We start from the raw sequence: 72,089 nt of genomic DNA, 5'->3' as shown, positions 1-72,089 counted from the left end.
TTAAATAACCTCTAATTTACTTAGTAAATGAAAGGAATATATAATATTAATTATTTGAAATTTAAAACACTAATAAAAGTTGGTTGAGATACTAAGTGTTTAGCCTTTAGAGTAACTCCAAATGACTAGCTAATTGGAGAATTAGCTTGCCATGCCACATAAGCTTTTAAACAAATTATCATTTAAGCTAATTTTTGCTCCAATGGCTGGTTATTAGCTTAGTATTAGTTGTTGGATAGAAAATACATTAAAAGAGCTTAATTGGTACAATGAGCATTTTATTTTGGAAAGTTTAATTCCCAAGCAAATTAGAAAACTCAATTAGCTTGGCAAAGCTAATTTGCTTAGCCAAACTAATTGAGTTTTCTAGCTCCAATGGTCAAACTAGTAGCTACGGAATTATTGAAATTGCAAGCAAGTCCCTAGCTAAAACCATTGGTGTTGAGCATCTCTAACAGCAAGCGGCAATATATTGTAGCTTGTTTTGTCACGTCAGATTTTAAAACTACAAAAGTTTAAGCTACAATAATCCGACCTTTTGCCCGTCCGCTGAAAATAATCCCACCTTTGGATTATTTTTTAATAATCCTACCTTTACCCCCCGATCTTTTTTATTGGTCCCAGTTACATGAAACCGGTTAAGAAGGTAAAGACTTGTGACGTGGGCTAGGGGATTTAATTTTCCCTCTCTTAAACTTTACATGTCATCTCTCCTTCCCAACCACCCTCTGTAATATCTGAACTTTCTCCCTCCCTCATAACTTCTACAGCAGAGCAATTGAATATAGCTTAGAAAGTAGATCGATAGCCATAATTGAAGCTCCAACCACCTTCGTACGTTGCAGTAAAGTCCCAAGCTTCCATTTTTGGGGGAATTTCAACAGCTAAACCCTAATTTGCGCCATTTTAGGTAAGTTGCTAACCCTAAATTTCCCCATTAATCCTTCTGTAATTGGATGCGAATTTCGAACCCTAAATCAATTCAACTGGAATTAGATTATTTTGTTTGTGTAATTACTATGTATTTGTTCAGTTTGGTTGTGAATTGTCGTATTTATCTAGTAAAAATTTGCGCTTTATTTTTTGTTTTATGTTAATATGTTAATTGATGTTTGATTCTGTTTTTATCGAGTAATTTTGGTTGTTTTATGTTGATTGTAATTTAGTTGTTGTTAATTTAGGTATGGGTAAAATTTCCTTGAAAATGTGGCATGGAGGGGTGTTTGAGACAGTTAACAATGGTGGGTTGTGTTATAGGAATGGGATGGGGAAAACCTTTAATGTAGACCCTGATGAACTGTGTTCTTTTTACTTGGTTGAGTTGGTTATGAAGTGTGCTAGATATGATGGAAGAATAAAGGGGTTTTTATACTTGGTTCCTGGGTTGAGTTTGGTGGATGGTTTGAGGAAGGTGACAGATGATGAAAGTATGAGGGATATGATACAACTGGCAGAGAAGTACAGGGGGGTGGAGGTATATGCCATGCATAATGACAATGACCCAATAGCTTTCCCCTCAGAGCTACAAGCTTCTGCAAAAAAAAAAAAAAAAAAAAAAAAAAACACCAACCCAAAACAGTGAGACCTAAAATACTTCCAATTCAAAGGGGACCACAAGTTAGATCTAGTCCAAGAAAGAAAAGTCAGCCTTTGAATATTGTTGAACCTTCCCAAAAAACCCATGAAAGATGAGCCAAAAAAAGATGCCCTCACTAATACTTTAAAAAAAGATGCTCCCACTGAATCTGTTTCCACTCAACCCACCACTACCTTATCCAACCAAAGTTCTTTTAGAGTTAAATATGTTATAAACCCCAGCTCAGAAACTGCAACACCTCTTCCCACTCTCTCTTCCACTGTAGCAGCCTCAAACACAGAAGCTGACCCTTTAAACTCTTATGAGTGGGAAGATTCAAGGCCAGATATCCCCATTCCCATTAATGACCTGATTCCAGATTATAGCATTGACAGTGACAATGAAGACCCTCCTTACAACCCACTGGTTGACAAGGGCAAGGGAGTGAGTTCTAATCCTTTCTTTGGGGAAGTATATATAGATGAAAGTGATGGGGATGAGGACACAGATGGGGAGCAGGCTGGTGGTGCTGATGTAGAAGGAGAGGTTGAAGCTTTAGAGGAGTTAGAGGAAGAATATGAGAAGGAACATGAAGAGATCTTGGATGAGGACTTGCAGTATCAATCTGATAGTGGAGATGAGGAGTACAACATAGCTAGGCAAAGGTTTAGGGACACAACTGCCCAGCTAGTTGATATTGCAAGGAAAATACAAATAGAGGCTGCTAGGGGTTTGAGCATACAAGAGAATCAAGGGAACAGGACAGAGGTAGGGGAAAGTGCAGGTTCTGGAGCTCGGAGTGATTATGAAGACAGTGATGAAGAAATTCATACCCCCCCTAATAGTGGTGATGAAGAAGAGTTAATTCCTGGGAGGAAAAAAAGGGTAGGGTTGTTAGTGTCTAAGCATACAGACTTCGGTTCTTTTGTATGGAAGGTTGGCCAGAAGTTTGCCAACAGAGAGGACTTCAAGGATGCAGTTGCTAAGTATGGTATTCTGCAGGGTAGGGATGTTTCTTTTGTTGTGAGCAACAAAAAAAGGTCCCAAAGATTGGGTGTTAGGTGCATAGAGAAGTGTCCTTTTTATGTGTATGCTTCTTGGGACACAAGGAGGGCTACAATTGTTGTCTAGACAGTCAAAGGTGAACACACTTGTCAGAGAAATATGAAAAGAAACAGGCAGTTGAAATCAAGTTGGGTGGCAAAGCGATTCCTGGATGTCTTCAAATCCAGGCCACATTGGCCTGCAAAAGAGATTCAGGAGTGTATAAGGAAGGCTTATAAGATGTTGGTGACCAGAGACTTTGCCTATAAGGTAAAGTACAATGCTCATAGGCTTTTACATGGGTCAATGCATGACCACTACAACAAGCTTGCAGGGTACTTAAAAGAAATAGAGAATTGGAGCCTTGGGACAGAAATTGAGCTTGTAACTAACTCAGTAAAGCAAGCTGACAAACCTGTATTCCAAAGGTTATTCATTTGTTTTGAGGGGTTAAAGAATGGGTGGATGGAAGGTTGTAGGAAGGTCTTGGCAGTAGATGCATGCTTCCTAAAGACTTTTTTAGGGGGTCAGTTGTTAGCTCTGCTGTGGGAAGGGACAACAATGACCAAATGTTCCCTGTCTGTTGGGCAGTTGTTGAAGGAGAGAATAACTCCACTTGGGAATGATTCTTTAGGAAGCTAGCAAATTGCCTAAGTCTTGGAGAAGGGGAAGGCATCTTAATCATTTCTGATGAGCATGTGGTATGTGCCTTAACTTTAAACAAATTATTTGGTGTAGTGTTTATATGGTTTGATTTGTGATGATTTACTTGTTCATGTGTTTTTTTTTTCTTAAATTCAGAGTATTGTGAGTAGTGTCTCAACTTTCCTACCTAGGGCAGAACATAGACACTGTGCTAGACATATATTTGCTCACTGGCACAAAAAATACAGAGGAGATGAGATGAAATTGTTGTTTTGGAGTATTGCAAAGAGCTACAATGAGGCTGATTATGAAGAAAATCTGGCTAAGCTTGCATCAATCAATGTGGATGCTGCCAATGACTTCAAGTTTCATAGGCCAGAGTTGTTTTTCAGAGCTTTCCTCAGTCCTGCAATAAAAACAGATGCAATAACTTCCAACATTGCAGAAACCTTCAATGGTTTCATCATTCAAGCAAGGACCAAACACTTGCTATACATGTTGGAAGATATCAGAACTTCTTTGATGCAAAGGTTGGTAGCCAAAAGGCAAGCCATGATGAAAGCTACTGGTGTGCTCTATCCAAGAATTCAATCCAGGTTGGAATTTGAAAAGACAAAAGCTGCTGAGTGTGAAGTGCATCCTTCTTCTGAAATTCATTTCAATGTTAGTTACATATTGGATCAGTTAGTGGTGAACTTGGATGATAGGAGCTGCACTTGTAGAAAATGGGACATGATTAGCATCCCATGCTGTCATGCAGTTGCCTGCATTTATTTTGTGGGAAAAGAGCCTGAGTTGTATGTAGATTCATCATATTTCAAGGACACTTACATGTCAGTTTATGCAGGTATAACAACTAATCCATTTCCCCATTTCTCTAGTTAAAACAACCTGTATGCAGACTTGTTACATGTTACTTGTGTTTGGCAGGCTCAATTCCACCAATTCAAGGTGAAAGACACTGGCCAAAAGTGTCCCAATGTATTGCTCCACCACCAATCAAAATTGGTCTAGGGAGGCCAAGGAAAAATTGTATCAAAGACCCTCATGAGAACCCTAAGAAATCTGGTACAATGACAAGAATAGGGATTGAAATGACTTGCTCACTCTGCCAGCTTAAGGGGCATAATAAAAGAAAATTCCCCAACAAGGACAATGTGCAGCCAGCTCAACCTGCTCCAAAAAGGGCTAGAGGAAGGCCTCGCAAAGATGCTCAAGCTACACCAGCAACTCAACCCCCAACAGCTAGTCCGGATGTGCCACCTACACAAGGTAGTCAGGCTGTGCCATCAGCACCCCAACAGCCAAATACAAGTCACTACAACCAAACTGCTCAACCTACCATACTTGGTAGAGGAGGAAGAATGATAGCAATGGGTAGAGGCTCTAGGGGTGGAAGGGGTATAGGAGATGGTGCTGGGAGAGGTTCTGTTGCTACTGGGAGAGGGGCTGCTTCTGGGAGAGGCTCTGCTGCTGGTAGAGGAGCTCCTGCTGAGAGAGGTGTTTCAGGTGCTGCAGGTTCTAGCAGAGGTGGTGCAAGTGGGAGTAGGGGTGCTGGAGGTGGCACAAGGGGATCATGAAGGGCAAGGGGTGGCTCAAGGGGCAGGGGAAGGAACCAAGTCCTTTTTTCTTCTTATAAACACCTCAATTAGACCCTAAACTTGTTTATGTTGTGTGCTTATGTGCCTGAACTGTATTTGTTTGTTGTAGGTTCCACAAGGTGTAGGTGTGTACATTGCACCTGATGGATCATCCCACTCTAATGTGAGTTGCTGTTCATTGTCAAAATAACATGGTTCAATGTTAATAAGACTAAAACCTAATGAAGCTCTCTGTTCTCTATGTGTTTGCAGACCCTTGGCAATCAAAGAAGGACAAGATCATCTATGTCCTGGTTTCAGTGCAGTCAATCAAGCCAAACCTCCACTTTACATCAAGTCAATGAATAGTTTCATGTCACTTTTATGGATACTATATTAGACTTAATTATGTTTATGTAAAACTTTTGGATATTGTCTTTTCATCATGTTGGCTGTGTGAAGTCCAACAGCAAGTATACATTGTTAAGTCAGGAACCTTATCAAGGTTTATTTTCTGTATGGCTGGGAAACAGTTTCACCCTCTTTTGTTAAACTTATTCAGCTATATGATGATGCATTTAGTCAGAAATTCAAGTATTGTGCAATTCATTGTCAAAACAAATTTCATTAACTCATCAATGTATAGGTCATTACATAACAACTAGGTCTTTGCTCAATACATGACTCAAATGACCAAAAACCATTACTTAACCAAACTAAACTAACTTAACTTACTTAAACTATCTACAATCATTAAATACATCACAGACATGCCTTTAAAATCACTATCATGAAAGCAAAGAAAATCCATGAAATAAATAGAGCAAGAGAAAAATTCTTTTCATTCCTTGTAGCCTTCATCAGTTCGATTCGAGTGTGGCAAAGCTCCATTTTTGTGTCATCCAACTTATCTTCCTTATTTCCCAATTTCTTCTCAATCCTCTTCAATTGTTCTTTAAGTAAATCAATCTCCATTTCTTTTTCAGCTACTTGCGTATCTTTTTCAAACACTTGTAATCGTAGGTCATCAATATCTTTGAGGTTAACATTAACCCACTGAAAGAAGCCACAATCACCCTCCTGAAAAAAATGATAAATCCCCAATTCAATTAGAATAAAAACCCTAGTTTCAAATGCCTATTTAATTATCTTAATTTATCTTAATTAGTCAAATACATATAATTTCGCACAACACATTGAACTTACAGGCCATCTAGGGCATCCATGGAACTTCAACCCCACGTTCTCACCATTCTTAACCGTACGAGTAATTGCTTCCAAACCACACCTGCACTTCAATTTTGGGGAAACCAAGCCAAAATTTCTTGACGACGTAGAACTACTTGAACCATTATGCCTCCTACTAGCCATTTGTGACAAATTTAGCTGAGAAGAAATTGAATTCGAAGATGAAATTCAGAGTATAAAGGGGAGAGCTTTTTTTAGAACAGAGAACGAAGAAGGAAGGGAAATGAAAATTGAGGAGCTGGCAATTTAAAAAAGGGAAATTTATAGGATTATAACCGTTGGAAGCCACGTCATCCCAAAACCGGCTACAATAGGTAAGGTAACCTGTAAGGACCAATAAAAAAGATCGGGGGGTAAAGGTGGGATTATTAAAAAATAATCCAAAGGTGGGATTATTTTCAGCGGACGGGCAAAAGGTCGGATTATTGCGGGCAATTTTTCCTATATATGTCTAATATTTTAGTCTACAAATAATACTACCAAAAAAAATTAAAAAAAAACAATTTATGACTAAGAAAAGTTAACTGTTTGTTTCAAAAAAAATTGTTTAAAAAGATCATGATAAAGATAGACCTCTAAAAAAACTGAAATACATCATACATTTCATGATATCAAGTACTATATATTTCTATTTGTAATTTTTAAAAAAAATGGAAATCGATTTGCATTATATTTAAAAAATGTTCAAAAAAAAAATGTATTTGCTTTTGAGCAGTGTTGCTCATCCAAGGTTGCCAATGTTGTTCCAATGGTCAATTTTCTGTTTTTATACTTTTTAAATTTGCAAGCAAGTCCTTTAAATAAACCATTGGAGATGCTCTTATGTGTTGGAGGTTATGGGGTCGAATCTAGCTCAAACCATAATTTATTTTTTTATTTTGTTAAATGAAGTTACAAGCATGCATGTCGCATATACTTTGAGTAGTGACGTGGCATTGCGACATGGTGCATATACGTTGAAAAGTGCCACGTAGCAGCGTTCCTTTTAAAGGAACGCCTTTTCATAGATAGTATAGATATAATAATTTAGTAGTTATTGCCTTGATTATATATAATGATTTTTTTTTAAAAAAAAAAACACTTCCCTAATTGTATATGTTCATCCTATATTCCCCATATGAAAATTTAAATAAATTCATTGATCCTTTCGGAATCTTCCTATTACTCGCATTTTTTTGACATAAATATCATCTTCTAATTATTTATGTATAACCTGCATAGTTATTTATGTTTTCTACTATCTCGAATCGTATAAAATACAACTTATATATTCACATTTTAGGAAAAATGGAAATTAATAATCCCACATTTTCGAAGTCCCAAAACAGTTCAACCTTTTCGAAATCCTAAAACAATCCCACCTTTGATCCTTATCTGCTTAAAATGAACCTTTTTCCTATAACCTGTTTAACAGGTTTTTTTTTTTTTTTTTTTTTTTTTTTCAATCTATCATCTCCACCATAGCACAGCACCGCACATAACCATAAGCACCACCACATCACCACCTTAACTTCACCCACCGCCTTCATTCTCTCTCCTAACCTCGACCACCCCACCACGGGTAACCACAACCCCAGCAACCAGACCACCCGCATCCACCCACAAAACCCTAGGCCCTAACACCAACCACCTTGAAACCCCGATCGACCATCCCAGCTAATCTAAAACTCGACCATCCCGAAACCCGCCCCCTTTTTCTTCTTCAATTCGAAGTGACTAGCTGGCTACTCCAACTTGGGCTTTGATCCTTTGCTCGGCTGCTTCAAACATCATCATCAATCTTCATAATTGAATCTGCAACTTAGAATATTCATAGTAGATGCTTCTTCGTCAAATCGGGTTTTCGAGTTAGAATTAGGGTTTAGGCTGGGTCGTCGGCGGTATTGGGGTAAGGGGAAGTCGATCTGATGCCGGCGGTGGGAGAGGGTGAGGCGAGTTTGCTTTTAAAGAAGGTGGGGAATAGGGATTGCCAGAGATGGCGGAAAGGGGGGTGGGTCGACGCCGGAAGGGGGGGAGGAGGTGAGTCGACTAGGGAATAGATTCGGTCACCGGCGGTGTGTGGAGAAGGCTGGTTGGTGGTTGCCGGCGTCGATGGTGGGCTAAATTTAGTTGATTTTTTTTTTCAGATTATTATTTCTATTTTTTTCTGATATTCTTTTAAAAACAAAAAATAAAGAAAACCAATAAGAAGGTGACACATGTCAAGTCACCTTTTTAAATAGGTTAATAATTTGTCAAACCGGTAAAAGACTCATTTTGAGCAGATGGGGGTCAAAGGTGGGATTGTTTTGAAATTTCGAAAATGTGGGATTGTTTTGAGCAGAAAACCTAAAGGTGAGATTATTAGTTTCCATTTTTCCACATTTTAACTAGAATATCTTTTTTAAAATCATTTTTGCTTAGGAAATGCGAAATTGTTCTCTTCTTTGATGTTTTCATTGATTAATACCTTGCTTTATAAAAGGAAAAACAAAATAAAACAGATATAATACATGTTAGTTAGCTAGCTCTCAACATTTCTATATGAATATATTTTGAGAAAGTCGAAATACAATCTATATAGAGTATAAATATATTACGTAAGAAAAATGATTTGAATAACATGTATAACACCTTCAACCTAAAGAAACCTAGCTTCTAAATCCAGATTATTGAATGTGTACAAGATTATTGTGGACGGTGACGTTGTAATGACTAGATTAATGTTGCAAAATTCAAAACAATACGGAGTATACTTGTACATAATTATAGATTTGCTAAATTTTCTCGTGACTCATAAACCATTGGTGTTATACAAATAAGTCTAGCATTGTAATTTAGATAAGATTAAACCTAAACCATTAATGACAATCTTAGCAAAAATTAAGAGGATCGCATTAATAATGAGGTTCATGACATGCGTTTAATATTCAAGGAAATAAACGAGCAATAATTTGGAGAATCTTACGAGTTGTTAAGTAGTCAAAAGAGGGTCTACAATGTTTTTTTTTTGTTATATTCTGTATGTCTTATTTTAATTGGAACAACAATACGACACACGTTAAATCCTTAAGATCCAAAAGATACTTCCATCGTATTTTTTGTTCATGTGCATTGAATAATATAGAAGAAAAAAAAAATAGAAGTGTTTATGTAGGGTATAATCAGATTTGTATCAATATTAATTTTGTATAATTTTTCAATTATATGTTGATAAAAAAATTTGATTGGATGTGCATTGGAAATTTTGAATCTATAATTTTTGAAACCAAAAAAAAAAAAAAAAAAAAAAAAAAGGTATTAAAAGTATTTAAAAAAATTAAAGCCTTTATGTCACATGGCACCCTCCTCAATTAATCGAGTTTTTTATTTCACGTGCTTAAAAATATGGATTATACAAGATTTGAATCCACAACATTAAAGTATTAGCCACTAAGCTATCACCACTTAATATATATATATTGTCATTCTACTAAAACTGAATATAAATTAGGGCATTACATGGACTTAAGTTGGAGTAATGATTTACAAGGGTCTCGCCCAAATTAATGTTCATATTGAGAAGGATAACAAAATTCTTGTAAATCAATTGATGTTTAGACAAAATCCTGTTTCATTGTGCTACATATAACTAATATTTTTAATATACGGTTAAATAATTGTAATTTACACCACTAAATTATATTTTGTTGAGAAATTTTAGTATATATTTACTTTATTTATTTATATATTGCACTGTGATTTGGTTTGAGAAAATCTCGAACCGCACTTAAATAGACCGCGTGAACATACGACCCTAGATATTAGTTAATAAAGACGTGTAATACTATAAAAATTAAAAAAAAAATAAAAAATAAAAATAAAAAATAAAAAAAAGAGCCTATTAGTAGTGATAATGTGTAATAAGCTATATATTCAAACTCTTTCTGTAATTCTGTACATCAAAACATACATAAAAAGTTAAGAAACCAAAATTAGAGAAAAGCTCTTTTTAAACAAGATTACTCATTAATAATTCAAGAAAATTTTGTTAAAGATATATACGTTATTGATAAATTAAAAGGTAACACTTTAGGATACATTCATAGCGTAAGATGAAACAACTCGTATTTTGGATTCATAAAAATCAACTAAAACGACTTGTATTGAAGGAGGAAGGGGATAATCGGAGACGCAAACACAATAATAGAAATAATAGAAAGGTTTTTTTTTAAAAAAAAAGAGGTAAGAAACCAAACAAATGCAACTATTTTGTGGCTGCAAAAACTACACAAATGATTTGCAACAAGAGAAAAAAAGAGACTATTAGGTAGGTCATTTCCAAATCAAAAAAGGCTATGTCGTAAAACATTTGGTCTTTAAAAAGACAAAAAAAGTGACAGAAAAATAGGTCCATTTTGTATATTCTTGGACCATACTAAAAATGTATGTTTATAATCAATGAACTTAATCATTCTTCAATTGTCACACTTTAATTGACTTTTGCGGTTGCTACACAATTGAAATGGGCTAAGTTTATGATCTGTATATTTGTCGTTAATTGAGAATATATATACCCCATCATTTTCATAATTATTGTAAACTAGTTTGACATTTCACATTTTCATAATAATTCTAAACTCGTTTGACATTTCACATTGTCAAACTCTATTATATATAGCTTGAGTACAGTGGTATTACTGTATTAGGGATAGACACAAGAATGATTTCCAAAGAACAAAAGAGAGTCAATTGGTTTACATGTGCGTGGTTCATTAATATACTCCTGTTAACTAGTTGCGTTTACAAGTAGGTTAAAACCAAATAATTTATGTATTACAGAGTATTTTAAAAGTAGAAATGAATAACATCTTGAAAATAAGTCTGAATAGAAAACAACAAAATTCCTTTGCTAGGACATTCGTAAGAGGCAAAATAATACTAGCAAGTTGGACATGTATGTGTTCGTTAATAAATATGAAGTAGTATTGTTAGTGGGGTTTATATGACAAACAAGTTACTGGTATACGCGTATATAAGAAAGCTTTGTTTTAAATTCAAGAGCATTCAAGTTGTCATGTAGGATCACTATGTCCTAGCTTAACATCATAATGTATTTTTTCTGTTCACTTTTAGTTGTAGTGTATTGCCTTTATGTTTTGCAATACATAAATAATTGAACGCTTCACTTCTCTGAATCTATTTTAATACTTTATATGTAAGTTACAAAGTGCATATCCCTAACAATTTATAACCTTTGTTCCTTTGATTTTTGAATAAGTGGTCAAAGTATTTCTACTAAAGGAATATTATTTATTAAAATAGGAAATACGAATCAATACAGCTCAATTAAGACAATTTTATTTTATTTTTTTTAAGAGGAAAGATAAGCAATTATTAAATTTAAACATGTATTTTGAAGGAAAACCTAAGTCGGTCTACCGAATCTTTGTTGTAGTTTTACTAGTATAGTCAATGACTAAATGGTACAAAAGTATGAAAGTCATTGTAGGTCTAAAGTTGTTACTACACCTATGACCAAAAGGAGAGGCCCTTGTATATTACTTACAAAGTAGTAGTGTTTATTCACGGTTGAGGATCAAGTGTATTTCCAACTTTGCATCACTAAACTAGCTATTATATACTTGCACAAAAAACCTTTCTTTTCTTTTTCTTCTTTTTTTTTTTTTTTTTTTTTTTTTTTTAAACAAAACTTACACAAAAAAGTGAGTATTATACTTGAGCAAAACTTCTACGTAATAAGTGATTTCTCGAAGTCTATTTGTCTCATAATACTCCATACATATTCTGTTTGACAATCTATATGATGACATATATTTGAATATTTGATCCGTAATTATTGTTTCTATTACTTATTAGCTAATAAAAACATAAAGTATAAAACGAACTTTATAATATTGATTAGATTGATATGTCAATCTAGCTGAATCAAATAGTTACTGGTCCACCAAATTAATTTACACAATACATGCATACAAAGGAATAACTGAGTTACATTATTTCAATAAAATTAAAATTATACTCCGTATCATTTTACTATTAGGTACAAGGACATATATTGGATATGATCATTTTATTAATCAGGTCATCTATTATTCATTATATATATAACTAGTTTAAGTCCCGTGCAATGCACGGTTTTTACTTAGCATATTTATAAATTATAATGTTAATTTAACAATAATTAATTAAAAATAAAAATAAAAATCAATATTTTTAATTGAAACAAATACTTGATTTTCTTTTCCATAAAATACCTATTATAAAATATTATATGTCAAAATATTTTCATTGAATGCATGTAGAATATACTTTATATATAGTTGTCAAATTGAAAGTTAAATATTATAGGATATTATAAAATAATGTTCATAAATATTTGTTAAAAAAAGGAAAGTAAAAATGGCGGGAATTTTTTTAATCAAAACCTGACAAGTGTCATACCAGATTCGCCTTTAGTATAATGTAATTGATACGAGTCAATGCTCCATCCATAATGTATGTAGAGCCGCATTTAATTATTTACTCGTGCATAGTAACATGAACCCTAAGCTAGGTTCTTTATCTGTTTAATTATTTTTCTTCTATAATTTGTTCCTGTCAAATATTATAGATAAATTTATAATAATATTGTACATTTCTTTTTACTTGCAACACATTTTTAATTTTTGACAACAGCAATTAATGAGATATTTTGTGGAATTTTATTATTTTTTTTTTTTTGGTGCTCTGGAATTTTATTATTTTGATTTGCAACAAACAAACGAAAAAAAAAACCCTAAAAAACTTTTTAATTTTTAGGAAAAACTAGAAAATAACACTACAAAAAAACCTAAGGTGGTGTTTGGCAAGTGAGAATTGAGGGTGGGATTTGGAATTTTAATCCCAATTGAAAAAATAAGCCTTGTTTGTTTGGTGGGAATGGGAATAAAAAAGGGTTTGGGAATGGGATTATTTAGGGGTGAATTCCCACCATTTACCTAGGGAGTAGGGGTGGCAATATCATCCAAACCCGATGGATAACCATCCACCCGATCCAAATATATGGATGAAAACCCGAACTTAAGTGGATGACGGATGGATGATGGATGAATCAAGTGATGGATCGGGTCGGATACGGATGATGATACACCCGATCCATCACCCGACCCATCCATCCACCCATTAAATTTATATAAAAAAATAAAAATAAATACCTTTTTTTTAATAATTTAATGTCTATTATAGTGTTAGGAATTGACATTTGTTTTAATTTAGTAAAAAAGGAACAAGTATTAGAAAGATGTATCAAAGTTTTAATAAAATTGATCAGTTTTTTTTTTTTCAAATCTTGATTTTAATTATGAAAATGAAAAGTTTTATTTATATATTTATTTCACTGATGTGTCTATTTTATACAGTATTTTACCCCCGTCCCTTGGTCATAATTAGTAGTGTTTTTGGCTCTTTAGAGCCACTTTTATTACTAATTGGTGTTTTCTAGTGTTTTCGTAGATTTGGTTGACTTTTGCAGGGATTTATGCTTTTGGAGTATTTTCCAGAGATATTTTGGAGCAATGACGAACATTGGAGAAGCACGACCAGATTCTATAGCCCAGGGCCGGTTAGAGCCATCGAACCGGTGATTAAGGGCTCGGTATAGGTGATACCGGGGCATTTGGACCGAGTATTCAAGATCGAAAGAGGAAACCCAGATTGGCCCGAAGAATTGGAGCCCAATCGTAGTCCAAATAGTGGCCCAAATGAGTCGCCCGGCCAAAGAGGCTGGCGCCCGGAGGCGCGCCCGGTCGGGCGGGAGAAGCTTAGGCTGGCGCCCGGTGACGCGCCCGGCCGGGCGCGAGATTATTATTATGAGCAAAAAAAAGGCGTGCCCGATCGGGCGCGTGTATTTATTAGTGGACGCTTAACGTCGTTTTAATTTGTTTTAGTTTAGGATTTTTGTACGAAGTATAAATACTCCTCCGTTATACGATTTTAGTATCTCTTCTTCTCCTTTTTACACTTTCTTTACTCTCTTAATTGTTCTCTTAGATTTCTTTCTCTAAAAACCTTTGTTCTTAATCTACTCTTAATTCCAGATTTATTTTGGTAACGATTTCTCTTCCCTTAATCTAAGTTGTTTATTTTATTCCTTTCTTCATGATTTATTTTATTGCTTTGATTATTTTAGTTTTTAATATGTGTGAATAGTTTTATTTCTAGGGTTAAAGGTGATCCATAAATAATATGATGTGGTAATTTGTTTTTGTTAATTATCAATGCTAGATTAATTTCCTATTGATTGATTTAATGCTTTGTGACTAGATTAGGCCTGATCTTTTATGCATGAGTTTAACAATATTGATTCGAGATTCGACAGATGAGAATTAATGTTTAGGTCTAGTTTCAATAGGCAGGTTAATTTATAAATGGTTAATTCGAGATTCGAAAGATGAGATTTAATACCGGTAAATTAATTGTGTGATTATAATACGTAGCGAAAGCCCTTTATAATTTGATTAATATATGCATTGATGAATGATTATTATATTCTACCCTGGAGTATTATTTATTGGTGAACCTATGCCCTAGATCCTTTTATATATTGTTTTCTCCCTATTCCTATTCTTTGTAGTTTAGTTTCATACTCAAATATAAATATTGGTTACTTAGATAATTTGGATTATAATAATTAATTAGGAGTAAAAAGACTTGTTTCCCTGTGGAGATCGACCCTACTTCCCTATCTTCTTTAGTTAGAGGACTTAGGTATTTACTTTTGATTAGGGGATACGACTTTACCCTGTCAAAATTTGGCGTCGTTGCCGGGGAAACGGTTTTATTTTTATTTCTAATTATTATTAGAGTCTAGATTATTTTTAATTTTTTTTTAATATTTAATTTTTTTTTATGAGTTGAAAATATTCATGCTTACGCCACTACAAGTATTATATAATTTTTATGCAGCACCTAACTACTGTAGTTGTCAACGTCTTTGTCATGAAAATCCTGAATGCCCTTATAGTGAATTTTTTGTGCGTGCTCCGGATGATTTTAGAGTCTTTCCGTATACATATGATCATATTCGGAAACGATTAGTTGCTAATGAAAGTTATTGGAAGGCTCTTGATGAAAAAGTTTACGGACACTATAATAATACAAATGTTATTGAGGATGAAGAACCATCAGTTATAGAATTTGTGGTTGAAACATCATTGGTTGACGAACCGGTGATTGAAAAATCATTAGTTCTAGAAACGGTGGTTGAAAATTCCTTTGTTGATGATGAGGTTATTAGTGAGGGTAAAATTTTCAAGTCATTATTGGATGATAAAGACAATGACTACCTCCATGTTTGTTCTATTAATTCTAAATTTTTAACGGAGGAAGTAGAAGGTTGTGGTGTATTTTCATCTCTCTCTTTTGATTTTTCCTTCTACCTTGAATTCTCTTTATGCGCTCCTAACCTTTTCTTTGTAGGGATTAATGTGCTTGCAATTAAGCCCTATATAGTGTTTAATGAAATGTTTGCAGGAGCGTTTGATAAGTTACTCAAGGCGTTGAATTCTTCCGATTGAGAGAAGGTGTATGGTCGAGCGGGACCTTGATAAACTAGCGCTTTGCGGGAGGCAACCCGTACTTTAATTTGCTTTTTAGTTTAGTTTTTTCTTATTTTTGTGTGTGTGTTTTATTTTATTTTATTATTTTTTTAGAGAGGTAAGGAGAGTGTAACTAATGCTTGTGGGAGTTTGTTTTTGTGCAGATTTTGAGCTAGAGAAGGCTTCATTCACGCTGGAACTGCACTCGTATTCGATCGGGCAGAGCTCGCCCGATCGGGCGCGCGTACGTGTCAGCAAACTTAGTCAACTTTGACAGGCCATAACTTTTGCGTTTCTTATTCGATTTTTGCGTGTGACCTGTCGTTGGAAAGATATTCAAGTCTAGTTTCCAATGCAATTAGAATCACTGTATTGTCATTTAGATATCAAAAGTTATGATCAAAAGAGTACACCTGACTCAAATTTGAACTTTTTCCCACTAACACTTTGTTTCTTTCTTGCCCAATTTTGTTCCAAAGAGATGTATTGCAATCCTCGAGGATTTGGTGACATTGATGTGGTGATGATGAAGATTAGTCACCTTGACTACTAGCTTCCCTTTAAGACAATGAGGACATTGTCTGATTTAGCTTGGGGGGAGGTTCTCGTGTTCGTATGGTACATCTTTCACTCTCTCTCTTCTTTTGTTACTTTTATTTTTCTTAGTATAGATTTTATTGCTTTCTTAGGTTGGTTTTGTTCCAATGAATTGTAAATCATGCTTCCCTGTGCCCCTTACTTGAGAAAATTGTTTTGATTCTTGGTATTTGATGGTAAGCATTGTGGATTAGTTGATCATGATTTGATGTTTGATTGCCTTGAAACCTTAACATGCGTCAATTTTGTCCAACTACTTGTGAATATAGTGCTTGACTAGTTGATTTGGTAAGGAATGTGTGATAGTTTCATAATTCCTGGTATGTCAATGAATTTGAGTATTGGTTTGCAACTATTAGTAATATTTATATGATTCATTATTATGCACATTGTGGAGGACGAAGGCATTTGTTCTTTTAGGTAGCCTCCAGATATTGTAGATACATTTGTTCCCTTCTTGATACCCATGTTGTTGCCTTGACTTTTTGTTGTTTATTAGCCACATTACAAGCCTATTTTGCCCCATTGGTTACTAGCTAGTCCCAAGCTTGGCTTGGGGGAGCTATTAGTGAGTGAGGTAAGGGAGTTTGTAGTGTGCTTATTATTTGCACAATTTGGGTGGGTTTTTGAGAAGTTGTTTTGTTGTTATTCATGTTTATTTTTGATGAGTTTGAGAGTTATTTTTTCTTAAAAAAATAAAGCATGATATTATGAAAAAAAAAAAAGAGAAGTTCAAAGAAAAAAAAAAGTGAAAAAATAAGTGAACTTCAAAAGAAAAGAAAAAAAATATTCAAATGTTCTAGTTGGAGGTTGATCCAAAAGGAAAAATAATATAGCTTCAATGAAAAATATTCAAGTTTGGAAAATAAGTTTGTTTATTCACTCCACTTCTTTATCATTATATCTTATGAGTGAAATTGTAAGAGTTGGGTTTATTTATTATGATTGAAGTATATTTGGTTGATGTTAGAGTTGGTTATGTAGGAGATGTATGATCACTATTTATTTTTATCATGGGTTTTATTAGGATATGGCTCCTTTAAGCATAGCTTTTCTCTCACTTATTCCCAAATTTATCCTACCCTTTACCCTAGCCTTACATTACAAGCTTTAAAGACCTTCTGACCTTTGTGCATAGAGTTGTATGAATGTGAAAGTGTTGTTTGTCAATGCAAGTTATGATTTGACATATTTCGAGTCGACTAGTAGGAGTGAGCGTTCATTGTTTTATACACACGAGAGTGTGAGTTGGGAGGGCATTGTTCACATAAAGGGGTTGGATGGAGAGCGATCGAGTACATCTTTTACTCGCCACATAAATGAGAGTTGAGTGTGTGAGCACTAGTCTTGAATTCTATATGCTCTTGTGGTTTGCTCTATTTGACAATTGTTAGGGAAGAAAGGTAATTGGATGGATTTGATTGGTTGACTTTGAAGCATGTTTATTTGATTTACCCTGAATCATTTGTGCTTGATTTTTACTTTTTGGGGTGAAGTATATTTATTGATTCATTGATGAGATCTTTGCTTAGGGACAAGCAAAGGTTTGGCTTGGGGGAGTTTGATGTGTCTATTTTATACAGTATTTTACCCCCGTCCCTTGGTCATAATTAGTAGTGTTTTTGGCTCTTTAGAGCCACTTTTATTACTAATTGGTGTTTTCTAGTGTTTTCGTAGATTTGGTTGACTTTTGCAAGGATTTATGCTTTTGGAGTATTTTCCCGAGATATTTTGGAGCAATCACGAACATTGGAGAAGCACGACCAGATTCTATAGCCCAGGGCCGGTTAGAGCCATCGAACCGGTGATTAAGGGCTCGGTATAGGTGATACCGGGGCATTTGGACCGAGTATTCAAGATCGGAAGAGGAAACCCAGATTGGCCCAAAGAATTGGAGCCCAATCATAGTCCAAATGGTGGCCCAAATGAGCCACCCGGCCAAAGAGGCTGGCGCCCGGAGGCGTGCCCGGCCGGACGGGAGAAGCTTAGGCTGGCGCCCGGTGACGCGCCCGGCCGGGCGCGAGGTTATTATTATGAGCAAAAAAAGGCGTGCCCGATCGGGCGCATGTATTTATTAGTGGACGCTTAACGTCGTTTTAATTTGTTTTAGTTTAGGATTTTTGTACGGAGTATAAATACTCCTCCGTAATACGATTTTAGTATCTCTTCTTCTCCTTTTTATACTTTCTTTACTCTCTTAATTGTTCTCTTAGATTTCTTTCTCTAAAAACCTTTGTTCTTAATCTACTCTTAATTCCAGATTTATTTTGGTAACGATTTCTCTTCCCTTAATCTTAGTTGTTTATTTTATTCCTTTCATCATGATTTATTTTATTGCTTTGATTATTTTAGTTTTTAATATGTGTGAGTAGTTTTATTTCTAGGGTTTAAGGGGATCCATAAATAATATGAAGGGGTAATTTGTTGTTGTTAATTATCAATGCTAGATTAGTTTCCTATTGATTGATTTAATGCTCTTTGACTAGATTAGGCCTGATCTTTTATGCATGAGTTTAACAATATTGATTCGAGATTCGACAGATGAGAATTAATGTTTAGGTCTAGTTTCAATAGGCAGGTTAATTTATAAATGGTTAATTCGAGATTCGAAAGATGAGATTTAATACCGGTAAATTAATTGTGTGATTATAATACGTAGCGAAAGCCCTTTATAATTTGATTAATATATGCATTGATGAATGATTATTATATTCTACCCTGGAGTATTATTTATTGGTGAACCTATGCCCTAGATCCTTTTATATATTGTTTTATCCCTATTCCTATTCTTTGTAGTTTAGTTTCATACTCAAATATAAATATTGGTTACTTAGATAATTTGGATTATAATAATTAATTAGGAGTAAAAAGACTTGTTTCCCTATGGAGATCGACCCTACTTCCCTATCTACTTTAGTTAGAGGACTTAGGTATTTACTTTTGATTAGGGGATACAACTTTACCCTGTCATTCACCCGAATTATCACCCGATCCACCCGATTCATCCATGGATGACGGATGGATTGGATGTGGATGAAAAAAAAATTAGGTGATGGATGGGTCGGGTGATGGATGGATCGTTGGTGGATGGAGGCGGATGAAGCATCACCCGACCCACCTCCGATCCATTGCCATCTCTACTAGGGAGGGTAGGTAATAAATGGATGGAAATAGGAATAGGGGAAAAATGACATTTTTGCCATTAATGAAAAGAATGAAATAATAATCTTAGTAAGGGTATTTTGGTAAAATTGTTATTTATTCCCTATATATTCCCACCCACCATCCAAACAAGGTATTGGCATATTTTCATGTATTCCCATCAATTAATTCTCAATTTCATTCCGACCTTTTAATCCCCAAACTCCCATTCCCACAATCCAAACGCCTCGTAAATTTTTGTTATAACACGACAATAAAAAAAAAAAAAAAAAAAAAAAAAAAAAAAAAAAAAAAACCCTCAAAATTTTGATTTCACCACCTTGTAACAGATTTTTGGATGAAATCCGTTAATGGGGGCATAATAGACACGTGTCAAATGTCTATTGGGTTTTTAAAAAAATTAATAAAAAAAAGAAAAAAGAAAAAACCCAAACCCAGCCAGCCCCACCACTGGCGGCACCACCTTTCCCAGCCGTGCCAACAGCCTAACCTAAGCCGCCATCCCCTTCCCCCATAAAAACCGGCGAAACCCTCCCTTCCCCTCTTCCCCCTCCCCAAAAACCACCCCAACCATCCTGGCTAACCACCTCAAAATCTCAAATCACCACCTACCCACCGCAACATCAACCCCAAAAAACCATCTTTCCTTACCTTTCACCCTCAAAACGGACGAAATCGACCATGACATCCCTCGATGTGTCGATTTCAGCTGCCGATTTTGCGGAAATGGGGAACGAGTGTAGATTTTGCGGCGCTTTGAGAAATGGTGGTGGATTTTGCGGCGGTTAGGTATGGGTTTTGCGGTAGTTTAAAGCGCTTGGGGTGGATTTGGAGAGGGGGAAGGGGAGAAGAGGTGGAGCGGCGGTTGAAGGGGTGGTTTTCGACGGTGTGGGAGTAGGGGATACTTGCGGCAATCGCGGCTTGGGCTGGTGGAGGGCGGTGTGTTGGCTGGGTTATGGGTTGGGTTTTTTTATTATTAATTTATTTAAACCTCTAGTTACTTGACACGTGTCTTCTAGGACCCCATTAACGAATGTCATTAAAAAAAACCATTAAGTGGTGGTGAAATCAATTTTTGGGATTATTTTGTGATGTTATAATAAAAGTTTTTTTTTTTAATTGTGGTGTTATAATCAAAATTTGAGTTTTTTTTGGGTGTTATTTTCTAATTTTTCCTAATTTTTACCATGGATTCACTTGGCTGCTGCCTTAGTAGTAGAACAACATAAAAGTCATGTTTAATTGGTTGCCTAAATTATATATTGCGTATTAAATTAAGGACACTAAGTAATCAAAGTCTTGAATGTTAACAAGAGAGTAGGGGCATATATAACTAGGGATGCTAATTTAGTTGAGCAGCTTGCAAACAACTTGAACTTGACTCAGTCAAAATTTCACTCGAGTTTGACTCGACTCGAGATGTTTACAAGCACAAGTTGAGTAAGCTCTAACTCGACTCGATAAGCTCGTCAACAACTCGAATATATTTTATTATTATAGAATTTACAAACAAAGTTACTATGTTTAAACAAATTTGACACTTAATAAATGTTAATTTATATTATCAAAAAAGATAGAGTAATCCAGTAATAAATATATTACTAAAAAGATAACAATATAAAGTTAACAAAAAAAATAAAGGTATATAATTATAAATGGGTCAAACTTAAACGAGCCGATCATTAGCTACTCGACTCGATTCGAATAACTCGAAACTTTCATGAGCACGAGTCGAGCAGGTTTTATTGGCTCAAAACTTTAGTGAGCACGAGTTGAGCACATGTAAAAAAAAAATTCGAGTCGAGTCGAACACCTTTCAGCTCGTGATCGACTCGCTCAATAAACACCCCAAGGCATAACCCACAATCTAGAAGAAAATATTATTAAAATATATATATATATATATATATATATATATATATAAAAAAAAATTAAAAAAAAAAAAAAAAAAAAAAAAAAAAAACCATACCTAGCTAGCAGAGTAGCAGGCCAGCCAGGCCAGCCACAACAACGACAACAAAAAAAAAAGCGAAAATCAAATACTCACTCCGTTTTTAATTACTTGCTCCACTTTTCATTTGCAACCGTTTTTAATTACTTGCTTCATTTCCTTATTTGGAAAGTTTTTACAATATTTAATAATTTCTCTCACCTAGTGGTCCCAACATATATTTTCTCTCCTCCAATTCTCTCACCTTTTGCTTTTTATAATTTTTTATTCTACCACTAACCACACTACCTCCATATTTTATTACTTTCTCCAATTTTCTCCTAAAACTCCGCGCATAGAGAAATGGAGCAAGTATTTTAAAACGGAGAGAGACTTAAACCAGTCACTACAAAAAGTTTTGCACCAAACAAAGCAAAGTTACACGCACCACTCAAATTCTCCGGGCCAATAAAAATGTTTATTAGTCCCCTCGTTTCTAAATTACATTTCTACTTTTAGCATTTCTACTTGTCTCTATTACGTGAGAAATAAATGTTAGAACTAGAAATGTAATTTAAGGACGGAGGAAGTAAATATCTTTTAAAATAGTCATGTACTTGTTTTGATATAAAATAAATGCATCACTTTAATAAAGTGATACATGTTAATGCTTAACTTAACCAATATTCTAAAATAGTTTTTATTTTCTATTCGTAAATATCATACAAGTAAAATGTTAACGTTATGAATATACGTATTGTTAATTTATTAATTCAATAACTTTTTTTTTTTGCAATAACAATTACATTTAATTTATACATTAATAATAATGATAAATTATCAAAAAGCATATTGATAGAGAAAAATTAAACATGATACGCTTATAAAGAAAAATAGAGGGAATGTAATAATGTATATGCTCGTATATATTGAGCTCCATTTTTATAGTAGTAGCTAGCTAATCAAGTTGTGCTTTTAGCTTAAATATCTTGCAGCAACTAGCAAACAAACCACATTACTACAACTTCAACAAGAAAGTGCCTTCACAATTTCAAAAAATATAATGTGAGAAATAATTATTGAAGTTTCATAAAACATAATATAATTTGGCCATGGACATATAGAAATTAAAAATAATGTATAATTTTCTTTTTTTATGATATTTATTGTGGAACAACTCCAAATAAAACATAAAATAGTACAAGGAAAAAGAACAAAAAAACTACACTATGGAGGAACAAAACGGGGAAATTAAATTCACACCTCTAATATTCGGTTTTATGTAAGATATTTACCAAGGTCCCAAGGTACTTCAATTTTAAAAAGGTTATTATGTTTAAGTCTAACAATTTCTTGATTAGCTAGTCAGTTTGCTATATAAATTTTTCCAGTAAAACATGACCTACTTTAACCTTTTCTTATCAAGTTTAGACAAAATAACATATTATTTATTTAAATTAAAGGTAAAGCAAAATGTTATTTTTATCTTTTTTATTTATTTATTTTTTTTTTGAAAGAAAGGTTGATTTTATCTAATTGAGTCATCCTTCCTTAATTAACTAGTCAATTTGCTGCATAAATTTCTCTCCCGAAAACATGAACCACTTCAACTTTAATCATGTTTGCTAATCAAGCTAATATAAGTCATGGCAAAACATCACATTTTTGGTAAGGCAAAATTTAAAAGGTTAAGCAATTTAAACATAACGGTCTAATATTATGAGTCACGTGCATGGTCATGGACTATGATTACTCAATTAAGAAGAGACATAAAATAAAGGAAAAAAAGAAAAAGAAATCAATAAAAAGTAAAGTAATAACCGTACACAACTCTTCTGCCTTGCTTTGCTCTTCCTTGTCTCTCTCTAGTCCATGCTTTCATACTTTACGTCACTACAAATTATTATCAACTTTTTTTTCTTTTCATGTTTCAAAAAAATAAAAAAGAGAAATGTGAAAAATAGTTTGGTATAACAATGAAATGGCCTGACTGCGCCGAATAACAGATATTATTCTGTCTTTAGCCTTACCATTGAGGCATTGAGCCACCCCCAAAGGCCGAAACTATATTATGGGCTTCTCCTTTCTTTCTTCTTTCTATTTTCTATATAATTCGTACTTTTTTATTGCATATAATAATATTACTAATAATAATATGCTTTGACAATGTTAATTTCGTTACGTAAATATAGAAAAAAAAAATGACTTTTAGTGCGAGTGTATGATTCAATCATCATCTTATATCACTAATTCACTATTATGAAGTATGCATCATATTATAGTATTACACGTGATACAAATACAAACTTACCTGGTTTACTTTAAATGTATTATTTTGCATTTAAAATCACAATTTGATAGCTAAGTAGTTGGTTTATTGTCTGTCATTTTTTCAATTAAACTTGTAAGCTAAATTCACCAAAACTTAATTAAATAGAGAAAAATAATTAGATAAATTAATTTGAATATGATTTCTATAAATATCATGTGAAACAAATCTTGGCATGAAATGTTCTTATGCAGTTATGCTACAAGTTATATATACTTATATCTTGTACATAATGCGACCTTGGTTACCTCTTCATAAATTAAATTCGTCTCATAGTCAATCGTAATTATCATTAACACCGTTTATTATCAACAACACTGTTAGGGTATGTTTTGTCCAATAATCCCATAAACAAACAAAAAAATAATAACCTAACAGCTACTTAAAATCAATAAACCACACATGATTTTTCGTTCCTATATTTTCCTCTTTGATAATCTTCTTTTGCCATGTCTTACTCCACCATGGCCCCACTCTATTGATCATTTTTAACCAATAGCCACAATCAACATCATCTCTACCATTTAATTTCAATATGAAAAATCAAGAGTTTGCTTCAATTCAATCCCTACTATATACTTCACGTACAAAAATCACCATCAAAGAACCTAGTTAATGAAATAGTCACTATTTATTTTCTCAAACACTTGACTAATTTGAGTAATTTCAAGACTAAGTCAAGCCCTGAAAAGTGTTACTTTATAATTAGTTATTTAGAATCATATTCATTCTTAAATTGCTGTTTTAGAAAACAAAGCACGATTTAGTAATCACTGCACCCAAGCCGTAGCTTCTATGTAGTATGGCTACCGAGAAACGCATATTCAAGCGTTATACTATACATTTCCTTGAACAATATTCTCTAGTAAGTTAATTTAAAATACTACTTTTGTTTCTTATTATGTGCAACAATAAGTATTATTTGTGAGACATAAAATATAACTTTGTTGCACATAATAAGAACATAAGTAATATATAAAATATCTTAACATGACTTTAATTTGAAAATATAAAATTAGGTCTAAAGGTGCAATATGTACTTCTAATTACAAAAAATATCTACAATAACCATTTTAGTAAGGGCTTTTATGTGCACACCAAATATATCATGATTTGAATAATATGGTAAAAATTAGAATTTTCTTGTTAGTGTTTGTGTACAAACGAGTGCTCATATCGATTAAGACATGTGTGAATGAAAATATAATATGTGTTTATAAAAATTCTAGCTAATTAAAGGTTGTATTTTCAGAATTTTGTTTGAGATATTAGAGAGATAATATTACAAGAGGCTAGGGTTGCGTCGTCCATTAGTAGGGAGGCTAGGGTTGCGTCGTCCATTAGTAATTGTGATGGTGCCATGCATTTTGATGTGGCCATTATAAGTTTTAAAGTGGTGATTTCATATTTCCCTTTCTTATTTTGAAGTCCAATTCTTTCAAACTCAATTATTAGAATGAGAATAACAATTAAATTAAATATTGGCTTCAACATTATTCAAATAAATAAATGACTAGTTCAAATCCTAATCCTCTAATCTCCAATTCCTTTAGAAGTTGGATACATGGTGCACTACTCTCTCCACCTTTCCAAAAAATCTTGAGAGGAAGATTATTGAAAAATGTATGGTGTGTGTGACCATATTTGGTTTGTGATTCATTATATGAGTATTATCAATTAATCATAAAAAAAAAAATTAAATATCGGTTGGTTCGAGTAAATTCTTTTTTATTTTGAGAATTAAATATATAATACTTATACAAGTATACGTTAATAAGAGTAACCTCTTTTTCCATAAAACTAATTATAAAAAAAAAAATTAATTTAGGGTCTGTTCTCATTGACTGAACTCAACTGAACTGAACTGAACTGAATTGAGCTGAACTGAACTGAATTGAACTGAGTTGAACTGAACTGAACTGAACTGAACTGAACTGAATATTTTATAAGAGAAGGAAATTAGGAGTTGAACTGAACTGAACTGAATTGAGCTGAACTGAACTGAACTGAACTGAATTTGAACGTAAGAGAACAGTCCCTTAAACCGTGTTGCAAATGTGCTTGTTATAATTATTTTATTATTTAAATTGTGAAACTAAAGCAAGGTTTATGTAAGATTGGGTAGCTAGCAAGAAGTGTTTGAGTTCATGCATGGCATACTTGATTGTACTAGTATTATACAGTAGTATTATATCGCTTTAATTTGGCCCGGCCTTTATAGTTATTTTTAATTTTGGCAATATTGGATAGAATAACACAAATTATTGCTTGGGTGCGTTCAACCTCACGAACTTTAAGTGGAACAATAAACAACACAAATTTTGGGAATTGGGTGTGGTAAATGACATAAATGATTTATGGTCTCTGGCCATTTTTTTTTCAATGAAATTTAAATTACTTCTACATTCACTAAACTTGATAATCGATTATGCTCTATGAATTAGGTGATGGTAAGTTACCATAATATATATATATATATAGGCCAAAGAATATATTCTTTGAAGACTAAGTTGAAGGTCGAAGACAAAGACTCCATTCTTTCCTTCAAGACCTGTTCTCTTCAGATTATTTTCAGTTCAGTTCAGTTCAGCTTAGCTTAGCTCTATTAAGTTCAGTTCAGGTCCAGTTCAGTTCTTAATTTCCTTCTCTCATAAAATATTCAGTTCAGTTCAGTTTTTAATTTCCTTCTCTCATAAAATATTCAGTTCAATTCAGTTCATTTCAGCTCCAATAAATTCAGTTCAGTTTAGCTCAATCAAAACAGACCCTTAGTAAGTTTTGATACAAATAATGGAGAAGACATGCATATTAGGGTTTTGTATGATTATTTTGATTGACTTATGGGTAATTTTAGGTTTGGTGTGATAGTTTTGGACAAATCCCAATCACAAAGATTATACTCACTCCGTTTTTAAATACTTGCTCCATTTCTTCATGCGCGAAATTTTAGGAGAAATTGGAGAAAGTAATAAAATATGGAGGTAGTGGGGTAGTTGAGAAAATAAAAAATTGTAAAAAGCAAAAGTAGTGGAAGAATAGGAGGAGAGAGAAGTATGTTGGGTCTACCAAGTGTAAGAAATGAATTAAATATTGTAAAAGATTTTCAAAAAAGGAAATGGAGCAAGTATTTAAAAACGGGCGGAAAAGGAAAGTGAAGGAAGTATTTAAAAATGGAGGGAGTATATAGTACTATAGTAGACACGTGAAGGGAAGGGGTTAATTTTATTTTTTGACAATTGTCGCAATCTAGTGAAATTTTCGGCAACGGAAATCATTTATGTTAATTATCGCACCTAACCTCCAAAGTTTGTGTTGTTTATTGCACTTAAAGTTTGTGCTCTTGTTAACAGGCAAGGTTCTTTACAGGCAAGGTTCTTTAAAAATGGGGGAAAAGGATAAGATGTTGCATGGACTTGCATTTAATTAATATGGAGTAGAATATAGAGTCCTTAAAATTAGATCAAATAATACTTGATATTTATGATGTTGTCTGGTTTCATCTCCGAAAAATAAGAAAGTCGGCTTGGGGTAGTAATCGAAGAAGTGAATGGATTGATTCCCTTAAAAAAAAAAAAAAAATGGTTCAGGGATCTCATTAATTAAATACATTTGATTGTAATTTCGATTTCCTTTATAAAAAAAACTGTAATTTCGATTGAATTAAATAAATGAAATTAATCAGTGGTTCCCTTCAATTAAATAAAAATACAGTAAATAAATCAGTGGTTAGTTACTGAAGTTGAGCAATTAGCCCATTCTTTCTTTCAAGTCCAATAACCTCTGAGAAAGCTAGCTGTCAAATTACAAAACACCCTGCTTCTTGTTTCTTTTGTGCCCTGCCTTGTGGCCCTGTGTCCCAACTTTTCAGATTCCATTGTTTTTTATATACAAAATTATTCTAATTTCTTTCAAGAAATATACTTTTTCATAAAATGTTTTAGTGTATTTCCTTTGAAATAAATTTATATCCAAGATACAATTAAAGAAAATAATTATCACTTTGAATATTCATATTCAGCTTCAAAAAAAAAAAAAAAAAATGGTACTCGAAGTCCTAAATTTAGTTCTCTGCTCAATTACAGTAGTAGAAGATTAGAAGTACAGAGTACGATGTATAATGGTTTGATTATCAAAGTTATTTTTCTATATAAATTGAAAATATCTATGCTAATACACGTAATCACTCTAGTAACTAATAATATTTGGGGTACTAGTCATATAAATAGATAATACAAAATATAGGGGAACATAACATTCTAAATTAATTGAATTACAAGTATAGTAGATCCTTCTAACTTTAAAATAGTTATTAAGTACATCAAATGGTTTTGGCCGGTGTATTCTTACATTCTAACATTGTATGATTCTATTTTGTCATTCTAAATTCTAATCCTTCTAATATATAAAAGGCCAGAAAAATCTACCATGCACGTTTCTAATTAACGGATTAAGTATATAATATGGTGTTTAATTTTTATTGTCTTATTAGTGTTAGTATAAATTTCCACAAACATAAGTTCAGAAATAAATTAGACAAATACAATTACGATATAATTATAAAAATAAGTTTTGATACATTCACATAAAAACTCTCTGAGTTCAAATATCAAAAGACCAGAGAAAATTAATTCTGCTACATATGTTCACAAAGTTGTAATGGGTTTACGAATAAGTTTTATTGTATACTCATATATAATAAGTTCTAATAAAAGGGAAATGATTTCAAATTCTTGAAAAAAAAAAATTATTGTAATAGAAGAAAAAGTTAATTTTGCAACAATTTAATTTATTATTATTATTTTTTTTAAAAAAAGACAGCTATATATAGCCATAAAGTTATACCAATCTACCAAAATACAACAAATAAATGAAGAATTATTATGAGTTCGTTAAAAATATATTGGGAGATATTTTTATTTTTATTTGTTTTTGGGAGACCCGAATTACAAGTTAGTAGGTGCTAGCTGTGTTGTTGGTCCAAGCTCAAATATCAACTCGCTTAAAAGTGAGAGTTCGTAAACCGTAGAACATATGCTCGAGAAAATTAAAGGAGCTATAGTAACAAATTAAAATTAAATCAAGGGACTACAATTAAAGCTAGTGTCAATTTATTTTTAAAAGTACGAAGCTGTATTTGATTGGTACGTTTACTTCTCCTATTGCTTACGGTTCGATTGCTTACAGCCTAGAAAGAAAATGCTTGTCTCTAATAAAACCGTTATTCTGCCCATTCGGTAATCACTTATTTAACGTGACCGCGTGACAATACTTATTCAGAAAACGAAATAGTGCAATACAATTCAGTTACATTCCATACTAGTTACATTCAATACTAATTATGCCTAGCATATATATACCGGCGATGTACAAGTAAAATGATAAAATTACCACCAAGTAGATATATCATAAGTCATTAAATTATTTTACTCAATTGGTAATTACTTTTTCAACGTGACAACATCTACTTACAAATCAAAAAGTGTAATCTAACGTAGTTACATTCAATACTAATTAACTATGCCTAGCATATAGGTAAAACGATGAATTACCCACTAAGCAGCTCTATCATTCGTGGAACCTCCGTGAGAAAGTTGCTAAATAACATAAGCTAGTTGAGCAAGCAAAGTTAATAAAACCAATCAAAAGTTAAGTTAAACAATCAACAATAATTACCATGTAATGCTAATTGCTAATGCATGCTAGTTGAGCTGTTTTGCATTACTATACAACAAAATATAAATTGCTTTAAAGTATTAATAACTAAATAAATTCAATTATTAAAAAAAGAAAAGAAAAAAACATTTCTCCATTTTCTCTCTTTTACACGCCATCAATACGTTTGTCATTCTTCCTATAAATACCAATGCTTCCATACTCTTTCTTGCCGCAGTTGCCATAATAAGCTCTTCTCTCTCTAGATCTTTCTCTCTCTAGCTTTTTAAGCTAGTTTTTCTCTCCTTAGCTCCTCTTCTTAATTACAATTATTATTCACTAATCACATTAATTAGAAAAGGAGCTAAGGTTGAGCTTATTGAAATGGCATTCTCAGCTGCTCAACTCCATGAATTAACCGTTCTTTTTGGCATCCTTGGAAACATTGTTTCCTTTGGGGTCTACTTGGCTCCATTGTAAGTCCTCCCGTCTCTCAACTCACTCTGTCGAGAATTAATAGTCACGTTGATTCACACTGTAATCGATCATTGTCAGAACTGACTACAGTGTAACTAATGAATCTAGACGGAAGGAGTAGTATAATGTTTATTAGTATATATGTTGTACTATATATAACTTGGTTTATTTATTATATTTGATTAATGTTATTTGTTTTTTTTGGGTATATATAGGCCAACATTTTGGAGGATATTCAAGAAGAAATCAACACTAGGGTTTCAATCCATACCTTATTCAGTTGCACTATTTAGTGCCATGCTATTGTTGTACTATGCCTTCATTAAGGAAAAGAATGGTTTTATGATCATTACTATCAACACCATTGGTTGTGCTATTGAAGGCTCCTATCTCATTATCTACCTCATTTACGCTCCTAAAAAAGCCAAGGTACTTACACAAATTCATTCTCGATCTTATTCATATGAAATACTGACTCTGTGTCTAAAAGTTCTGTAACAATATGAAATTTTTTGAGACAGAGGGAGTATCACGAGTTACAAAAATTGTAACATTTTCTAATGAATGGTTTATTTTGTATAGGTGTACACATTCAAGTTGTTGGGACTATTCAATGTAGGGTTTTTTGGGCTTATAGTGCTTACAACCATGGTGTTTGTTCATGGATTGGATGAGCACAACATGTTGTCAAAAGGCGGTATGCGTGAAAGCGTTGTTGGATGGATTTGTGGCATCTTCTCCGTTTGTGTCTTTGCTGCTCCTCTTAGTGTTATGGTACGTAATTTTTATTCACTACCAAAAAAAAAAAAAAAAAAAAAATCTAAGGCATGCATGATAATTGAATATTGATTGATAATGTTTCTTTTGATGGAAATAATTGCAGAGAATGGTGATAAAGACAAAGAGTGTAGAATTCATGCCATTTTGGCTATCATTTTCCCTCACACTTTGTGCGATTATGTGGTTCTTTTATGGATTACTCATTAAGGACTTCTACATTGCTGTAAGTAACTTTATCCAATCTAATGATATTTTCCCGTTTTAGTACTCTTAACATCTAGAATTGATTATCACGTTAACAACATATATATAAATATATATAATATATTATATAATTTGAACTAGTAATGTGACAGCTGATGTTTATTTGAAATGTTGTTATCTATTGCAGTTGCCGAACATCCTTGGGTTTGCCTTTGGGATTGTACAAATGATACTATACATCATATACAAGGATTCAAAGAAGAAGCTAAACAACAACAATGGAGATCTCATGATAAAAGAAACAGATATCATGCAACTTCAAGAGTTAGCTGTTGATATAAAGCTTGGAAAAGTTGAGAAAATTGAGCAAAATGAGCAACAAAATAGGCCAGCTGAAGCTATTGAAGTTATTGTAGAGGAGATGGTTGAGGTGAACAACAACAATAATAATAATGAGGGTGATAACAATATTGTTAAGGAAATTAATGGGAAAGCGACCAATGGCAATGCGCCACGTGAAGAAGGTGCATGCTAAGTATCTTGGGTGTCCACACTATATATGCTATGTTGATGAAAGATGATGCATAAAAAATGTTGGTGGGTCCATTAATCACAAATGGAATATAAAGGGAGCAATAAAAGGAAACAAAAGGTGACATGGATGTGTTTGGAAAAAATGGAGGAGAAAATATAGGGAGGCTAAAATTATTTATTTGATGTATATTTTATGATGTTTCTAGATTTTATTTCAATGTACTTTTGTTATTTAATTTTCCATGTATTTCTCTAACTAGGTTAATAATTTCATTACAAGAAGTTATAGGGGGTAGATAGATTTCATTTTAGTAGTAAATATAATTATTTTTATGTAGACTTTATTGTAATTGTACCAAGCACTTCTTACTTCAATTGAAACTATCATTTGCCCCCCCCAAAAAAATCTTAGCTTTGATTTATTTTTCATTCTTTTAGTACGTGAATTAAGCGTTAATTGAAAGCCATATGAAAAATTATAAAGTGAAATAAATCTTACTCTCAACAATCTTAAATTCTTGTTATCAAAGTTTGGTAATTTATTTTTGTTTTATTACTTGACTAAACTTTCAACATCTAATGATCTCTTTCATGTTGATTACCTAGAGAAACTCTCACCAATTAATATGGTAGTTAGTATTTAATTAATTTAATTAATATAAGCTCATTCAAATTATTTGTTAATTAAGCTGTAATTTGTAAGCTTTCAATATGCATGGCTGCTATTTTCAATGTATCTTGTAGCATTTGGTGGAATGGTGGCTCAACAAAGTTATGTACGTGTTTCATTTAGGTGTAACTTTCATGTAATCAAATATTTTAGCCACAAAAAAGGGCAAAAAAGGGAACATATTAAGGATTTCACCAACAAATAATTCATCATTATGTTTTTTTTTTTTTTTTAATTTTAAAGTGTATATTTGAGTTGGATGACTAATTTGAAATTTGTCCTTTGTTCGATGTGTTACTTAAATAGCTTGGTTAAATATCTGAATTTTGTACAATCTCTTTTTGTTTGCCATTTTTTTTCAAGCAATAATGATAGTTGTTCAATTGATCTAAAAGAGAAAGTTGTTAAGAAGCTAAGATTTAGAGAAATAAAACTATTTAAGTGCAAAGGACATGATATTGTCCATAAATAAGAAAATGAAACTTCAACAAAATTGATGGACAAATATTCAACAATAAACAGACATACTTAAAATTCTGATGTTGAACCGTTATAGAATTTTTTTATCATGCATTCGTCGATCAAAGTGAATAAACCCTTCTTTAATTTGTTTAATACACAAGCCGATTGCATTTTGAAAGAGAGTTTGATAATATACATGATCAATAGGGTTTCATAAAAAAAAACAGGCTAATAGATGAGGTGATGAGTGAAATATCTCATTGGTCTTATATGTTAATCAGTCTCCTTGCTTGTTTCATTCAATAACAAATTAAAAAAACATAATTATGTCATTTTCATTCCTAATAGACAATTATTCATTCCCTAAATTTAATTTATTAGATACTTACAATAATGGAATCAATATGCATAATAAAGAAAAACATGTAAGCCAATATTATACATGTGTGCATGTCATTATAGTATTATGATACATAATATACAACTACTTGCAATGCATTACTTTATGTTTTTAAAAGAAAACCTTTAGCTAGTTAACTTTAAAGCTATATTACATAGATCATCTTTAAGTAGGATAAAAAAAATATCAAAACAATTAGACTAGACTTCAAGTCTTCAAGCATATTCTCTTAAAATGAACTAAGTACTATCATACATTGGTTAAACAATTAAACCTTAATTAGTATTTATGTGGCACCTTTAATTTACTAGCACTAGAATAGTCAATGATGCAAAAGTATGAAATTCAGCGTAGGTCCAAAAATACCGCAACTTTAAGCTTAAAGAAAGGCTCATGTACAACTTTGAAAATCGTATATGCTAATGTTTAGTCACTGTTGAGTTCATGCATTAATATAATCTGCACGATTAACGTTGATTTAATCTTTCTAGATTACAGTAGATCATAAAGTACCAAATTAATTAATAATTAGCACAAAGATTCTCAAGTTTTCCTCCTGAATTCACACCATACATTTTATTGGTACTCTCTCCGATCCGTTTCTTTTCTATGCTTACGTTTGGGTTTTTTTTTCACAAGTATTAAGAAAAATACTTTCGGCGTAGGTAAATGGCCTGCGAGTTTATGTTTTAAGAGTAGACAAATATTATGTAAATGGGAATAGATTAATATTTTAGTAAATGAGAATACAAGTAGATGATTTGGGATTATTTGAATATTGTTGTACGGAGTACTAAATAGAAATAGCTAATTGCATTAAATATAGTTAAATATGAGGTAAGTGTAAAATTATATGGAGTAATTAGAATTTGTAACCAAAGCCAGGAAATGTCCAAAATAGAAATATATCTATAGAAAAGAGACGGAGGAAATAGTAATTTCAAGTCAAAGGGGCAGAAAATGTAATAGGGTACAATTGTTCTTTATAAAGATCGACAACCATACAATTGGATAGACGATCTAGTGGGTAGACACAACTTTAAAGGTAAGATGTGTAGACTGTAGTGATAGTAAATAAAACATTGAAATGAGATTGGATCTCATCTACATCGCTAATTGGCTCTTTATAGATCTATACACCTATGATAAAAAAGAAGAGACTGACAGACATGAATTTTACTGTATATATTAGTTTGAAATTTGTTTTAAAGTTAAATATCAAGACAATATAAATTTAACAAAATCACACGTAAATATATTTCATTTAATACAAGAATACCGTATACACGTCTATGAATACTCATGGTCATCTACATATTTGCACAAATAGATTCATTGGATGCACACAAACCCATACCACAACATGACTTGAGTTGTTAAAAATCGTTTCAAAAATGAGGTAATTAAGCACAAAAAGCATGAAGTGGAAAAGTAAAACGAAATGGAGTGGAAGTTATGCTAAATACACCCTATAAATCAATCAATCAAAGTTAGTTTTTTTTTTTTTTTTTCTTCTATTTATGGAAAGAAGATACCAACTATTGCATCACAATTCAAGTAGTTTGGTGATGCTAGTCCAAAAGCATTCGCGTCATGTGATTAATTGTGTGCGCAACTTATTAAAAGTGCACCGCAACTCGGTCACTAGCTAATTTTATTAACCATAATTCATTATTAATTAAGTAATTATGACCAAAAGAGCAAGTAGATGCATGGAGGAGAAAAAAGTCACCATTGGAATTAATAATCACCCATCAAGAAAGATTATGGAATCTAGTCAAAATTTGAAAATGTTCTCCTTCAATGGATTGTTGTTATGTTGGAGTAAATTATATAAGAGGATCTTTGCTCTTGCGTTTTTTTTGTCTACCTTTGTTACGGAATAAGGATCATATATTGTCTGCTCAAATTTAGTCATTTTTTATTTAATTTCTCAAATTGCGTTATTTTTAAATCCTTAAAATTGACAATGAGATTCCTAGTAAAGTCTTACACTTGACTAAAATGAAAAGGGTGAAGCTAGCCATTGAGTATAATTTTAGTGATATGATTAGTGATATAATTATAAGTGCTATATTAATTACATAACTAATATTCCTTATACTAATTCTGACCTTTAATTACATTGCTCTAATTTCAGTTGCAAATTATGCCATGACATTTAGGTGCACTCATTCATAGTTGGTTTGATTTTACTTTCTCAGTTTTGTATTTATTATTCTTGTGTCAAAAAAAAAATTTTATTATTCTTCCACTATTTAAGCTTAATTTTTGTTTTATCGCGAATAAAATGAACATAAATTATTATTACATATTAAATGAAATATATTGATTCACCAAATTATTTTACGGAATATTGTACTATTCAAAACTTTTTTTTATACGGAATTATATTAATAAATTGTATGTATCAACACGTTTTTAGGGATGTCTAGTCACGCACTCTTTTCGGAACAAACCAGATTGGGTTATTGGACCGAACAATTGGTGATTGCCTCTATGTAAGCACCCTTCTAAACCCCCGAGAGCTGCTAGGGTATATGCAACCCCCTTTTTTTTTTTTTTTTTTTTTTTGAAGGAAAGGGTACATGTAACACCTTAGATTCACTATAACCCTTAAATTAGCTAGTTACATTTGAAAAGTCGGTGCGACTTTGGTCTTGAAAGTTGTGACTACCAACAAAAGTAACACACTTCAAAAATTCTATAACCAGATGTTTGGAATAAATAAAATTCAACAAGAATGACAAGTGTCATCATTCAATGAATGTATAGACTCAAAATTAACTTTTTCAACAGTGTTTATAAAATCAATCCCATATTGGTTTTTGAAAAAAAGAACAAATATTAAAAAGAGGAATTAAGTAAACCACTTTTCTCTATTTGTCAAAATTATTTGAAAGCTGTAAACCAAAGATCTTTCACTATCAACGGTAGATAGCAAATTGAGCTATTAAGTTAAGCTATTGCATGATTGAGGGGTCTCTTTCACACAGTCAAACCTTCCCCATATAATTAATTTTTTTTTTACTGAAAAAGACTATTATTATTTTTATTATTTTTGCAATGTGATAATATTATGAATGTGATTTGAGAAAATACTAGGATCCTTCCTTCACAAAAGCATGAAGTTCAGATATTTCTTCCTCAAAAAGAAAAAGAACAAAAAGAAGCATAGATATTTAAAACTCTTTTGTACAAAGTAAATTAAAACATTAGGAGCAAAAAGGAAAAAAAAAAAAAAGTTGCAACTTTGTGTACACAATTATTAATCATGACAAAAAGACTTGCGTGGACCTGGTCCACAATAATATTATTGTGGACCCGAGGTCTATACACACGCAACTGACTTTATATTAAACATAGTGACCATTATTTTTAACATAGTAACCTTATTTTTATCCTAGTAACCTTTATTAAAACTATTACAACGTTTAATAATATTGTGAACTTGAAATACGACGCTATTACCCTAATTTTAACATAGTGACCTTTATTATTCATATTGATCAATATATAAAATATTTCATTACAAAAATAACCACTTAGGCCTATATATTACCAAAATGATTTTTATTTCAATATAGTGAACTTTTTTTAATTATAGTGACCTTTTTTTTTTATTAATAAAACAACCATACTCTCTCTAATGTTAGTGGTCCACAATAAATTAGTGTGAACCAGGTCCATTTAAGAATTTGTATAATCCTGATCGCTAATTTACTACCATGCATTAGATTATTACTACTCGGTGGTATAATTTTGGAATGCAAAGAAAATAATAATATTTATTGGGAGATCGAATTTTTATTTTCTTTGGATTGTAGTCTAATTAACATGTTAGATGACATACTTGTCTCATGTAATACACCTAAAGTCCTAAAGTCACAAAGCAATAATACTTCAAAACTCAAGGCTACATGATTTAGGCAAAGGTTTGTCAAGCTTAGTGGTTATGAATCTTATGATACATGCGATGTCATACGAAATCTATCATGCTGCTTAATATATCTTGGATTTTGGGTTGGACTCGAGCAACAAATTTGCTTCATACCATGTGTTGGTTGAGTTTAACTAGTGGGCTTTAATTGAAGTTTATATTATTCATTTGATTTAATAATAGAAAATTTTGAATTTTGGTACCTCGAATATGGGCTAATTGAATTTTCATACCCGTTTAAAATTTATTTTTAAATTGGTACCTCCAAAAACACAAAACTGTAGCTTTCAGTACCTCCGTCCATGTTCCGTTAAGTTTTCCGTTAGTGGGGTCCATTATCTAATTATTTAATAATTTAAATTATTAAACAAAAAAACATTTTTAAATTAAAAAACAAAACCTTAAAAAATTAAAAAAAAACCACCCGCCACAGCAGCTGCCGCCGCCGCGGCTAGGCAGGAAGCCTAGCCACAACAGCTGCCGCCGCGGCCAGGCAGGGGTGCCCATAAACCCACCACCCACGAACCCAGAAACCCACCACACCCCACCACCCATGAACCCCCGAAACCCACAACCCCACCACCCACGGCCCCGAAACCCACCACCCACAACCCACGAACCCAAAAACCCACCACCCCACCACCCACGAACCCCGAAACCCCCAAACGAACCACCTTTCACCACAAAACGAACCACCTTATCTGAAAACCACCACATCGCCGCGGCCAGGAACGAGGAAGAGAAGGTAGATGGTGGATGGTTGCGCTAGGATTTCGGGGAAGGGGAAAACATGGAGGGAAAGGGAAAGGGAAAAGGAGGGGGTGGGGTGCCGCGGCCAAGAACGAGGAAGGGAGGGAAAATGTTGGTGGTTGCGCTAGGGTTTTCGGGAAGGGGAAAACGGGGAGGGAAAGGGAAGGGGTGGCCGGCGCCGGTGCCAGGGGAATTCGACCACCAACAGCCGGAAGCCGGCGCTGGTTGCAGCGGCTGATTTTTTTATTTTATTATTTTTTAAGTTTTTTTTTATATATATAATTTTTTTTTAATAAATTAAATTATTAAATAATTAGATAATGGGCCCCACTAACGAAAAACTTAACGGAACTTGACGGAGGTACTGAAATATACAGTTATGTGTTTTTGGAGGTACCAATTTAAAAATAAATTTTAAACGGGCACGAAAATTCAATTAGCCCCATATTCAAGCTACCAAAATCCAAATTTTCTTTAATAATATATAATAAGGGACCATAATTGTTTAATTGAAGTTCGAGTTAGCCTAAATGACAATTATTGACTCTTCACATGTTGTGTATGTGGATGCTCGTGCGTATTTTGTATGGATAGATATTGTATGTGTAGAAAATGTTAAGGGATCGAAAGCTTATCCTCATTCATTCAATCATATATATAGAGTCGCAAAGTTTTATATGTGGCTAGCCATATGGGGTGGCCACTTCACATAATCACATACAATGCAATTAAACAAATAATAGGGGGTTACGGTGATGAGCAAATGAGATTACCTTAACGTATGTAGGTTACTTAAATGGAAAAAAGGGGTTGCTCTCTAAAATAAATGGATTATTCTTTCATTTTTTAAAACGAAATAATAGGGGTTACTCGAATGAACAAATGGGGTTACTTATTTTTAAATTATTTGATTTCACTCGTATAATGAATTTGAGTTACTTTTATGGATAATATGGGGTTACTCTTATAAAAAATGAGGTTACCTATACATATAAATGAATATTACTCTTAAAAATCAATGTGGCCACACAGTGTGGCTAACCACATGCAAGACTTACCCATATAGAGTACATTAGTTTCCCTAAAATATATCAAAAAATATTGAAGATATTATCTTGAGATAATCATAGTATATAAACTAGGAAACTAAATATATGATAATTATAATAATGATATGATAATATTTTTCGAATATTCCTGTAGACACCCATTTGTGCCTCCCCAAAACCAAATCCGGTGATGAGTACCTTTCACGTCGAATCATAATCGAATGAGGTGAAAGTGTGGAAAGCTTAGTGTTGCAGATAATTTTAATTTCTTTTCTTTTTTCTCTGTTTTTGAAAACCTATTTTAAGAAAAACAGTCAATCAAGTTTGGTTGGTCCATGGCAAGGGTCCAATAATGGTGTAGTTGGATGGGGCTTGAAAAGAGCTTTCCAACGATATATTATAAGCCCAATTCCGATGAATAATGAGGAAGTTATGGCCAAATTACTAAACTGGGCCCGGTTTGAGCCTTATATGCGGCCCAATGATTTAGAGGAGGGCCTAGTATGGATTTATCATTCCTAATGCAATTAGGATTGGTTTTAGTCTTCTAGATTCTTCTAGAAGGTTCTTTTCATTCATAATTCAATTAGCATTGATAAATTGACTTTTGTTGACTTTTAATCAGAATAAAAGAGTGTTTTTAAGGAAAATACGATTTTGCCCTTCTGTACGGCTAAATTTTATTTGAGTTTAGAAAACGCGTGAAAAAATTAATTAGCGCTTGACGACATACATTAGCGCCTGACGCTAATGCCTAGTGCCTGGCGCTAGCGTTAGCGCCTGTCGCTAACTTCTTTTTTACTCGTCGAAACTCTGATTTGTTTTTCTATCTTTTTGGTTAATTTTCTCTATAAATAGCCTCCTAAAATCTCCGTTTTTCATCACCAATTCTAATAAAATTCACAACTCTCTAATTCTCTTCTCTCTCGAAGCTAAAGCTTATTCTCTCTCTCTTTTCTAAACCAACCCCTTTCTCATACAAAATTCCGCATTCACAAGATCAAGAAACACTTAGCCAAGTTCGAAGTTGCCTTCGCCCTAGACGCGAAAGGTTTTAATTTCTAAGGCTTTGGTCCCAAATCTCTATTTCAATTATTTAATTTAATTGTTTGTTTTTATTTTCCTAGAAGTTACTAACGCGTGTATTTTGTTATTAGAAAGAGGTACGAGGCATCCAAGTAAGTGCTTTAATTTGTTTTATTGATATTATGATATAGAAATCATGTTTAGGTTGTTATTATGATTCCTAATGTCATGTTAGGGTGTTTTGATCTTCCTAGTACCATGTTTAGGGAAAAAGTTATAATATCAAATATTCTTATTATGATTTTTGTGATATTTTCTATGTTCTTTCCTAGTATTCATTTTAGGGCTATATATTTAATCTTTGATGTTTAGTGACATGCTAGGGTTTGTTATTAATCTTGTTAGTACCTAGCATCTTGCTATTATTATGCTTTAACATAATTATTATTGTTATGATTATTATTATGTTGCTTGATATATATTTATTTGTTATTGCTTGATCACGTCTTTTATGCGTGTTTAAAGGGAATTTGTACTTGTAATCACGCTTAATAAAATAATTAATAATCTTGTTAGGGTTAATTTGATTATAATTCAAGTGATCGCCAATAATAGTTTTATTTGTGCATTAATATTTAACCAACATAGATAAATAGGTTTAGGGTAAACCTATTGATTGCATGTTAGTCAGAAAGTGCACATGAATACGATCAGAATAAAGTAGAGGCCTATTATTAGGGCAGGTTCAATCTCTTTTAGGTTGGATTTGTACCTTCATCCCCGAACTACCAGTCATGGTTCCAGACCTATTGGAGTAAACGATCTCCTGGATCGTTAAGGGATGTAACCTTCACCTCGTGAATGGTTTACAAGTTCCTAAAACTTGTTGGCGACTCTTTTGCTCTATCTTCTTTCCCTTTGGACGCCACCATACTTTAGTGTATGATCACAGTGGGGTTCAAGCTAGGGATAATGCTTGAAATATTCCCTACAATTCCTAACACCCCCCCTCAAGTTGGAGCAGGTGGATTGAAGACGCCCAACTTGCCAAGTAATAGATCTATCAAATTGTGATTTGTCGAGGGCCTTTGTGAAGATATCGACTAATTACTCATAGGTACGAACATAGGATGGATCAATCAAACCTTCTGAAATAGTATCTCGGGCAAAGTGACAGTCAATTTCAATATATTTCGTTTGTTCATGGAAAACTGGATTCTTTGCAACGTGCAAAGCTTATTGACTATCACAAAATAGCTTGATAACCTTAGAATGTTTCACTCCCAGGCTCAAAAGGAGTCCTTTTAACCACTTCAGCTCACATGTAATAGTGGTCATAGAACGATATTTCGCTTCTGCAGAACTTGTAGAGACGGTCTTGTGCTTTTTGGTTTTCCAAGAGATATGTGACTTACCAAAAAATACTAGCCACCATGTCAAAGATCTACGTGTCAAGGGGCATGTGTCCCTATCCGAATCACACCATCCCTGCAAGGTTAATTCACTGTCTGTTTGTAGTAAAATACCTTGACCCGGAGTTCCCTTTAAATATCTAACAACTCGTAAAGCTGTCTGCCAGTGCTCAGTTCTTGGTTCATGCATGAACTGTGACAAAATATGGATCGAATAGGTTAAATCTGGTCTAGTGCATGATGGCGAGGTATATCAATCGACTAACAAGTCTGCGATACTGTTCCGGATCAGAAAGAAGTGAACCACTAGCTAGACCAAGCCAGTGGTTCCGCTCCATAGGATAGCCAATTGGCTTTGATCCCAATAATCCTACTTCTGAGATGATGTCAAGAGTATATTTTATTTGACACAAAAACAAGCCCAAAGATCTACGAGCAACCTCAATGCCCAAAAAATATTTCAGAGTACCAAGATCTTACATATGAAAACAATCACTAAGATATGCTTTGAAAGCCCTTAAAGTAGAGGAATTATTACTTCCAGAAATAATAAGATCATCCAAATACATAAGGACATTAATTTGTACGGCACCCTTTATGTAAGTGAACAAAAAATAATTAGAGTACGATTGTAGGAAACCATACGCCTTCAAAGATGACGTAAGTTTGGTAAAACAATATCGATGTGCTTGTTTTAGGCCATACAAAGATTTTCGAAGGCGACATACCTTATTCAGACGAGAGGCTTCAAAACATGGAGAAAGTTTCATGTACACTTCCTCATCAATTTGACCATGGAGAAAGGAATTATGAACATTAATCTGATGTAGCTCCCAATTTTTAGAAGCGGTTATTGCAAAAAAAGCTCGAACAGTAACCATTTTAGCCACCGGAGAAAATGTTTCGGTGTAGTCGATGCCCTCCTGTTGATGATTTCCAAAGACTATTAATTAATCTTGACTTTAGCCATTCAATAGTCCCATCAGAATTATATTTTATTTTATATACCCTTTGACTACTAAGAGCTCGTTTTCCCGGAAAAAGATCTTCCATTGTCCACATGCCATTATTTTCTAATGCCTCTACTTCATTTATCATTGAGTTTCTCCAGACTTCATCTCGCATTGCTTCTTTAAAATATTGGGGCTCCATACCAGTAGTTATGACTGTAATAAACTTTCGATAATGTATAGAGAAATTATCACAATGAATATAGTGTGCCATACGACAAGGAGTACCTGACGGATACGTTGGAGACGATGTATTAGGCGATGCTTTTGATGAACTTTGAGCAAGAATAGTATGTGTTACATAATCTCGTAACTTGATAGAGGGAATTTTCTCTCGCATTCCACGACCCAATAATTCAGTGGCATTGGAATCAATTGGCTACAGAACAATGAAGCTTTGCTCACAATTTGATTCGGGTGAAGAAGCGGACTGATCACTTGTTGCTAGCAGAAATGATGGCCTGACAGCTTGGTCCGCATCCCCTGTGGCCAACAACCATTCGTTGCGGAGTGCCTGCGGAGTCTGCTGCTAAGTCGTGGGAGAGTTGCTGCCGCTAGCTTGGCATGACCTGCTGCTGCCTTGCAGCCGCCCTTGATGGCTGGGAAATGGTGTGTGGCGCAGCACTCACTCCCATCCCTTCTTCCTCATTACTATTATCACTCTCAACCATGTCACCAATGTGTTAAGGTTATTCATTTTCAGCAATATATTCCGCAAAATCATAGTCGACAACATCAGTCATAGGAACAATCTTTTCAGGGACTATATTTGAAGAAACCGGGTCAAAAAATGGAAACACATCTGCAAAAAATTTCACATCACGAGAGACATAAAATTATTTCGAATTAAGATCAAAGAGATTTCACCCTTTCTTCCCAAATGGGTACCCCAATAAAATACATTTACGACTTCTACTTGTAAACTTATCTTCTTTGCTTTTTAATTATGAGCAAAGCAAGACAACCAATAGTACGAATGGAATCATATGAGGGACAAGTGTTAAACAAAATTTCGTATGGGGTTTTATTTTGTAGCAAGGGAGAAGGTGCTCGATTTATTAATTGAATGGCTACAAGAACACTCTCACCCCAAAAATAAATTGGCAAATTGGCTTGAAATCTTCATGCTTTTCCAATATTCAAGATATGTTTGTGTTTTCCCTCAACGACTCAACCATGTGTTTATGTTTTTTCTCAACGACTCAACCTTCTTGCGGCACTCTATTAACTTCATTCGAGCAACAAATTCTGTGTTGTCGGGGTAGAATTGTTCTTTGAGTTCTTCTTTGAACTCCACCCATGTATTAATTTTGATTCTTCCTGCTTTGATGTTTGCGTGCTTGGTGCGCCACTAAAAGGTTGGTATCTTCGGACAAGTACATGATGGCAATATCCACCTTTTGATCATCACTCAATTGACATAATCGGAAGTAGGGCTGAGCAAAACTACCCGAAAAATCGAAAATCCAAAAAACCGACCCATAACCATTCTGAAAAATTCGAAATACCAACTGTCACGGTCTGGGAGTTTGGACCCCAAAACGTGCGGCGCACTCTAGCCTTTGAGCGACAAGAACACTAGCATTGAACGAAAGAGGGGCTTGCGAGCACAAAGCAACACAAGCAGAAAATTAAATCAAATGAGCACTCACGTCTATTTGGGAGATGGAGTGCGGATGGTCGGAGCTTGTGACGGCCGATACTTCAAGGCGGGCACAAGCGGGTCCAATCCAAACCACGAGTTCTTAGTGCATCAAGTTGGTTTGGAGGGGAGCTATTATGCAAGTAAGCACAATATCTATAAAGGTCTAACAACAAACAAGCATAAAAGTAAGGCAACACTTGGTAGAAGGCATAAGATTTCATTAATCATTCACCCTCTACAGAGCTTTAATTTGATTACAAGGATAATCCCTAGTGAACACTGAACTGACATTAACACAATAATGAGACCTCAAGCTTAGAAAACATAAACTAAATTCTAAGAAAGCATTTAAAGGGAAACTAATACATCAAAAGGAGTCGGATTCTAACACACATGCACTATTTCTACTATGAGAGGGGCGTTGTAGACACCTAAAAATGTCTCCCCAAAACCAAACCCGATGATAAACAATCTTTCACCGCCATTATTGGTCGGGTTCAGTATTTAATCCCGAGAGTGCTTAAAAATCGTATTTAATTAAATTCAATTTTTGAATAGTCCATGGATCAATCTTGATGTTTAGTCAAAGCATAGTTCATTTTTAATTTCAGCCCAAACCTTTTTATTTTATTTATTATCTTGGACCAAACCTTTTATTTATTAATTATTTATTATTTTAGCCCAATTAATAAAAAATAAATCAGAAATAGCCCGGAATTATCAATCGGCACTTAAAAAGGCTTAACGAAATTAGGGTAAAAATGAATTTAGACGAAAAAACAGACTACAGAGTCTCGCGTCATGGCAGTAAGCACCGTGTCACGGGAATTTCCCTCGTCTGACGGTGCCTGTCACCATGTCACGGTGCTCTCTGCCTTGTCGCGGTGTTATTTTTTAGGGTTTTTGTCTTTTTAGGGTTCCGTGTGTTCCTCTGCTAATTTTTTCTATAAATACCCCCTCATTTCTGGTGTACGGGGGCATCAATTAATTCTCTCTTTTTCTCTCTTCTATGCTCTAGCCTAAACACTAGCCTACCTTTTCTCTTTCAAAATTACCTCTTCAAGCACTCCAAGGAGTCCATACTTTACTCATGGTTCTGTCCTTAAGCCAAGGCGTGAAAGGTATAACTGTTTGAGGGTTTGGTCCCAAATCAACTCTATTTAATTTAATTTAATTATTGTTTTATTATTTTTCCTTAAAGTTACTAACTCGTTTATTATTTTATAGTTGCAAGCAAACATAATCAAAGTAAGAATTATGCTCCTTTTGTTTCTAACGGTTTTATATTGTTGGATTTATTGATAAATTGCTTCCAATATTAATGCTTATATTTATCGATCACCATATTGCATGTTTAAAGGGAATATGTAATTGAAAATCATGGCTAATAAGATAATTTGGACGACCGGTTTAGGTTCCTTTTTAATCTTGTTATTAATCGAAGTGATCACAATATTTTAGAATTATATGTTGCATTAATATTAAACCAATTTAGCATAATAATAGTTTGGAGCAAATTGAATCTTTGTTTGCATGCTATTGAGATCGCAGGAATCACTTTTCACTATAAGAATCGAGTAGAGGCCAATACGGGCGAATGTGGCTCCATGACTCATTTCGTACCATCATCCCCAATCCTCCTTTCGTGGTTCCGAACCATATGGAGTTAGCAATATCATGGATTATGAATGGGGTGTAACCTTCACGGGTCAATCGTTGTTGCCTTTCGTTGTACTTTATTCGTGGTTTCCTTTAATGATCCGTGAACGGTTTACAAGTTCCTTAAAAACTTGTTGGCGGCTCCCTACTTTCCTTGTCCCTAATCATATATGTCAATTCCTACTTCCTATTAGTGCTAAGCATATTCACACATGCTTAACGCAGGCGCACTTCAAATGACGCCTACAGGCATGAAATTGCTTCTATTGGGTCCTTTGTGACTTTAGGTCGTATGTCTAGATAAAGAAAGATGAGCACTGTTACACCGATCTATTTATATGTGGTTAATCTTTAAGGAAGAGAATGACAATCTATGCCAAGTTCTTTTACTCATTCAGAAAGTAACAATCGATCCCAAGTTCATTTGCTCTTTTAGAAAGTAATTTCTCTCGGATAAAACCTAAAATTTCACTATTTGCATGTCAAAGTTTTGTAGAAGCACACTCTTTCTTTCTAGAAATTTATATCTTACTTTCTGAATGAAATTAAGTGGACATACTAGGATGTTGAAAGTTCCTCACGTCATTTCTTAAGCATTAATTTACTTAAGTGATATAACACTAATTGTTATGCACAAGTGTATTATCTTTTACATAGATTTCCCATGATTATCGGTCTATCTAATTGATAATTTGATAAAGAGACGGTATATTTGAATCAAATAAGTAAAATATTTCATTAGTTTTATATCGAGTTGATCGACTTCAAGTTTTTCACAAATGTAACTTCTGCATTCATTCTTAGGCCAATTACCATTTGTACATTGAGTTGTCAAACTAAAGAGCCTCATGATACTCAACATGACAACATTCCACAACATCTAATGACAACCTCAAGGTCCTCATCCCATGCACTACTATAACTATAATCTCTATTTGAAGCAACATCATAATGCAAATTGCTAATTAATTACCTAATTAACATACAAATTGATCATTCTTTTTTCCATTAAGGGCACAATTTATGTTGCCAACTTTTCTTTGATATCTCTTAAGATCCTAAAACCATGTGAGGCCTAAGGAAACAAAGCAGAGTGCACTATCAAATGACTTCCCATCCCTTAGCTTTAATTTGGAGGGATGTTGTCCGTACTTTCTCCCTACTTTGTTAGCCTTTTGCGGTCCAAATTAAACCCCTTAAACCCCTTTTAATTTTTTATGAATGGTTATAATCCTATGTAAAAGTCATGTGGCTCCAACTTTGCTACAATTGGCTATACTATTTATACTATATTATAGTATTATTATTAAACTAGTTTAATGTAATGACTAGTGTACTTAGTTTGTAGAATATAATCTTACCAAATGAACCACAGTATAATTTTATTTATTTATGTAAAAGTTATCTAAGGTACAAGTACCAATGACACCTTGCTTGGTTTCTTTGCATCTTATTCTCTGTTTGCTATTATTCTTTACTAATTATTGCCCAAGAAGAATGGAAATAAAGTCATGCTTTCATGGCTTCTTGTCTTTGGCCCTCGTTAGAAACTAAACCATGAAAATAATAACTTACCATTTTTTTTGGTCTAAAAAGAACAAATAAAGAAAGGTTAGCCCAGTATTTCCATTCTATAATCTAACTCATGAGTAGTCTAATATAGGATCCACCTAAAATACCTAAAAAAGTAGCGTAAAAAGTAGAAATATTTTTACGTTCTCTTTTAACATAGTTTGCGTATTTTTTTTTAATTTGACATCGCGTGCATTTTAAATCTAATTCTCTCAATACTAAATTCTACATTTTCTACAGAAAGATACATAACAAGTACATATACAGCCCAGGCTAAAAAGTGATCGACATCCTGGTATATCTGCATGTGGTGACCCAAAACTATACCTACATATGATGACCATGACCCAAAGCTGCAACATAATTAGTCGAATGATTAACTTTCCTGTAAACATGACAAGAATGAGCATTGGAGAAATGACCTACCAGGTGTTTGATGTCATCCAAAAGCACATGTATATTTTTCATGGGCATTGAAGCCTACCCAGCAAAATGCATGAAAAGTCATACATTCATGGCATCTTGTCTTTTGATCTATCCTTGCTAAACAAATATAAACCATGAAATTTGTAAACCATCAAAAACTTGACAAGTATTACATGTACTTGGAACATAAACAAATTAAAGTAGCCATGCATGTTCATACTTGATTCAAGAATAAAAATTAAAGCTTTAGGAAACATTTTTGGCAGAAAAAAAGTGTTGGTTAATCAACCAATAACTTTACCCATCGTATCAACAGATTACGCGTCCCTTTCATTTTTGTTTAATAAGGCCAAATCATTCAATTGCTCCCAAGACTCATTTTTCAGAAAGACATCATGATCACCCCATTTGATAATCAATAAAGGTTTAAGAGTATAAGTACTATAATTCTATAGTAATAAAATAGCTGCACCATTTTAACTTTATATGTACTAAACTTTTGATCATTAGTATCAATAATTATATTTTGATAAAAATTTCGTCATAGAAAGTTGATATATTAAATAATATACATTGAGACGTGCTCAATAACATAATAATATTTGTTTTTTCAATATATTAATTTATTAGCAGAAAATATAGTTCAATAAACTTAGGGCCCGTTCTGATTTCCTGAATTAAGCTGAAGTGAAGTGAAGTGAAGTGAATTGTTTATGAGAGAAGGAAATTAAGAAATGAATTGAACTGAACTGAACTTAATTAAACTGAAGTGGTTAGGTCCTTAGTCAAGTGAATAGTGTTAAAAATTATATTACTAATGTGCAAATAATTTAAAACAAAGGTAATAATATAGTTGTGTAAGAAAATTCGTGTGCTAGTGAACTAACACCGAGTAACAACAATATAGCTTTTAAAATTTCGAATAGTGAATAACATGCAACATGGTAAACCATATCAAAAAGAATGTATTTTATCTATATAACTAGTGTTGTGTGACCCGAGTTTTGCCCCGGGTGATACTTTGAATAATTTCATTTTTATATTAGAAGCTTTAAAAAAACTTATTAATTTGTTTAATATGGGTAAATTAGAATGCAATGACATAAATAATTTATTTTGGATTTTTTTTTTCATTCTACATTCTAATACAGGTATGTATTTATAAATTAGGATTAATAAAGCATGAATTAATTCTAGCTAAGATGGTAATACATTTGGTTTCCATTCAATGAGGTTTGGGGTTCAAATCTCTTCAATTTTATGAACGCCTTTTAATATATAGTATAGATTGCTCCGATCCCTCCGTCCCTTAAGTAGTGATTAATGATTAAAAAAAAAATACTAAACGATAGAGTATAGTAATTACTTTCTACGGGTATAAGTTAAACTTTTTATTGAATGCCCCACAAATTTAACACTAATCGACCACAAGTTTTATTATTATTATTATTATTTTTTTTTTTGGCAACGCAAGTATTCTAGTGTGGTCAACTAATTAATGTTACTAATTCACATCCATGATTCCAATTTTTCAAAATCTTCAAATACTATTACGTGTACACCATAATAAGTGGGTAAATTTACCAAAACCTAAACACGAGTTTAAAAATTTAAGGGAAATCGAGAATCAAAATATCAAATTATTGATCCCTGCAAATTAAAGAGCCTAGAGCCCTGGAGAAAAAGTGATTGGTGTAACGAGGGAGCAAACTGCACCAATGCATACCATCGTTGTTCTTACGAAGGGTGGGTCAATTGGTCAAACTCTTTCTGTCCTTAACATTTCAACGCTACATTTAAATTAACTTTTACAAGTATAAATGTACCTGTTCTAAAATATGGGATTTATCAAACTTGCAATGCTTAATAACTTTTGTTTTTAATTAAAATTTCCTATATTTTCTCTTTTAAAATCTTGTGCCAGTTAGAAACATCTTGTTGCTTGATTGATACTAGTATTAGTTATTAAATAGAAGATTTAATTCCCTCACTCTATAAAGTTAATTTGTTCATATCAGTCAAACAAGCAAAATTCACAATTAGTTATACCTTGCTAGCTAGGTACAACCGATTGTATGATTATTTTGATTGTATTGAAGAAGTGAATGGCCAAGGCTTTGAACTAAGTCTATTACAAATTTATTTAAAATTTAGAAAAGGTACCTTAAAATGATTAAAAGGTACTTCGATATAAGTAAAAGTTACTTTAATATATACTTGTATATAAAAGTTATTTGCATTTTATTGATAAAGGTCTTTGTTTGAAGGAGAGAAAAATAAAAATTCAAATCTCAGAGTGTGAATATAACTGATGATCCCCATAAATCCTACTACGTTAAAATCTTATGCAATGCACGGTTGTTAAATATATTTTACGCTAATATTACAAAATCTATTAACTATTACTAAAACAGAAGTTGCTGACGTCACCATTGCTCACATGTCGCTTTCTCAATAAAAAAATTCCCGCCTAAATGCAATGATGATGTCATTTTATTTTTGGGTAGAGTTATCATATTTAACATTTTTGAATTTAAATATTGGAAGTTTTTACATTACAACTAAAACCTATCAATTTATCTTAGGAAATTGAAACAATTTTAAATAGCACACTAATAATGACCTCCTACATTAAACTATGAATTAAATTAGACAACGTTGAATAGATACTATATCATAATTTTGATAAAAATAAAAAATTTTAAAATTACAAAATACGTAATTGTTATTTATATTCATGTATAATAGTGATTTATTTTTAAAATGTACAAATTAAAAATAGATTTTATATAAACCGTGCATCACACGGGTTCTAATAAGTATATAAAAGATATGCAAAAATATTTCATTTGGGTAAATATGGAATAATGTCTCAAATAGAAAAGAAAATATCATAAGGTATAAATAATTTACTTATAGATTTTGCAAAATAAAAAATAAAAAATAAAAAACAAAAGCGAAAAAGGCAGGAAAGTTTTCCACAAGGTAATGACAAGTGTCATTGGTTATTCGCTTCTAGTATAAGTTAATAGATAGATTCAATATAGCCTATGTACATTAAAATTGTATAGATTTCCACTTGCCGCAAACAAGGTTTAAGTGACCCTAAATTGGTTAAAAGTTTATTACTAAGACAATTGTTAATCAAATTTACAATGTATTTAGTTTTAAGGTGTGCACTTGTGTTGAAATTTTTAATTTCTTAGAAATTATATGTAATTGTCGTTTGGATATATTTTATTAATGAAATTCATTTTCTTTTTGTCAAAATTAATCGGGTGTACACAACAAATTTAGGAATTAAGTCGTACATTTAGGAATTAAGTCGTACATTTATAAGTGTGAAAGTAAAAAGTTAAAGATATAAATAACTTGAGGAAGTATGTTTGTTCTCTTTTTGGGATTAGCGCATCAATATGTCGACACATTAATTTTTTTGTTTATATAGATGAACTTTAGCCATGTACTTGCATTTGACCATCTTCTTGAGACACATTCATTTTAACTAAACTACGAGAACTAGAACCTAAGAATCATTTTTTTTTGTTAAAGGCCAAGTCTAAGAATCAAGATCGAAGCTGGTAATGAGTCTAATGACTAGTTTAAGTTTGAAATATTCATCGAATATTATTTCATGAACATGAACCCTATAATAATTAACAAGCTTAAAGTACAAGGGATAGTGAAATAGAAAAAAAAAAAAAAATATTATCTTTGTTTCATAGTATTTTAAATAGGCAAAAGCTAATACATATAAATCACAAAGGAAAACATGAATAGTGCTAAAATAACAACACGTCAAATAAAAAAACGGAAGCATATTCACATTTTGCATATTTATGTAATTTAATCATTTTCCTTATTTAGGTATTTTTATATTTACAAAGTTTTATTTGTGGCTTAAAAAAGCCTTTGATGAATAAAGTGGAGATAAGAACTGGCCGTGGTAGTATTGAAGTCCCAGTTAAATATGAAAAATTACTTGTGTTCTGTTATGTGTGGTATGCTTGGGCATAGAGAAAAAGACTGTCAAGGCTTCGGTGGCTAGAAAATTCAGTGAAAAACTCAGAGTTTCGACCCCCTTGGAAGGTTGCAAAGTTTGAAGACAATGTAGTCGATGGCGAGGAAAGCTCTGTTTCGAAGAGGCTTTTTGTCACAAAAAAACACTCACTACCCAAGAATGATGTTGCTGGTATTGGTGAAGTTGTGGAAAAATTACAGGTGGTCTCCCTTGAGAACAAAGCTACAGTGGAAACAGAAAACTCAGAAGAACAACCTGTAGTTATGGTTGCTGAGGGGGAGGAGAGTGCGGTTTTACATGAGGGGATAGAGGTGGCTGCTATTATTCCCAATGATATTGGGAATGGGGTGGGGGAGGGAGGAAAAAATATTACAAAAAATTATGAGGTAGAGAGAGAGGTGAAAAAAGGAGGGGGTAGAAAATGGAAGAAAATTGCTAGGAGTGGGGTAGAGGGAGAGAATGTGGCAGCCATGACACACTCAAGTGGTAAGTGGGGAAGAGAAGGGGTCTTGGGGAGGGAGGAGGGAGAGCATATTCAAAAGAAAATAATTTACACAATAATACTGACTGGCGTAGGGCCATTGGCGGAGGTTGGTGATGACCAACCTCGCCAAACCCAATGAATGCTCTAGCTTGGAACTGTCGGGGAATGGGTAACCCTCAATCAATTCATCGGCTTCGAAAATGGAGCCATAAATATAGCCCGGGTTTGATTTTCATTGCTGAAACTATAGTGGAAAAGAAGATTGTGGAGGATCTAGCTTAAAGGTAGTATGGGTTTTAGTAGAGCTTTTGGTGTCTCGGGTAGAGGAAAGTCAGGTGGTTTGTGCTTGTATTGGAGGGAAGGGGTCGATTTTCGTATCACATCTTTTTCCCACCATCACATTTGTGGTGAGATATGGCAGGAGGGGACTTTATCATGGAAATTTGCTGGAGTATATGGTTGGGAAAAATCGGAGGAAAAACATCACACTTGGAATTTCATCCGTCAGCTTTGTGAAGAGGATGTTCCCATTCTTCTTGGACGAGATTTCAATGAAATTTTAGTATATGCCGAGAGAGAAGGAGGGGCGCAAGGGGAAAGACGAGTGATGGAGCCTTTTTGTGAGGTTATAGAGGATTGTGACTTTAGGGACTTGGGTTTCACCGGCACTTGATATACTTGGGAGGGAGGAAAAACTCCTACAACTCGAGTTTGGGAAAGACTTGACAGATTTTTGGGCTCTATTTCTTGGTGCGATAAGTTCCCAAAAGCCAATGTGGAGCATTTGCTACGCTTCAAGTCAGACCACACCTCGATTTTGCTCTCTTGTATGCCGAAAAAGAAGAAAAAGAGGGAATTCAAATTTGAGACATGTTGGTTGTTAGATGAAGGGTGTGAGGAGTTGGTTAAAAATGCTTGGGGTGAGTATGGTGGGAGGAATGCTATGCATAAAGTAGCAGCAGTGAGTTTGAAGTTCAAAAATTGGAGTGAAATAGCCTTTATAAGCCTAGGAAACAAATTGTGGAGGTTGCTTGAAGAGGCTCTCCAAAAAGCTCAAGCTTGGCCCACTGATGATGCTAGCTGCAAAGAATGTGCGAACCTTGAAAGTTTGCTTGAGGATTTATATGATAACCATGAAGCTTATTGGCATTTGAGATCAAGATTGGCGGAAGTATGGGATGGAGATAAAAATACGAAGTATTTTCACCACAAAAGCCTCCCAAAGGCAAAGGAAAAATCATATTGGGGGGATTTGGGGTGAAAATAATACCTGGAAAGAAGATGAATATGACATTCCGGCAATAATTGACAGATAATTCAACGACAGCTTCAATTCGGCAAGCCCCTCGGACCACGATCTCCACAAGGTCCTAAAGCATGTCCAACAATCTGTCACTAATGATATGAATATTGATCTCACCAAGCCGTTTACCAATAAAGAGGTTTACTCAGCTCTTAAGCAAATGCACCCAAGCAAAGCGCTCGACCCCGATGGTATGCATGCTATATTTTACCAATGTTTTTGGCATATTGTTGGAAATGATGTTTCTTCTTTCGTCACTAATGTCTTGAACGGAGGATCCTTGCTGCGTAATATTAATAAAACTAATAATGCTCTCATTCCGAAGGTCAAAGAACCCAAGTTATCTGTTGAGTTTCGCCCCATTAGCCTTTGTAATGTCTTGTATTAGTTGGTCTCGAAATGCTTAGTACTCCGTTTCAAAAATATTTTGTGTAAAATCATTTCCGAAAATCAGAGTGCTTTTGTTCTTGAGAGATTGATCAGTGATAATGCTTTGATAGCATTGGAATTATTTCACACGATGAAGAAAAGATATAGAGGCCGGAAAGGGCAAATTGCAATGAAACTTGATATGATAAAGGCATATGATAGAGTAGAATGGGGTTTTCTGAGACAACTTTTGGGGTTCGACGGAAGATGGGTGAATATGATGATGGAATTGCTCTCTTTTGTGAAAGTACTCTTTCGTTGTCAATGGAGGAGTTTGTAGCGAGGTAAGCCCTGCTAGAGGGTTACGGCAGGGGGATTCCCTATCCCCTTACTTATTTATTATTGTGGCTGACGTTTTTTCACAGATGATCAGAAATAAGGTTTCGGACGGGAAAATTCATGGGGCCAAGGCTAGTAGGAGTGGTCCCGCGATTTCTCACCTTCTCTTACTGATGATATCCTCCTCTTTACAAGGGCAAACCACAGGGAATGCATAGCAATTATTGATATTCTCAACTAGTAAAAAGTAGCATCCGGGCAAAAAATCAATTACGATAAATCAGAAGTGTCCTTTAGTAGAGGGGTTTCGAGCGGAGCAAAAGGAGGAAATACTGAGTATTCTGAGTATGAAGCAGGTTGATTGCCATGAGAAGTACCTTGGTATTCCGAATATTGTTGGGGAAATCGAAAAAAGTGTTTTTGAGGCTATTCTTGATCGTGTATGGAAAAAATTGCATGGTTGGAAGGAAAAACTTTTATCTCAAGCCGGGAAAGAGATTTTGATCAAGTTGGTGATCCAATCCATCCCAACTTATCTCATGGGGATTTACAAATTTCCTAGTAAGGAGGTTAGGAAGTTACACTCGGCTATTGCTAGATTTTGGTGGGGCCAAAGTGAGAATAGAAGGCGTATTCATTAGAGGAGTTGGGATTCACTTTGTACTCTCAAGTGTCATGGGGGAATGGGATTTAGAGACCTATCTATTTTCAATGAAGCACTTCTTGGTAGATAATCTTGGAGAATGTTGACCAAGCCCGAAACACTCCTTAGTCGTGTTATGAAGGCTAAGTACAACCCAAATTTCTGACTTCCTTGGCTCATACTTGGGTTTTAGGGGGAGCTTCTCTTGGAGGAGTATTTGGGGCTCAAAAACTTTGGTGAAAGGAGTAATTTGGAGAGTTGGTAATGGAAGCAATATTGACATTTGGGCGGATCCCTGGCTCATGGATTATAATGGCCATTTTACAATGAGTACCCACTTCAATGAGGTGAAGAAGGTAAGCGATTTGATTTGTTTTGAGAACATGGAGTGGAATTGTAATGTGATATGCAATTACTTCAATGAAATAGATACTCACTGCATACTTGCTATCCCTTTGAGTTCAAGGCTCCCTCATGATGAGCCCTCTTAGGCATTCTCAAAGAATGGAGTGTACACTATCAAATTAGCTTATATGTTAGGAAAAGGGTGTAATTTGGACGATTTCCACCGTGCTTAGGTTGATATATGGCAGATTAATATTTTCCCAAAAACTCATAATTTTTCTGCACAAAACTTTGCCAGTCCGTGTGCTTCTTAAGCACCATCTTACCAAGCACGACCTTTGTCCTTGGTGTGCGGAGGAGGCTGAGACATGGAAGCACACATTTTTTAATTGTGTAAGAATGCATGAACTCTAGCATGATTAAGGCTGCGAGACTATGCTAAATCATGTTGAGGCTGCTACTGCCTGCGATTTGATTGAGAGACGGAGGAATCTTAATGCTATTGGTGGTGAGTGGTGTTTATTTGATGTGGGGATAGTGACAAGACGGCAATTTAAAGGTGTTTCAGAACTAATGCACACCAAGCAACATCATCCTTCCTCGAGTATTGAAGTGGACTGAAGAAACAAATAAGTATGCAAATGCCATCTATGCGACTCCTCCAACCAAGCAGAAATATAGCTCTGCTACTTGGATCCCTCCACCTGAGGATTTTATCAAAATCAACACCGTGGTTGGCTGGGACTAAGAGTAGTAGCTCGCAATTCCAGTGGTGAAGTGATTTTTTGCTGCTACTAGAAGAGTAAAGGCGTGGTGGCAAGTCGAGATAGCAGAAGCAAAAGCCATTGTTATGGCTTAAAGGCTAGGCAGAAAATCCCTTTTGTCAATCTGACTGTCAAGTGGTCGTGAATAGATTGACAAAAGGGCTGCGTATCTCACTGACTTGGATACGATCCTTTGCGATGCAATGTCCCAACTCACAGTTTTCTCAAGTCTCCAATGGAATCACATCAAGCGAGATGGAAATATGGTTGCTCACAATCTAGCAAGCTTTCTCCTCTTTGGTGTAGAACAAATTTTGGGAATATCATGTACCCCCTAGTATGCCTCCTTTTGTACTCATGGATTCTATGTTGATTAATGAGTAATTAATCTTTTTGCTTCACCTAAAAAGAAAAGGTTTTATTATTTGTGGCTGGCCACATTGTGTGGCCAGGGTTACTTTTTTTTTTTTTTTTTGAAAGATGCCTAAGGTTACTTGGTAAAAGGTTACTTAAACAATCAGGGGTTACTTGGTTATCGATTACTCGGTCGATCATTTCTAACTTCTATTTTTAGAAACGAGACTTACAACTTTTAACTACAAGAATCAACCGATTTTCGACGGATAGGTCCGATAGATTTGAAATCCGTCAGAAAATAGGTGCTAATAATAATAATAATAATAATAATAATAATAATAATAATAATAATAATAATAATAATAATAATAACAATAATAATAACAATAACAATAACAATAATAATAATAACAATAATAATAATAACAAAAATAATAATAACAAAAATAATAATAACAACAACAACAACAACAACAACAACAACAACAACAACAACAACAACAACAACAATAACAACAACAACAAATAACAATAATAATAATAACAATAACAATAATAATAATAACAATAATAATAATAATAACAAAAACAACAACAACAACAACAACAACAACAACAACAACAACAATAATAATAAAAGCAAACCTTAATCCTAGTTTGGCGGTTTGGCGCTACTAAGCTCTTTCCTCCTTCTCACACTATTCTCATTCTATCCTTTCCTTTGTTCTTTTTTCTTTCTTTGTCACGGTTTTCCCTCCTCTCTTCTTCTCTTTCTTTGTCAAAATCATCAAACGTCACAAATTTTGCGAAATTTGGCCAAAACGAAAGTTTTAATGGTCAAATTCGACCATGAAAACTCTAGATGTTGTCAAATTCGACCATGAAAACTCTAGATTATACCAAAGTCGAGGTGTAAAATCATCAAAAAAAAAAAAATTCCATAGAGAGTCAATCATACCTCGGTACATAGTCGAATCTATACAAGTTCCAGATGAGTCTTCATCAAGTTTCGTTGCAACACCCATAGCATTCTCAAGCTTATATTTCTTGATCAGTTATTTAATATACTTCTGTACAAGAATCATGATCCCTTCTTCTGTTTGCATAATTTGCAAACCAAGAAAGAAATTTAACTCACACATCATGCTCATTTCAAATTCTTCACCCACGAGGTCAACAAAATACTTACACAAAGATTCGTTATTTGCACCAAATAATATATCATCAACATAAATTTGTACAACTAAGATGTCAATTCCATTTGATTTTAAAAACAATGTTTTATCTAGTTTTCCTCGTTTAAAACCATTTCTCAAAAGGAACTTTGACAAACTTTTGTACCATACTCTAGGTGCTTGCTTTAGTCCATAGAGGACTTTGTCAAGCTTGAAAACATAGTTTGGGAACTCTGGATTTTCGAATTCATAAGTTTGTTCCACAAAGACGTCTTCCTCAAGAAATCCATTTAGAAATAATGAACACTTGACTTCCGTTTGGTAAAACCTAAATCCCATATAAGCAGCAAAAGCTTATAAGTAAACAAATGGTTTCTAACCTTGCTACTTGAGCAAATGTCTCGTCATAGTCGATTCCTTCTCGTTGATTGAACCCTTAAACCACAAGTCTTGCTTTCTTTCTGACAATAATACCATATTCATGTAGTTTGTTCCTAAACACCCATTTGAGACCTATAGTCTTTTGATGGCTCGGTCTAGCTAGGTTCCATATGCCACACTTTGTTTGTTTTAAATTCGTTCAATTCAGCTTGCGTAACATTAATCTAGTTTGCATCAGTCAAAGCTTCTACATGGTTTTAGGTTCCATGGAGAATAGGCCTGCATTGTCTTTTGAGTGGACGAAACTATATGCATTAGCTTTTGATGAGAGTCACTCTTACTTGTTTCACCAGTAGGAGAAACACATAGATTGGATTCGGATTGGTGCATTTTTTCTAGAATCATCAACAACAATTTTGACAGGGTAGCTGACTAGTCCTCTTTAAGGATACCTCAGAAGGATACTATTGAACATATGCTGCAATCTCGGGGCCTATGTGTGCTCACCAACACCAAAAAAAACATGTTGATGGAGCTTTTGATGCCATATTAGACTTGAAGTACCTTAAAGATAATGGGATTCTTAATGCAAAGTCATGGACTAGTAATCAAAATGACTAGCAGTCAAAGGCTCTGCTCCCTCCGTATTATGTTTCAGTTAATACAAACTTGCAAAATTACGGAGGAGAGGAGGGTGATGGTGTTGGTTTTGATCAGGGTCAACCCTGGGGTAGGGTATTAGGTACCGCTGCTAGGGCCCAAGGGATGAGGGGCCCAATTATAATTGGTTCAGTTTTAGTTATGACCTTATAGGAATTTGATGAATAAATTCTTAGTTTTTTATTTTTTATTTTTATTTATTTATTTATATATATTTATTTATTTATTATTTTTGATTAGATGAATTATAAATGCTCTTGTTTTCATGTATTCCTTTATGGATTCAATGTTATGTCCAAATCTAGCTAATTTATGTAATTTTAGAATATTACTCTTTAATATGACATATTGTATAATGGTTTTTATTTCGTAAATTTGATATTTTGTTTTCTGTTTCAATTACGTAGATTTTAATTTTGATATTTTTTGTTAATTTAAAAATTAAGTTACTCTAATATGTTTTTTCATTGCACCATATCCATCCATTCCCTTATTTATAGCCATTTCCTATAGCTATTTAAACAAAGAAAAAGTGGTAATGACGACCATATATATGTGGGTAATTTTGATAGATAGAGAATAAGAAGTTATTAAAAAAAAAAATAGAATTGAGCCTCATAAAGTAGAGTTGCGAATGATAAAAAAAATTATGTAAAAGCTTTCGGCTAAGGACTACCATAAAAGTGAGTAGTTCACAATTAATAGAACAAAAGAAATGTTTAATAGTCATCTTTAGATGCTTAAATTTAAGTTTTAAATGTGTATTTTTTAAATATTTAATAGCTGTAACAAAACTAATGTATTATTTTGAAGAAAAAATATTCTATATATGCAAATTTAATTTTTTTTACCTTACTTCATAATTTAGGGCCCAATTTGTTATTTGGCCCATAGGCCACCATAATCTTAAAAACGGGCCTGGTTTTGATGATGATGATGGGGAAAAAGATAATAAACCAATGGTGGAGGAGAATAGGGTGAAGCGGAGGGAGAAGAAGATGATGAAAATCAGAAGGTCGTACATATTTACAAAAGGCAGACGAATTTTTTTTTGGTGTGGATTAGCTTTTTAACACATGGCCAATGTTTTGCACTCAATAGTATGAATAACTCAAAGATCTTGTGGAAATGGAGGATGCTCATTGATTTCCTATCACAATTGTTGGGTTTCGATGAGTCCGACTCACCGCGGAAAATAAAACCCGAGCCCAAGGAAAAACTCACAATTAATATAACCAAAATGCATAAATAACAAGATTAGAGAGACGACTAAATTACCCTTTTAGCGTGCTTCACTTGACCAAATGGAGTTCTTTCTTGAGAAAGCTAAAGCCTCGCAAACGCAACGGCCTCCGACAATATCCACCCACAACACAATCGCGATGGGTCTCTTGCTTGGAGGTTAGCCAAGCCAGACCAAAACACTACTCGAGTAATTAATGAGCTTATAGGTTTTCTTTCAAGTGGAGATGCCTAATTAAGCTCTTACTCAAGTGAGTTTTCCCAATTCCCAAGTGGGATATTTATAGGGAAACTCAAGTGAGAAATCCACTCTCCCATCAATGTGGGAAAGTTGGTAAAATCAATTTTCTCCTTTTATTTTTAAATAAAAAACAAAACAAAATAGCCAACAACTAATTAATCAACAAGTGGCATTCTAAGAGGAGGGGTTAGGTAAGGACCACAAAGGAGGGAGGGGGGGACCAATACTTGATCCCCAAGGCTACCCCAACCGGCTCTCACATTGCCACACGTCCCAACCAATATGTGCCAGCTGGTGCTACCAGCGTTGGGCGCCAAGGCTGCCAGCTGGCTGCATGCCCCCTTGGCTGGGCACACCAGCTGCTCGCACAGCCTAGCAGCGAGCGCCAGCAAGCCTAACATTGCTGCGGGCTATTGTGCACTGCTGCCTGCCCTCCCTGCACCAGCCAGCAAGCATTGCTAGCACGCTAGCGCGCTACTAGCTAGATGGCGCTGCTAGCTCGACGCTGCTGCTTACTTGTGCATGCTAGCGATGCTTGCTAGCCTTGTGCTAGCAGCATTGCTAGCGAAGGTGCGCCATCATGCTGCACCATACACCAGCCAGCCTAGGCTTGGTGCGGTGCAAATGCTAGCTATCATTTTATCCCAAATGCTCATAGCACTTGGTTTGCTCGTGACACTCCGATGCTAGGGGTATTTTGGTAACTTGTTGATTAATTATTGATTTTACCGTCTCGTCTTTTATTTAATCGACTCGACTTGCGACGCTCGGTTTCAAAGCTCCTTGCTCGAATTCCGACATCTAAATATTTATTATTGAGTGACTCATTAATTCCTTCTGAATTAATTCGTCGTGTCGGATTGTTAGTTCCTTGGGTGTGACCCGAAGAGTTCAGTCAAGATTAAGCTGTAATATTAATTATCCATTAATATTACTAATCGGAAGTGGCCTCCACCTAGGCATTCCGATCACTTAAACTAACTGAATAATTAGCTTTCTTATAGCTCCGAACTCTCTATCGTAATAATACACTTGTTTGAAGGACACCATTCCTTTCAACAATAAAAAGACATCATATACCATTAGAGGGTTTTCTATTGTTGTTAGGACTTTTGTGAAAAACTACCTTATACAAGTCAATTTTTGTGAAAAATTACCATATTAAAAAAATGTTGTAAGAAACTACCTTTTAAACAGTAAATGCTGTAAGAAACTACCTTATAAAACAATAATGTCGCAAAAAACTACCTTTTGCCGAATTGTTGCATTGAAAACGTGACGTTTATTGACACATTTTCAATCATTTTTTCTCCTTTTTCCAACCAATTTCTCCCTAAGCCCCCTTAAAACCCCTAATTCCCCTTTTCTTTTATTATTAATTAAGCACATGGTAGAAACTTATAACATTTAGTTTTTATAAGGTAGTTTCTTACAACAATTTTTTTTATAAGCTAGTTTTTCACAAAATTTGATGTATACAATGTAGTTTTTCACAAAAAGTCCTTGTGGTTATAAGCTCCATAAAAACAATATAATGTTGGAAATGAGATGGTAGCAACCAAAATTGCCACTAATATATGAATGAATATTATCTTATGTATCTCACTTTCCTTCTCACCTAATCCTCCTTTGAAAGATGCTACATATATTGTTGTTATGATTCTCATGAGCACGTAGCGTATTTAGTCTAGCACCAGCCTTCAATAATGTATTATAAATGAATTTTTGACCTCTTGTATAGCTAATATTAGAATTATTTCGATAATATAATGTTGAGATTTCTCTTATATCCTTTCATTGAGTAGTTGTTGATAGAATATTACTCAACTTGTGCCCAACTCATAGTTGAAAATAAACGTCTTTATAGCAACTTGTAATATACTATGCGTAAGTTTTTTTTTATAAATTAACAAATTTCGTGAAACTACAAATATATATTTTATATTGTACATAGTTAATACATATAATGATGTATATTGATAAATTATTCAAAATTTAATCATTCTCACATAAAGTAATTCAATATTTATATTTCTTCATAATATAAATATTTTAAATAAGATTTTTTTATTAAAAAAATAAGTGGATTTCATTGACCAATTTCTTAGATTTGTTTGTATTTTTTCAAATAAAATATTTTACTAAGTATATATTCATCTAGGGATTTTTTTTTTTTTTTTATAATTATCACCTACAAATATATATTTTTTTACATATTGAAATTTACCACCTACATTATATGAAAATGATAAAACTCTCACCATTTTAAAAAATGACGTTATGATGGGGCCCACAAATGATTTTCCTTTTATTTTCCCTCCTTTTTCTTCCTTTCTCTTTCCATACTCAGTCTTTTTTCTTCATCTTCTCATTTTTAATTTTGCACAAATACTTACTAAAATAAAAAATTAGGATTTCAAAATTCATTGTTTTTGCTTCGAATCTTCATCAATTAAGGTTTCTAGCAATTTGATTTCAAGATAAGCTTCAATTCAGATGGAAGTGGAAGAAGAGAGAAGTAAGAATCAAGTGAGGAGGAAAGAAAACGAAAGAAAATAGCAAGGATGACATCATCTTTGAGGGGTTGGTCAAAGTGGTGGGAAGTTTTAGTGTATTGAAAAAATGTAGGTGGTAAATTTGGAAAAATAAAATAAATTTGTAGGTGGTAATTCCTAAAACAACAATAATTGTAGATGGTAATTGTCAACAAAATCTTTAATCTGATAAATTTTGTGATATTCGCTTGGTTGGAACTTGAATTTTTAATTTTATTTTAAAATGAACTATTAATTTTGTTTCGCATAATTTAGATAAAATTTGTAATATAAAAATATACTTCCTCCATTTTCTTTTTGACGCAACACACCCTTTAGCGCGGTAATTAAGAAAAGTGGGGTTTACATGATATACTAAACTTTAAAATAGGATGAGTGGTTGTTAGAAGTGTAATTTAGTGGGCCATGTGCTTTAAATAAGAGATATTGTATAGTTTTTCCTTAAAGTAACTTTCCTTTTATAGTATGTTGCAAGTATTATGACATTTCCTTTTTAGGGAAGTGTTGCAAGTAAAAGAAAACGGAGGAAGTAATATTTTATTGTACAAAGTTTCATATGTGTTTGTTCACATCATGTGGCCGGAATTACTTAGTCTAGGGTTAATTGGTTGGTCAAGGATTACTCAATCGATCAGGGGTTACTCGGTTAGTGTTTGAGTGTGTCTCAGCCGGTCACATGATATGGCCAGCCACACTAAAAACGCGATGATTTTATTTTTGTAATTAATATAAAATTTTAGTTCTAAAATAAATTGCAATCCTTTTTTTCATTGGCTAAAATATAACATTTTTCCATGTGATACTCTATATATCTTGAAAAAAACTCTATTTTATGTAATTTTTGTAAAATTTTTACATAATATTGGTTCTTTAATCAGCCAAATAAATCATATAATCTTTATTCATGATAATTTTTTAAAAATAATAATCTTATGTGTCACTCTGATAATTTAATTTTTTTATTTTATTTTATTATAATCCTACGTAACGCTTTTAAAACATTAATATTAAGTGGCATAATCCTAGCTATTGTAGTGTTTTAAAATTATTAATCCTACGTGACGCTTTTTTTTTTATTTTATTATTATTATTATTATTATTATTATTATTATTATTATTATTATTATTATTATTATTATTATTATTATTATTACTATATAATTATTATTATTGTTATTATTATAACAAAAACCTACAAAGTATATCAATTTACCAGCAATTAGTAGGGAAGCGATATATAATCTGAGCCCCCACCCCTCTAGGTATAGCGAACCCGTTCCTGCTGAAGATATTATTACAGAGCATGAAAGAGTTTTATTTATTGTTAGCAAATTATTACCTCCGGATTGTATTATATGCAACTTTGGAACTTTTTAGTCTCACAAATAATACCCTAAGTTGCATATAGTACAATCCGGAGGTAGTATAATATTACAATGACAATAATAAATACTTTTAAATACTTGTTCTTTTAATTTCTAAGATGTATTTATATATGTATGTGTATAGATAGAACAAATTAATTTCTAGCTTAGATGGTAATAAGTTTGTCTTTATTAAATGAGGTCTCGTGTTCAAACCTCATTGTATGTATTTTTGGTTAACCTTGACATGAAACTAAAATTTGCTAGAGAATTAGAGATACATGTGGCATATTGAATGATGGTATGACATTATATTGGTGCAAGAATGAGATACACGTGACACATTGACATTTTAAGGAATGCTTTTAATAATAATAATAATAATAATAATAATAATAATAATAATAATAACTAGTTTTGTGCCTCGTGAGTTGCTCGCGCTGTTATTTGAATTTTAAGATAAAACTTTTTGTATTATTTGAATTTTCTACCCATGGATTAATAATCACATAGACAATCATAGTTATAAGATAATAATAAAAAAAACATGTATATTTTACTAACTCTTATAAAGATAAGAATTTGGGCTAATTTTTTTTTTCCACCTGACTCACCCTTTGGGCTAATCCTAGTTCGGGGATAAATTCTGGGTGGTTAGGTTCCAGTATCCTCCCAATTGTTGTTGCAGGGGATCAAACACAGATCCTTCCTACCAAGTGTAGTCCCAATCACCAGTACACCATCCATTTGGTAGAATTTGAGCTATTTGATAGTTCATAAAAGTGACACAAATAGTAGATCATAGTAATTAGAAGAAATCAGTTTGGAGTTGCACCTATTTTCAAATTAATGGGTAAAATTTCTAGGATAAGTTGTGATTTTAATATTATAGATGAGAGTATTGAAATATACAGTTTTTGTATTAAAGGATAGAAAGTTAAAAGTTTACAGATGAGAATATTAAATTTAAAACTAATGATATGAAAGCTCTTAATTTTATATAAACTAGGGTGACCTATGCACGCGATGCGCACGAAGGAGTTAGCTCTTGTGGAGAAGTTGTTTTGGCGTGTATTTACACCTTTGGTTTGGGTGGTAGACTTGCTAGTTTTAATACGTACTATTTGGTTTATGTGCCTATGTGGTGACTTTGTAGAAGTATAAAAAAGCCACCAAAATCTTTTATGACAATGGTTATTTGAAACCCTCAAAAGTTTGACACTGTTATTACGAAATTATTATTAAATAATATTTAACTGATTTGCATCCCTTCATGTCTTAAACTATTGTTAGTTTAGAACTCTTAATTGATTTGCATGATTCAATAATACCTAGCGTGTTTTTCTTCAAATGAATTTTTTTGAGCTTTGGTCATATGAAGTTATAATATGTGAAATTCTAGTTTTAGCTAAAAACTTAATAATTTAAGTATTTTATTGTTCAATGACCATATAATATCTATATCTATATGACTATATCTAATACTAAATCAATAACCACTTAGTTAATTTTTTCCTCGTAAATTCTCTCCATAATTAATACTCCGTACCAGTTTAGTTTTTTTCCGCTTGATTTTAGGATTTTTAAATTCTTTACACCTCTGGATCTGCTTAAATATCACTATTTAATATGAATCTCATTCAAACTCTATAATGTTATTTATGTGCCATCAAACAACGTATAATTCCAAAGCTAATAAACCTTAACAATAGTGTTGCTATTAAAGGACGACAAGATTGTAAATAAAAAGAGCAGCCATGAAGAAGTAAAAATAAGCAGTCTCTTCGTGAATACAATTTTTTTTTCTTTTTAAATAATAATAACATATGAAGTATAATTTATATATTTAAAAAAAGGCATTGCAGATTTTGTGTTAAAAAAAAACTTTGAATTAATTGATGATATGTTTAATGAAATATATATATGAAGCAACAATACGAAATAAAAACAACAATACGAAGTATATGAAGCAAATTAATTAATAATACTCTTGTTTGATAGTAGTGCTTTATGTTCAAGCATTTACATACTATGGACAATACCAAAGTTTTTTTTCTAAAAAAAAACATATGAGTGTTTTGGATAAAAATAAAAAAGTAACATAAGAAAAGAGAGCAAATACTTAAAAAGTTGGATTTGGAAGACGAAATGTAGGGTTTTAGGAGTACTAATGTACAACGAAAAAGAACTATTGTCTAAAGTTGTGACCTCTTTTCAGTTTCTCGTGGACTCTTGATTGTATGTTAAGACTTAAGATACCAGTTATATACTTTTTAATAATAGCATGTCTCTTTGATTTTGTTTTTATTATTTTTTGGAAATTTTGCGAACAATTACCTATTAAATGACGCGTTTTGGAAACAACTACCATTGATTTTTTTTTCTGAAACAACTACCACAAAAACTAAAAAAGTTTGAGTAGCACTACCTTAAGCACTATTTCGGCGAGAATCTCCGATTGTGGGGCCCACCACTTTTCAATTTCCCTCCTAAAATCTTTCTCTCTCCTCTGTCTATAACTACTAAACTTCGTTTTTCCCTCTCCACAAATTAAAACCCTAATTTCTTGAATCTCTTCAAATTAAGAGCGGCAAAACAAGGGAAATTGGTTGGCGAACTCAAATCAAGGTAATGTATATCTAATCTCCCATTTTAATTACTCAATTTCTACAGTGAATGTTGTAATTAGGGTTCTTGGTTTTGAATAAGTGAAATTGGGGCTTTTAAAAATTGTGACATTTAGGGAAATTCTTTTGTATTGTCTATTTTAGGGTTCATTATTAAACTTCTATTGTTGTATTTGCAGCAATTAATTGCTTCCAACCATGTCTCATTCATTATATCAATCAGCTCGGCCATTTCCTTCAAAATGCTATTACGGAATTCCCCCAAAAATTGAGACTTCTTGGACAAGCACTAATCCTAGGAGGAGGTTTGTTGCCTGCAAATTTTATGATGCTATGAGTGGTAGGCGTGGCTGCAAGTTTTTTGAGTGGATTGATGAGGAAATTATGGAGTGGCAGAGGGTGATAACCAACCAGCTTGTCTTAGAGAAGAAGCTGATGAGGGCTGAAATTGGTAATCTGAAACAAGAGGTGTGCTTGCTGCAAGATCCGAAAGCTAGGTTGGTGGCACAAAATGAGAAATTGAGCAAGAAGCTGAGGTGCACATCCATGGATGGTTGTTCCCCTGCCAAAACAGGCTGCAGTGTAGTAATCTTTTATGAAGCAATTGCCATGCTGATAATAGTTGTAGCTAAGCTTTTAGTTGCTTAAGTTGTAGTAGGTAATGCAAAATTAGGTTACCGCCACTAATTTTCTGTTTATGTTGTAATCAAGTGGCAATAAACTATGTATGGGTGCAAAGTTGGTTGTAAAACTGTTGCTAATGAATGAAATGAAAGTATTGGTTTGTGAAATAATTGCAATTTTGTTAGATAATATCTCCCTGGTCATTGTTGCATAATTAAAAAAAAAAACCACATACATAGGCCAAATTCTGAATTATATGACTGATTGGTTATAAATGTATAGCAAAAGAACACTTGACATACACAATGTTTTAGGCAAACAGCTGAATATACTAGCTTAGCTTTTGCAGAATACTATGCTTACACTACCAAAAACCTACATCATGACCTCTTCCTAAACTATCAAGGCTTCCAATGCTTCTTCTTGCTGTTGGACTTGATGGCCAGCTTTCCTGTGGGAGGTGCATTTGGCTTTCCCTTTGAAGTAGTTGCTTTCGCCTTTCCCTTACCTTGAGTTATAGATGACCCTGCCTGACTGCATTGAACCTCAGCATTTGGAAACCCCACATCCTTGATCAGCAGCTCAAGGAACCAAGTCCAGCTATCTTTATTCTCAGTTTCCACTACTGCCCAAGCAAAAGGGAATATATTATTATTCCCATCTTTACTAACAGCAACCAAAATCATCCCTGGAAATGCCCCTTTAAGATGACATCCATCCACACCCAGTAATGATCTGCAACCTTTCTTAAACCCCTCCTTACATGCATCCAAACACATATACATCCTTTGAAAAAAGGGAGGAGGCCTCTCAATTCCTTCTAAGACCACAATTGCAGATGAACCTGGGTAATACTTCAGAATTGCAAACCCATAATCAAAGATTCTTGCATACTCTTCAGCTGAATCCCCATACAAAGTCAGTTTTGCCCTGGCCCTAGCATACCAAGCTTTTTAGTACCCTATATGTACACCCAAATCTTTATACACCCTCTCCACAAATCTGACTAACTTCCAATTTGGATCAGCTCTCCAATCATCAAGGTACTTCACAGCCAAGTACTCAGAACTCACCTTTGTACTAGAATGATAGAAACCACATGTGTGGTTAAGCCTCAAACTCTTAACCTGCATAGTTGACTCCCCTGGCAACTGTCTCACATAGATCTTGAATCTACATTTGTTTTAATCATCACACTTGTACTCTCTCAACTTCCCTTGCTTCTTATCCCAAGGATAGGACTGGCATCTATTCCTACAGTAAGCAGTTACCCTAAAGCTACTATTGTGCAATAGATAGTAATCATAGTTGTTCTCAATACTATGATGCCTAATTGCCTGCCTCACTGCTAAAACATTTGGAAACTTAAGCCCTAGAGTGAAATTAATCTTGTTCTGGAAATCAACTTCAGGATTGAAGGTTGGATAAGGATCTATCTCATCATCTGATCCTTTCAAACTCCTCAATTCCTCAGAATCATAATCAATCTCTTCAACATTGCCTATGTTAACCTCCTCTTCCCTAAACTAAGGTTGATCTGTCTTAACTTTTGCCTTTCTTTCAGACGGACCCTCTTCAAAAAACTCATCACCAATTACACCAACATTATCTAGCTTCCTCACCAGGCTCAAAATCAACATCTAGATCTGAATTATCAGAATCTGTAGACCACACCCCTTCACTACTGCAATCAGAGTCCACCCCTAGACTTACAACTGCCTTTCCCTTTCCTTTCTCTGTTTTTTTGTTCCCTTTCTTCCCCTTTTCCCTCTTTTTTTTTTCTCTGCAACCTTCCCTGCTTTCTTCTTTGTGGGAACAATTTTCCTTCTAGGTGTTCCCTTACTAGTTGGGGAGTCAAATGTAGGTTTAGGTTGAGAAGCAACTTCAGTTGGTTGAGAAACAGTTTGAGTAGGTTGAGGAGTAGGTTGAGAAGTAGGTGGGCTGTTATGAGAAGAAGCAATGGGCTGGGGTGAATATGGAGTAAGGCTTTTTGAGGCTAAAGAAGCCATGTGCAAGTCATACTCTTCTTTGGTAACAACTTCTGCATCCAAGTCAACATCACTATCTTTGACTTTAAATTGGGATAACCTGACACTTTTCCTTACCCCCACTCTCTCTTTTTTAATGGGTTTCGGTTTTTTTGGTGGTGATTTTTTGGTGTTATCAGTCATGGGTATGTTTGTTTGGCCTATTAGTCTAGGTGGAAAATATGTTAGGTTTTTGGACCTCACTAGATTGGACCTAGCACCTGTTTGTCCTGGTTCATTTAAGGCCCATATAATCACTCTATCATTCAAATCTCTTGACTTTACCAACTCCACTAAGTCCTCCTCTGTCTCCACCTTCCTCCTACCATTTGTCAAGTTCTTACCATGCATCCTAAACCAAACACTGAAGTTCATGGAAACTCTCTTCATAACTAAGTCATAAGCCTGTATTACTGCTCTTCTAACACTACTAACACTCATTTGAGACAAGTAACAACTTATTTTCATAAACATTCCACCACCTATGTATTCAGTCTTTCCCTTATTATATTCAAACTTCCCACCAACCCATATATTCATGTTAACATATTCAGGAGCAGTCCTACAATTAATTAATCTAATTAGCATTCAAACAATCACAAATTAGCAAACACATGCAGAACAACACATTTTCCCAGAGCATAATTGTCACAACAAACAAAACATCAAGCACAAATCATATTATAAATTAACAATATAAAAATCAAATAATTTGTCTCATACAGTACTCCACTTTTGCTTAATTAGTACTCCAATGACTAAATTAAATGTTAATTAGCTTAATTTATAACATAGGGTTTAAACAATTCCCAATTAAAAAAAATTAGGGTTTTCAGTTTTCAATGAAAAAAGGCAAAGACTTCCCATAAATTATAGAAATGTACCTCGTCTTGACCACTTTTTGTCGTTTTTTAGATGTCGCCATCTCCAATTGCTCCATTAAAGGCACCGAATTCTCTTTTTACCCAAAAAAGCAGCCAAGAGTACGAAAAGGCAGAACCTTTCCAGCTAAATTTGGACCACAAGCGTAAGAGAGAGAGAGAGGGTGAATGAAAATGGAAGAGAGAGAGAGAGACAACTGGGGGAATATTCTCTGAATTTCAGAGATGAGTACATGAAGAAAATGAACAATGGAGTTAGGCGGGAAATAAATGATTAGGTAGATAGGTAGTTGGGGGAGAAATCAAATTAGGGGTACATGCGTCAATTCAAGTGGGATTTTAGGAGGGAAATTGTAAGTGGTGGGCCCCACAGTCGGAGATTCTAGCCGGAATAGTGCTTAAGGTAGTGCTACTCAAGCTTTTTTAGTTTTTGTGGTAATTGTTTCAAAAAAAAATTTAAATGGTAGTTGTTTCCAAAACGCGTCATTTAATAGGTAGTTGTTCGCAAAATTTCCTTATTTTTTCCCTTTTTTGGGGGAGGAGAATGGAAGTACAATTGTACCTCTATATACCCCGACCATTTGGATCCGCCACTTGCACATACTACGTATAATAATTTGGTACTTTATTAAAAATAAAATAAAATTCTAAACCAAAAGTTTTATCTTAAAAATATATCCAAATTTTATTAAAAATAAAAATATAAATAACTAGTTCTTTGTTCGAGCAACGCTCGGATATTTATAAGAAAAAACTATTTTTATAAATTACTATAAGTTTGTATTTGTATATAGATTGTGTAAACGATTCAAAAAATATTTTATTTATTTAAAGTAGTTTTATTGTTCTAATTTTTAGACAGCATATTATCTTTTATTTTTTAAAAATCAATTATCTTTTTATTTTTTAAGGGAAAAAAATTTGGCAGGAAAATTTTAATTGTAATCGCGACATCTGTACTTAAGGGATAACTTTGGTGATAAGTTTAGTATATAAGAGGGATTTGGTAAGAACTTCTCTTTATATAAGAACCCTTTCTTACGTAAGAACACCTTATGTTCAAAACTTTTTCCTATGTTCTAAATATTTTTCTATTTATGTTCTAAACTTTTTCCTATATTTTAAATTATTTCCTATGTTCTGAATTTTATTTTTAGCTTATGTTCTAAATTTGTTCCTATGTTCTAAATTATTATTTCAGCTTATGTTCAAATTTTTTTCCTATGTTCTAAATTATTTTTTTAGCTTATATTATAATTTTTTTCCTATGTTATAAATTATTTTTTCAACTTATGTTCTAAATTATTTTTCTTATGTTCTAAATTTTTGTTTGCTTATGCTCTAAATTTTTTCTGCTTATGTTCTAAAAATTTTCCTATGTTCTAAATTTTTTTTCTATGTTCTAAATATAAACTCCCCTCAAAATTACAGAAATGCCATTACTACATGATCATTTTAGATGGTTGGATTAAAATTAATAAAGAGTTGAGATTGATTCTTATATAATATTGGGTTCTTATTTAGAGGAGGGTTCTTATATGAGCATTCCTCTACTATATATATGATTTGTAACGATTAGATATTTTATATCTTACATTATTTACAGATTGCAATGCAGTTGTGAAGATGAGTAATTTATGGAATTCGTATTTTCATAACCTCTTATTCAAGGGCAATATGCGTAGTAAAACCATTGGTGATTGACCATGAATGAATGAATTAGTCAAGGGTAGTATATACGTGGAATGCACATATGCGGTAAATGTAATAAGCCATAGTGAGTCAGGCTCGAGAAATGGTTGATTTCCATTTTAATTTATGGTTAAATAATATCAATAGGATTGGTCATTATTCATTAGTATATCTCTGCTTCTCAAACGTGTAAAATGATGAACATATAATACAAACCTAAAGCCCTAGCCAAATTAAATACTCCTCTAAAGTCTAAACCCCTTGTACTATTTGCCCCAGGCCATATTCATTGTGCACTAGGATGGATGTTTTGGAAAAAAAAAAAAAAACAAGTTGTCTCACGTAAAATGAGTAAAAATATTTTTTGATTGGAATATAGAAAACTATATGGGTATAATTTTTGGAATTATTATAATTTTTAGAGTAATATACTGAAGTTTACTTTTGTCTATTCATAGTCTGTAGGGTAAATAGCGAATAAACATGAAGAAGAATTTGGACAGATTTGCTCATTTCTTCAAATGATAATATCAACAAATTTGCAAGAAGAAAAACGCTTCATGGTTCAAATTGAACATCATCAATTAAAAAAATAAAGGTTTGTATTTCAAATTGCTCATTTAGGGCTTGTTTGACATCGTTTTTTGTTTTTTGATTTT

At 33.4% G+C, this 72,089-nt stretch overlaps 2 protein-coding genes across 2 annotated transcripts; both read left to right on the top strand.

The window, feature by feature from the left end:
• The first annotated feature begins 29,557 nt into the window (after positions 1-29,557).
• On the top strand, positions 29,558-31,670 carry LOC145614655 (bidirectional sugar transporter SWEET9-like). Its single transcript, XM_081669726.1, has 5 exons — positions 29,558-29,796; positions 30,013-30,226; positions 30,380-30,571; positions 30,681-30,800; positions 30,969-31,670. Exons 1-5 carry the CDS (start codon positions 29,705-29,707, stop codon positions 31,314-31,316), a joined length of 966 nt encoding a protein of 321 aa, XP_081525852.1. The 5' UTR covers positions 29,558-29,704; the 3' UTR covers positions 31,317-31,670.
• Positions 31,671-52,130: 20,460 nt separating this feature from the next.
• LOC145625205 (uncharacterized) lies at positions 52,131-54,070 on the top strand. Its single transcript, XM_081678280.1, has 5 exons — positions 52,131-52,466; positions 52,602-53,038; positions 53,169-53,490; positions 53,599-53,820; positions 53,939-54,070. The coding sequence occupies exons 1-5, from the start codon at positions 52,131-52,133 to the stop codon at positions 54,068-54,070; spliced, it is 1,449 nt and encodes a 482-aa protein (XP_081534406.1).
• The last annotated feature ends 18,019 nt before the right edge of the window (positions 54,071-72,089 follow it).

This window comes from Chenopodium album, chromosome 3 (genome assembly GCF_948465745.1).
Source record: "Chenopodium album chromosome 3, dcCheAlbu1.1, whole genome shotgun sequence".
Classification (NCBI taxonomy): Eukaryota; Viridiplantae; Streptophyta; class Magnoliopsida; order Caryophyllales; family Amaranthaceae; genus Chenopodium; species Chenopodium album.
This window is presented reverse-complemented; position numbering and strand designations above follow the sequence as displayed.

What these genes read in the sequence shown, in the direction of transcription:
- LOC145614655 (XM_081669726.1), top strand. Translation starts at nt 29,705, where the DNA reads ATGGCATTCTCAGCTGCTCAACTCCATGAATTAACCGTTCTTTTTGGC. An exon ending in ACGCTCCTAAAAAAGCCAAG is followed by an intron (nt 30,227 to 30,379) that starts GTACTTACACAA and finishes TATTTTGTATAG; the next exon opens with GTGTACACATTCAAGTTGTT. An exon ending in TTAAGGACTTCTACATTGCT is followed by an intron (nt 30,801 to 30,968) that starts GTAAGTAACTTT and finishes TATCTATTGCAG; the next exon opens with TTGCCGAACATCCTTGGGTT.
- LOC145625205 (XM_081678280.1), top strand. Translation starts at nt 52,131, where the DNA reads ATGGGTTTTAGTAGAGCTTTTGGTGTCTCGGGTAGAGGAAAGTCAGGT. An exon ending in TGATGGAGCCTTTTTGTGAG is followed by an intron (nt 52,467 to 52,601) that starts GTTATAGAGGAT and finishes TGGTGCGATAAG; the next exon opens with TTCCCAAAAGCCAATGTGGA. An exon ending in GATGGAGATAAAAATACGAA is followed by an intron (nt 53,039 to 53,168) that starts GTATTTTCACCA and finishes ATTCAACGACAG; the next exon opens with CTTCAATTCGGCAAGCCCCT.